The 72,089-nt window shown below is 39.6% G+C and overlaps 2 protein-coding genes across 2 annotated transcripts; both read left to right on the forward strand.

Moving 5' to 3' along the window:
* The first annotated feature begins 4,407 nt into the window (after positions 1 to 4,407).
* Positions 4,408 to 22,313, forward strand: LOC311080554 (tripartite motif-containing protein 16-like). The gene is made up of 6 exons (XM_084110546.1): positions 4,408 to 5,088; positions 18,560 to 18,655; positions 18,742 to 18,975; positions 19,399 to 19,558; positions 19,712 to 19,759; positions 20,828 to 22,313. The coding sequence occupies exons 1-6, from the start codon at positions 4,510 to 4,512 to the stop codon at positions 21,346 to 21,348; spliced, it is 1,638 nt and encodes a 545-aa protein (XP_083966672.1). The 5' UTR covers positions 4,408 to 4,509; the 3' UTR covers positions 21,349 to 22,313.
* A 6,060-nt stretch (positions 22,314 to 28,373) lies between these two features.
* LOC311080553 (E3 ubiquitin/ISG15 ligase TRIM25-like) lies at positions 28,374 to 44,468 on the forward strand. The gene is made up of 6 exons (XM_084110545.1): positions 28,374 to 29,021; positions 40,230 to 40,325; positions 40,412 to 40,645; positions 41,068 to 41,227; positions 41,381 to 41,425; positions 42,851 to 44,468. The coding sequence occupies exons 1-6, from the start codon at positions 28,452 to 28,454 to the stop codon at positions 43,384 to 43,386; spliced, it is 1,641 nt and encodes a 546-aa protein (XP_083966671.1). The 5' UTR covers positions 28,374 to 28,451; the 3' UTR covers positions 43,387 to 44,468.
* Positions 44,469 to 72,089: the final 27,621 nt, after the last annotated feature.

Genomic DNA, 72,089 nt, shown 5'->3' on the forward strand with positions numbered 1-72,089 from the left:
GTAGATATAGCATTTTCCTTCAGGTCAGTCCTATATTCATAGTAAAAAAAAAATCCGTTTGAATGTCCGCTGCGATATCTTGTCCTTTTAACAGTTAAGGGGTTTTTCTGTGCCCATAGTCATCTGTCAGTTGCGTCTTCCTTCTCCGTGTTCACAAGTTTGATTCCTTTCAATGTAAAAGTCTTCTCTACTGACTGACTCACTCATAAAGACGGTCTTTGCCGCCATCTATTGGCGAAATAATGTATGTAACTTTTGTTGCTGTTTACGGTCAGGGACTATTTACACTTTAAATGGATGGACAAAAAAATGTGATATTAAAAATATCTATATGACAGTAGGCCTATACGGCAGTTCTTCCCTGTGGTATTGAAAATTGATACATTTCAAGGTATAGTATCAAAGTAGTATCGTGACAACATTAATGTAGGGTGCCACACATTTTTTTTAATTTTCAAAGGGTGCCTTGACTGAAAAAAGGTTGGGAAACACTGCTCTAGACTCTAGCTGCACGGGCGTGGGCGAGCGCTGCGTTGTCTTCTTATTTGATAGGTGTCCGCGGGTGCAATACAGCCACCTGAGAGGTCAACCAGGTACTGGCGCTGGAGTACCGTAAATCCTCTAATATAGGCCGGGGCCTTTATTTTACTCAAGCGCATCGCGGCCCAGGCCTTTATTGGAAGGAGGCCATAATTAGAGACAGGCCTTTATTTGTATTTGAGCAAAACGGACTACCAGTAGAATGAATAAAAACGAGATTTTGTGTCTATTTTAACCTATAAAATACTAGGTTAATTTATTGAAAACGTACAGTTATTTACCATATAACATTATGGTATGCATACAGAACATTAACAACAAATAAATACAATATAAATAAAAAAATTTGTGAAAAGCAATGATTCATTTTGAAACAGTATTTGTTCCAGCAGTAGTAACGTTAGCTCCACAACAGCACGCATCTGTGCATTCATTGATTTCATTCATTCATTCACACTTTTTGCGTGTAACTTACAGACACTATTGCGATTAGAACAAAGCAAATAGAACTGACCTATTTCTCAGCTGGATCCGTTGCTCCTCGAAATAATACTTCCAAGCACTTCTGAGGTAAATTTTCCAGGATTATTATTACTTAGATAGATGTGTGTTATCCAGCTGATTGTGGGCGTTCAGGTTTGCGTGGATCGCCTCAGATTATTTGCGTTTGAATAACGCGCGCTCTCCGTAATTAAGAGATCAACAGAGTATTTTGAAACTCGTTTGCACTTAAGAAAAAAAGCGAGCCTATCGCGCCAGTGCGATTGTCGATCCCAGGGGGTTAAAAAATAGATTTTCGCCAAAAATCCTCTTTGGCTCCGCAGCTGCCATGGTAAACAGAATGACTGAATTCTCACGTGCGAGTCAAGAGCGAAGTGATTGACATGACCAGGCTACCATAGCTATGGCTTGGATTCATTAGCAAACATTGCCCCCCTGTGGTATTTGCATGTTACTATCACAAGCATAATGTTGTGGCCTGCCCAGAAAAACGTTGGTTCTAATAATAGCCCCGGCCACTATTAGAGACCGGCCTTTATTTACCTCCGCCAACAGCGAGACCGGCCAATGTTAGAGACCCGGCCACTAATGGAATACAGGCCACTATTAGAGGATTTACGGTATTTACGCGTCATGTTATCATAAGAGTCCTATTCATTTTAAACATTGTGGTTATCGCCAATACCGGTATATTGTCACTCTAAATTAACACAATGTCGATATTTCATGCTTTGAATATCACGATTATCGTCAACACCGGTATATTGCGACACCCCTACTTGATATATACTGTGTTGATTTAGGTCTGTCATTACTGTCAATTTCCACTGTTTTATTGTCTTTATTCTGCACCCCAAAATATGTTCCACAGCATTATATATGGGCGACTCGGGTTGTGACGTCACAAGTAGTGATGCTTGGTCGCGTTGGCTGGTTGCCAAGGGATTTTTTCTAATGTTTTTGTCATGAGACTATACAGCGCAGATACTTGTAAACAATAGCCGCTTTCCGACCAAGTAGTTACAGGAACTTAGTTATAGGAACTGTCCACTTCTAAACAGTTCTATGAACTACTCTCCCCCAAACTCGGTTTTGCTGTTTGTGTTCGCACTGGCCAAGTGGCCATAGGAACTGGTAGGAGGGGTAAGGGAGTGACGCAGGCACGGTGACTTTTATTTTGACGGCACGACGGACCTTTATTTTGGTGGCGCTGAGAACGCCAGAGCAAACAATGCTCGCATTCTCTGTGTTTATTAGTTAGCGATCTGTCTAACAGTACTGTTTAATATGTTATTAGATAGAACTGTTATAGAAAGTAGACAGTATATGAAAAAAGGTTATTAGCCTATGCCGTGTGGTTGATGTCCAGTGTTGCTAGCTGGGCAGATAAACATAATCATGTTTGGCTTGGTCCCCTCAAAGTTGCGTTGGATTTTCTCTTCAGCATAAAGGTTTAGAGACCCATCTATCACTGTTTTCCATGTTTGTACAGTTTCTGGAGTAAATATATAGGCTATAATCTGTGTGTTTACATTCTAGCTGTTTTAAAAATGGCGGGTGCTGGTGTTTCGCGTGCGTTCGGTCAATCAGGGTACACTAACGTCACGGGTAGTTCCTATAGTGCTGGTTTAGACCCTTCTTCTTCTTCTTTGTCGATGTTTAACGGCGGTTGGCATCCAACATTAATGGTGCATTTCCGCCACCTACTGTACTGGAGTGTGGGCTGGAGATAAATAACTAACCCCTCCCCCTTCCCCTTCCCCTTCCCCTTCCCCTTCCCCTTCCCCCTCCCCCTTCCCCTTCAGAGGACAAGGGTATTAATTTTGTTTTGTCTGTATGTTTTTCCATGCTGGGTTACTTTTTTTATCCAAATGCTTGAAGTAAAAATGTTCTATTTCCCTAATATATAGTTTTTTTTAGAACTAGTCAGTGTTTATGATCAGAAAAATATGTTTCTCAGTTGTTGTTTTAGTGTTACTGTGTGTCATTTTAAGTGTTTTAAAACGTTACACAACATTCAAATGCAAACAATGCACCCTCCCTCACTTTAAGCTAACTCAAGTCAGCTCCTGAGACGAAGCACACTATATTAACTTTTTTCCTCTCTATCCCGCTCACAACTGAGCTCCCAAGCCTATCAAAGCATGCTTCATTGTTAGTGTGGATTTGGTTTTGTGATTTCACCCGTCTGTGAAGCGCTCGACTGTGTGAAGATGAGCCATTCATACTGATAGCAGGAGCAATGAACACTTTTCATGATTTCAAAAACACATCCAGGGCCATATCGCCTCTTAACACCAACCAATAAAAATAATAATTTGCTAGTCATCTGGAGATGTTTACTTTGTTTTAGGTAGATCAGTGCCTCAAAGGGTTTCCAAAAGTGTTGCGCACATGTTCCACCCGAAAATTATGCCTAGGATTACATTGAAAAGAAAAAAGAAAAATTTGTCTCTACAATTAATAGCTCATGATACAAACAATTAAATAATGCATACAAATTTACCTACATGTTTTACATGTAACATTTTATAGAGTTGTCATGGAACTTTTTTACCCAGACAAAGAGCCATTATTTCATAGAGCACATAACTGGGATATTAACTGATCATTAGCAGAAGTTTGGTTGTTATTTAAATGGTTACAATCATGCTTGCTTCTTATTGAATAGCTACATAATTGTGCAACTGTTAAACATTAACACCCTACTGTAGAAAAAACTAAGGGCTCATAGTGTTAATGTTTACGTTACTTAAATTAAAATTATGCTAATTATAAAGTAATTTCAGTACTGTGATTATGAACTCATTTTACTACAATGGTTTCTCTTGAATGTATCTGCTGGTTGAGAATGAACTGTTCACTTTCTAACTTTTCAAAGTCTGTGATTATAGCGCCACTCAGCGGTAAACGGCAGCAAATACACATCCCTAATGTTGTAGCCAGAGGAAAGGCAGCGGTATTATTCTGGTTGAGAACTATCTGTACTTGTTGAGTTAACACAGCTTAATCCATGTGAGTGGAGCTTCCACTTTATAAGCTGAAAGTGCAACAACATTCAGGGTGGGTCAAGTAGAAATGAGTACAAATGTGGCGTTGCTGAGAGTGGTTTAAAAAGTGTTTTCTTTGTGAGTGGAAGGAAGTTTTCAGCCAAGCACTGTACACACACACACACACACACTCACAATAGTGCTTATTGACAGATATATATATATATATATATATATATATATATATATATATATATATATATATATATATATGACAAAAGACTGTTAATAAACACTTTTTGACACCAGTGACTGTTCTTAACATCACGACTTGTCACACTGATTTACAGACACGCCTGTTTTGCACACGACACTCAAACACAGAACCAGGAAACAGGAATCACATGAGTTCAGAGAAAGTGAAACTGAAGTGTAGTTGAGCTGTTGTGTGTTTTTGTCTCTGTATTCATTCAGTAAAATGGCAGAAGCCAGAATTTCAGTAGATCAGAATGACTTCATGTGTCCAGTGTGTCTGGATCTCCTGAAGGATCCTGTGACTATCCACTGTGGACACAGTTACTGTAAGATCTGTATTACAGACTGCTGGGATCAGGAGGATGAGAAGAGAGTCTACAGCTGTCCTCAGTGCAGACAGACCTTCAGTCCAAGACCTGCTTTAGCTAAAAACACCATTCTGGCTGAAATGGTGGAGAAACTGAAGAAGACTAAACTTGCTGCTGACTGTTACGCTGGAGCTGGAGATGTGCAGTGTGACGTCTGTACTGGAAGAAAACACAAAGCCGTCAAGTCCTGTCTGGTGTGTCTGAACTCTTACTGTCAGAATCACCTTGAACAACATGAGAGTTGGTTTAAAGGAAAGAGACACAATCTGACTGATGCCACTGGACGACTGCAGGAGATGATCTGCCAGAAACACGACAAGATCCTCGAGGTTTTCTGCCGCACTGATCAGAAGTGTTTATGTTTGCTGTGTGTGATGGATGAACATAAAAACCACGACACTGTATCAGCGGCAGCACAGAGGACAGAGAAACAGGTATGAACTTACAGAGATCCCATTATTCTCATTTACAGGCTCATTCAACACACTACTAACACGACTCAGCCAGGCCTCGCTCCTTTACTTAGCGTAAGCCTTGGGCATTCATTTATTTATTGAGAAATATTGTGACAGTTTGTTCCTGGAAGAAAATTCAAGACTATAATGTTTTAGGGAGTTCAGAAACAGTGACACTGATATAGATAATAACTCCCTCTGGAGGGGCATTTTCATGCTTAAACAGCAACATTACACACTAAAGAAAGATGAACATGGAATAGCATAATAGTTAAACCAGTAGTTTACCCAACAAAATGAACATTTATCGTTTTCAAGTTCAATTCTCATTCAAGTTATTTCAAATTGGTATGACTCTCTTTTTTCTGACGAAGACAAAAGAAGGTATTTTAAGGAATGTCTCATCTGTCCATATATTGAAAGTCAATAGGGTCCAAAAGTTTCAGTCTTCAAAAAGGACATTAAGGTAGCATTAAAGAAATTCATAACAACTCCAAGGGGGGTAAACTAGGCTGCGTTCCACTCCACTTTTAGATACACACTCGTGAACTTCCTTCTCTGGGAATCCCTGTTGCCATTTTGAAGTGCGTTACACTTTGTAAAGTGGACGAGGGAAGTTTATATGGACAAACGTACTCGGTTACTAACGTAACCTCGGTTCTCTCTAGAAGAGTCCTCTCGTACTGCGTTTTTATTAAAAACGCTACGGGAAAAGTCTCTTTTCACGAAATACTGAAGCAAAAAATTATCCTTAATTTTCATACATGTAAAGCGCGTTGCAGCAGTACTCAGCTATGGCGAGACGGCTTGCTCGCTCATTGGCTGCTCTGCGGCAACTGCATAAGCCTATCGAGCGAGGCCTGAGGTGACGTCAGGCCAATGAGGGCGCTTGCGCCCTCCTTGCCATTTCCCGCCGAGACGAAAGCGTTGTGACGTAGAACGAACGTTGAGTTTTGTTTTGCTCTGCTCTGCTCTCTGGCTGCGCTGTCACGTTCGTTCTACATCACGACGCTTCCTACGCTACGTCTTACGTCATATGCCAGCAACCATCTCTGTGAACGCGCACCGACCGCCACCGGAAGCCAGTTATTTTAGTTTATAAAGTTTTAAATATGTATATTTTTACGACAAAACTGCACGGATTACCCCCAGAAGGCCTTTGTTTATCCCCCTGGAGCCGGATGGATTATTTTTGAGAAGGATGCATGTACATTTTCGAACGTGAATCAGCTGGACCCCATTGCCTCACATTATAACCACTGAAAGATCTAAGACATTTTCTAAAATAACTGAAAATGTGTTCGTCTGAAAAAAGATTGACATATGCATCTCGAACGGCTTGAGGGTGAGTAAATCATGGCTTAAATATCATTTTTGGGCGAACTATCCCTTTAAAGCATGATTTGAAAGAAATGTGGCAAATGTTATACAAAACATTTACCATCATTAATTATCATTTGAATATTGACAACATTAAGCTACATTTGAAAACATAATTGTGTATATAGTCAAATTAACTATAACAAACAGGTTAAACAAGCCATAGCTTACTTTTAGATGTGGTGAATGAAGTTCGACTGTTCAAGGTTGTGATGGTCGTCCGATATCCCTTGCCTGTTATTATGCGTACAGCAAATCTTCTTGTATGAATATGGTCAAGTTTAGTGTTTATATCCAAAAAGAAACGATGCTGGGAGATGTTTTTGTACTTAGCGCGCTCACCGCGATGTATGTTTTTTCTGGGCTTGTGCAGCGTCACGCAATCGCGCAGAATCTGATGGCTGGCGTCAATGGTTCCGTTGCTTTCATTTTGTTCATCAACTGATGTTGCGATGATTTATATAAAAATGTATATCAAGTCATTCTCGAGTCATACAGTTCAAGTCAAGTCTCGAGTCATTGGATCTCAAGTCAAAGTCAAGTCGAGTCATTTTCTTAATTTAGTCAAGCAAGTCTCAAGTCCTTAAATTTGCGACTCGAGTCTGACTCGAGTCAAGTCATGTGACTCGAGTCCCCCATCTCTGCTCTGATGTACTTCAAGCAGCTCTATATCCCACAATTCAACTTGATTGTGACGTCACAGCAGATCATACTGAACTGAAGTGTATGATATATTAATTATTTTGAGAATTAATCACATAAATAGTGTATAATATATTAATTATTATAACACTTGTAGCTATTGATATTTTTGTTATGCATATAGAACGGTGCATAAAACAACTTCATAAGTAAAAAGGGGGTTTAATAATAAACCAGCTGTCAGGAAGTAGAGGCAGATTCAGTAGCAAATGGTCAACTGTTTATTGTGGGCTAACACCAGATCTTCTGTAGAAGATCACTGCAGGAATGATCAGGAAACCAGGAACCGAGAACCAGTAGAGAAACTAAGAGAAGTTCAAGGAACAGAGACGGGACAGCCGAGAATGACGAGCCACAGCGCTAATGAGCTGATCAGCCAAAATCAACACAAGCACACACACACACAGAGAGAATGAGTCAATGAATCCATGAACCGTGACACCAGCTCAATAGTGAATTAAGTGATCAAGTGTGTTCTATTTAAACCAGTAGTGGGCACTCGTGCAACGTAAGCAATGAGTGAACAAGACAGAGGGAAGTTAGTGAGTGAAGGGCATAAAAATTTGGAGCCAGAGTCTTCATGATTAGTCATGATGTCACATACATGAGCCAGTGAGATTTGAGGTTATTGATGCATCACAATTCATAGATGCCACCTACGTCACTACAAATAGAACGCCGCCATATTCGCGACCGACTCGCCCGGTATGGCCGCCCAAACTGCCTATTTGAATGAGAGAGAGAGACAGAGATACCTGGAGAAAACGTACTCGTTTACTAACGTAACCTCGGTTCTCTCTAGAAGAGGGAACGAGTACTGCGTTTTTTGTAAAAACGCTACGGGAAAAACTATTTTTTCACGAAATACTGAAGCAAAAAATTATCCTTAATTTTCCATATATGTAAAGCGCGTTGCAGCAGTACACAGCTATGGCGAGACAGCTTGCTCGCTCATTGGCTGTTCTGCGGCAACTGCATAAGCCTATCGAGCGCTTCGCGCCCTCCTTGCCACTTCCCGCCGAGACGGGTGTGGCTAACCTCTATAAAAGGAGCTCGAAAAGGCTGATTCACTTGATTTTCATCGCCGAAGCGAACCAGAGTGAACCGTACGCACGTCAGAGAACGCAGTTCTCGTTCCCTCTTCTAGAGAGAACCGAGGTTACGTTAGTAACCGAGTACGTTCTCTTACGAGAGTCCTCTCGTACTGCGTTTTTTGTAAAAACGCTACGGGAACCCCTTGTAAAACGCCGTGCGTGCTGGGATAAAACACCGATCACTGGAAGCTAACCCAGGTATACAGTGCATAATCACCAGATAGACTCACAGAGAGTCTGGGAATAAGGGGGGGGGGACCTTAATTCCCTATATTGTAGCGTCCGCAGACGCAAAACATGACCTCACAGAGAGAGTCTAGAGACAAAAGGGGAATCCCTCCGTCCTTATATGGCCGCGTCCGCAGACGCGAATATGACATCACATAGACAGGGTGGGGAACCTGAACTAATGTGGGAAATGTGGGTCTTACACAATTCTGCCCATAAAACAGTCGGTAGCGCGCTGCGCATGCGATTTCAGTGTTCTAGTTAGACAGCTGATTCGACTACACCGATAGTAGCTTAGCCTGCAAGGCGGGAACCTCTAGGTTGTAAAACCTAATAAATGTAGACGGCGAGGCCCAGCCTGCCGCCATACATATGTCCTGTAAGGAAATCCCGCTAGACCAAGCCCACGAAGAGGCGACGCCTCTCGTGGAGTGCGCTCTAACGCCCAACGGGCACTGGAGGCCCTTGACAGTGTAAGCCAGCGCTATGGCGTCAACTATCCATCTGGATAAGCTCTGTTTCGAAACAGCCATTCCCTTGGAACGTCCACTGAACGAGACAAAGAGCTGCTCAGTCTGTCTGAAGACAGCAGAGCGGGACACGTAAGCTCTTAAAGCCCTAATGGGGCAAAGAAAACTTGAGTCCCCTTCCTCACTTGATCCCGGCAGGGCAGACAGGAAGATAACCTGAGCCCGAAACGGCGTGTTGAGGGATTTTGGCACATAACCATGCCTAGGTTTGAGTATGACTTTAGAGTCATTAGGTCCAAACTCTAAGCACGCTGGGCTCACGGAGAGCGCGTGCAGGTCGCCTATGCGCTTCACCGAAGCGAGAGCCATCAAAAACACTGTTTTAAAAGACAAATGTTTGAGGCTAATAGATTGGATAGGCTCGAAAGGGGCACCTTTCATGGCCACCAAAACCGTAGAAAGGTCCCACATAGGGACTGAAGGAGGTCTGGGAGGATTCAGCCTCCTAGCTCCCCTGAGGAAGCGGATGACTAAATCGTTCCTTCCTAGTGACTGACCTAGCGTTGTTCCAGAGAACGCTGCAATAACCGCCACATAAACTTTGAGCGTGGAAGGGGATCTGCCCTTATCCAACAGCTCCTGTAGGAAGGAGAGAACCTCCGTCACCTCACAATCGAGGGGTGATAGGCCCCGAGCTGTACACCAGCCGGAGAAAACCGACCACTTCGAGGCATAAAGCCGCCTAGTCGACGGTGCTCTAGCCTGAGTGATGGTATTCATCACTCCCTCTGCGAGATCAACGGATATCCGTTGAGCGCCCACACATGAAGGGACCACAACTCCAGGTGTGGGTGCCAAATCGAGCCCCCGGCCTGCGAGAGGAGATCTCTCCTCAATGGCACTGGCCATGGAGCGATGTCTGCTAACTGCATCAGGACTGGAAACCATGCTTGGTTCTTCCAGAACGGTGCTACAAGCAGTACTGAGCATTTTGTTTCCCTGACCCGCTCTAACACCTGAGGCAGGAGGGAGACGGGGGGAAAAGCGTATAGCGGGCAGCGCGGCCACATCCGGGACAGCGCGCTGTCGTTCTTGGAAAAGAACACGGGGCAATGAGCGTTTTCGCGGGACGCGAATAGGTCCACCTCCGCTCTGCCGAATCTCTCCCAAAACAGCCGGACTGTTTGTGGGTGTAGAGACCATTCGCCCAGGGGAATGTTGTTCCTGGACAGTCTGTCTGGGCCCAAATTCTGGAGCCCAGGCACATGCACTGCTCTCAGCGAGCGTAAATTGTGCTGAGCCCATGTTAGGAGGCGTTTCGCCAGCCTGTACAGGGATCTGGATCTGAGACCGCCCTGGCGATTTATGTAGGACACCACGGCCGTGTTGTCCGAACGGACTACGACGTGTTGGTCCTTGATTTGGGGACAAAAACGCGTCAGCGCGTTGTGCACTGCCAGCATTTCCAGGCAGTTGATATGTTGGAGCTTTTCTCGTTCTGACCACAGGCTGAAGAATGGTCTGCCCTCGAGCAGCGCTCCCCATCCCGAGGTGGATGCGTCTGTCGACACCATCCTCACTCCCGAGGAAGTCCCCAGGCTTACACCTGATCGGTACCAGTCGTCCGCCATCCAAGGTATCAGGGCTGCCACACAGCTCTGATTGACCTAGAGACGTAACCGGCCGGACACCCACGCTCCGCTCGGTACTCACGCTATCAACCAGAACTGCAGAGGGCGCATGCGGAGCAAGCCCAGCTGAAGAACTGGCGATGCTGAGGCCATGAGACCCAGCATCCTTTAAAAAACTTCCTGAGCGGGGTAGTCGCGCCGCAGCGGAAGGATCTCGCCGCGCGCTGAATGTGCAGCACGCGCTGTGGCGACAGCCGCGCTGTCATAGACTGTGAGTCCAGAATGGTACCCAGAAACGAAATCGCTTGACTGGGGTTCAGCGAACTCTTTGTCCAATTGACCGTGATACCAAGATTCTCGAGGTGATCGAGTAAAATGGTTCTGTGCTCCACGAGCTGTGATCGTGATTGAGCTAGGATCAGCCAGTCGTCCAAATAGTTCAGCACTCGCATGCCTCTGAGTCTGAGAGGGGCGAGCGCTGCGTCCATGCACTTCGTAAATGTACGAGGTGCCAGGGACAAGCCGAACGGCAGGACTGTATACTGGTATGTCTGACCCTCGAAGGCGAATCTCAAGTATCGCCTGTGATGTGACGCTATCTGTATTTGAAAATACGCGTCCTTCAGATCTATCGACATAAACCAGTCTCCTCGGCGAATATGCGCGAGGATTTTCCTGGTCGTGAGCATTTTGAAACTGCGTTTCACTAATGCTCTGTTCAGCCGTCTTAGATCCAGTATGGGTCTGATACCACCGTCCTTTTTGGGGACTAGAAAGTATCTGCTGTATAGCCCCCCTTCGCTTTGAGCTTGGGATACATGCTCTATCGCCCCTTTGCTCATCAGTTTTGATATTTTGCCGCGAAGTAGGTGTGCTACTTCTAAAGTCACCGTAATTTCGACGCACGCTGTGAAGCAGGGAGGGCGTCGACAAAACTGTAGCGAGAAGCCTCTCTTTATAATGTCTAGCACCCAGTCCGAAACCCCTGGAAGCGCTGCCCATGCCTCTGCATGGCTGGCTAAGGGTTGGATGCGAAGCGTGCTCTGTTCGCCGTGCGACAGAGGTGCTTCGGGGCGCAATAACATAGGCGTTACGCCTGTGACATTCGAGGCGGGGAGCGCGCTTATTACAGCGGGCAGAACGCTCGTGCACAGGTCCCGTTTTTACAGAGAGCCTGTGATCTGTGAGACATAGTGTTCGTGGGCACTGGGAAGTGGGCACTTTTACTATGTTGGAAGCGCAATCGACCTGAGTCGATTTTATGTGCGCAAGCCCTAAGTGTAGGGCAGTGCTTGTGTGTAGTGATGGGCACTGAGGAGTGGGCATCGACACTACATTTATAGCACCATCGGCCGTGGCCGGGACACCAGAAAATACACTCTTTTCGGGATATATCTGGGTAGCCGTAAAAATGGCTTTTGTGTGCAGGCAAGCGGGCAGCTGTGCGGGCTTGCGCTTTGCAGAAAACGCTGGAACAGTCGCAATTCTTGGGACTGAAACAGCGGCGCGCTTGGGTGAGAGACCGGCCGTGGGTGAGAGACCGACCGGGGCGTCGGTTGCTAGAGCGAGAGCGGGGCCTCGAGCTGCGCTGCTGTCGCTGCTGTGAAGAGGCGGCCGAAGGTGGGGGCTGAGGCTGAGAGCTCCGCGGGGTCTGTTTTTCACGACTCGCTGCAGAACCAGAGCGCTTCGGGAGGAAGTGCTTGAAGGCTTGAGACGCTTTCTGGGCTTCGGTGAATCTCTCTACGAACTCGGAGAGAGAAGATCCGAAGCGGCCAGCAGAAGACAGCGGGGCGTCGAGAAACGCGGTGCGCTCGGAATCAGCCATCTCCGTGAGCGTCAGCCATAAGTGCCTCTCAGCAACAGTGGCGGAAGCCATACACCGTCCCATGGCTTGTGCAGCAGACTTGGTAGCGCGGAAGCCATGGTGTGTAGTGCCGACGCAGCCTGCCCAGTGGCGACGTCATGCGGCAGGCTTTGGAAGGCAACACCGGTTTAGTCCGCCGTCCAGCAGAGGGCGGGCAAAGGTGGGTCGCTATCGCCTGCTCCACCGGCGGAAGTGAAAGGTAGCCTCGGTCTTTAGCATTATCCAAGGAGGAAAGTGCTGGCGACACAGACGAACGTGTTCATGCTGAGTAGGGAGCGTTCCAGGCCTTCACAACTTCTTCATGAAGCTCAGGAAGAAAAGGAGCGGGCTTTGATTCCAGAGAGGTGCGCTCACCAGGGAGGAAGCTACCATCCAGCCGGGTGCGAGAAGGGAGTTCCGGTGCTGACCACTCGAGGCAGAGGCTCGCCGCGGCCAACGCGAGTACTCGCATGAGCTCCTTCTCGATGCTAGCTCTTGCCGAAGGCCTACGGGCAGGAGGCGCGAGATCCTCGGAGCTCGCCCAGTCCTCGCTGCCTGAAGCTAGCAGAGAGCAGGAATCTTTCTCCCCCGACGCGGCTTCGGAAACAACTTCCTCTGATGAAGCGGCGGCAGACTGCGGGCGCTGAGCATCAGGAAGTGATTCAGGGGAAGCCGGTGAAGCAGGCGGGCGAACCGGCGAGCTTGGTCGGGCTGGAGCGGGTTCCGGGACCGGCTGCGAGCGGTGCTTCTTACGGCGCGGCAGCGCGGCGGGGAGTGCAGGCTCTGAGAAAAATGCCAGGCGAGTCCTCAGAGTCACCATCGGCAGAAGCTCGCAGTGAGGGCAGCCGCCGTCAGCGAGCGCTGCATGATCCTCACCCAAACAGGAGACACAGATGACATGACGGTCTCCCTCGGTGAGTGGGGCTCGGCACGAGCCGCAGGAAGGCATCTTTAGAAAGACGCAGCTCTTTTAGGGGGTGAGTGTTGCAAGGCGAACACACACACACACAAGAACAATAATAATAGAAAGGATATGGCGTCGGAAAGCGCAGCAGGTACGGCGGTAGAAGGCAGCGTTGGCCAGCGGCTTCGAGGGCTCGTCCCGCTGAAATGCTTGCCTCAGACGACGCGTGCTTCCTCGTGATCCAGCGATGCGTGAGCTTCGCTGAAGAGATTGAAAATCAAGTGAATCAGCCTTTTCGAGCTCCTTTTATAGAGGTTAGCCACACCCGTCTCGGCGGGAAGTGGCAAGGAGGGCGCGAAGCGCCCTCATTGGCCTGACGTCACTTCAGGCCTCGCTCAATAGGCTTATGCAGTTGCCGCAGAACAGCCAATGAGCGAGCAAGCTGTCTCGCCATAGCTGTGTACTGCTGCAACTCGCTTTACATATATGGAAAATTAAGGATAATTTTTTGCTTCAGTATTTAGTGAAAAAAGAGTTTTTCCCGTAGCGTTTTTACAAAAAACGCAGTACGAGAGGACTCTCGTAAGAGAATCTAAATTTTAGGCTCCGATCCTTATTTGTTACCCCCAGTTTTCCTTTCATGATATAGAAATACTTAAGTCATAGAGCTTCATGGCGCGCGTTCATGAGAGTCGAGGCGATGTCATGAATGAATCTATGAATCTGCAGCTGTTCGGCATGAATGAATCTATCTAATCCGAACAGCAGCACTGGCAGAGTCCAGAGAGACACCAGCATCAGCACAGCCAGAGACATCAGCCGAATATCATAAAAGACTGCATTATCTGTCCGAAAGAACAGATGTTCAATTATAGAGAAGGTTTAATACACACAAATATCGAAATGAAAGAATCTTTCGAGTCTAATCTTTTTGAATGATTCACTCACGATTCGGCTGCGATTAAAAGCTATCAAGAGGTAAAGCTCATCAGTGATTATAATATAACGACTTAAATTGCAGTTTGTTCGTCACATAAAGCTAACATATGAATAAATAACGATACTAATATAACGGACGAGTCGTATTAGATCACTTTTATGATACTTTTGTGATGTTTTTTTGTCTTTATTATTATTATTTTTTGTGTGACAGCCCCCAGTAGGCTAACGTTACTCATTCACTTTCATTACATCGACAAGAAGAGTCTCCATTAGGCTACATATTCAAAAATGTCCCTTTGTCTTCCACGGAAAGTAAACTTAAAGGGTCATTTCACCCGTGGAGACATGAATGTGTATTGAAAGTGGGTCATTTATGTAGAAGAAATGTGAAATTATTTTTGAATTTGGAGCTTTCTAGACTGAGAAAAGCCAGAAAATGTATTTTTGGCTTATGTGGATGAAAGACAACAACTCCCAGAATGCACTTGCTTCGCTGCCCTACAAGGCCACTCCCAAGCCACGCCTACCGGTAAGAGAGCGCAGTTGAAAACAAAAACATCAAGGCAAGGCTAGGCTACGAGTGAGTCTCCGTGACGAGTTTGCCCAAAATGTCCGGGATTCGGCTTTTGCGTTCTACAGTCGCCATTCATCGTGTTTACTGTGGCGAGCAGGACGAGACTGAGGGGCGCGGGAGAACGGCGCGAGGCCGGTGGCGTGATTACTGACGACCGACACCTGTGAGGCACTGTTCTCGTATCTCGCACGGAGGAGCAGGTATTTTCTTAGCGATGGTAAAACACACATCAACCGATCACGCCACCGGCCTCGCGTCTTTCAACTGATCACGCCACCGGCCTCGCGTCTTTCAACTGATCACGCCACCGGCCTCGCGTCTTTCAACTGATCACGCCACCGGCCTCGCGTCTTTCTCCCGCGGCGCTAGCCTCGTCCTGCTCCCTGTATTACTGTGATTACTGATGAGCGCGCCTGTGAGATGCACCGGTCTCATGGGCTATCTCTCATGGAGGTGCGGGTATTTTCTTAGCAATGTTAAAACGCAAATCAACCGATCACTTGTTTAGCATTCATGTAAACATTACATTCAGATTCACCAATCGGGGTGAATTCAGTTAGATTGAAACAAAAGGTGAGCATGTAAACAATGGATGGCGACCGCAGAAAGCAAAAGCTGAATCCCGGACATTTTTGTCGATCTCGACGGCCGGACATGTCCGGGAAATAGAGTATGGTAACCCCTACTACTCAGCTTTCTTCGTCCCTGTTTTCTGCAGGTTTCTGCCGTTGAAATCAAACGCACTCGCACTGATCTGTGATAGGTCTGTTAGCGCATTAGGTCCAACCCCCTATGGGCGGGTTTGAAAGGGTGGGAACTAGTGCTTGTAGTCTTAACAGAAATCCCCCCCTCTTACACTTCCTCCTACAATGACGCAAAATGACGATTTTTGCGTCATTGTAGGAGGAAGTGTAAAGAGGTAAATACAGATTTCTCTCGTCTCGGGGGAAAATGAAAAAATGTTGCATGACCATTCAATAGTATGACTGGGTTTCTAACAATGCAAAGCTTAATGCAAATGGGTGAAGTGTCCCTTTAAGGATTTGCACATGAAGGTAAATGACGGCAGAATTATCATTTTTGGAAGAACTAGTCCTTTAATATACATTTCAAGGCTGAGATTATGCATCGTCTGCAGAGCTAACGTTAACGTTACTTGCACAAAATAACATCTAAAGTGCATGTGAAGACAATATCTTTATGAACTTCAGAAAAATATTTATTAGATTTAGGTAGGTATAGGCTTGGGTATCGGGTATCGAGTATCGATTATCGATTGGAACCGGGACTAGCTTTTCGATTTTCCCGGAATCGTTCAAAAGTTTAAATTTCGATTCCTAGTTTTGATTCACAGTCCGCCGACCGGAAGAAGAAACCGCTGTCTAAGTTACCAATTTGATCATTTCTAGCCCTATTCTGAACTGAAGTAACTACCTAATCGATTTCAAACTGCCAAGTTAACTCGCTGAACACTGACAGGCTGCTATAGCCTTCCCCACATTAGTTAAACATTTGTAAACTGTAACGTACACTGCATGGTAAATGCGTGTATTACTAGCACAGGTGTAAGCGTATATGGATTGTTATGCGAACCGATACATTTTATGAGACACTGTGTGAGTTGCTTTAACTCACACAACGTCTCATAAAATTTATTCAGAGCAAACAACCCTGATGTTAAACCTTAAAAACGTACTTATATGATGTTTTCTTTTTCTTCGGTATCTTGCAAGTTGCAACCATATTCTATCGTCTTCTGCTCGTCCGTTTGAAAACTGCGCGCGATGCCGGCGAACGTAAAAAAAAAAGAAAAAATCATGAAAACACATTTACACATGCATGCAGAGCTGCCAACTCTCACGCATTCACTGTGGGACACACGCAATTGACACTTTTCACACGCTCTCACGCCACACATTTTCTCACGCACAATAAAATCGCGAAGCAAAGAGGACACGGAGACCGACAGACTAGACAGAGCAGTTACTTTATGATATACAAAAAAATCTCAGCTCTCAGATTCTGTCAATTTTATTACGAGATTAAAACAATAAATGCCGTTTTGGCACTTGTAAATGTGACGTGACAGATCCCTAGCGCACGTGAACCGGTCAACTAGCTAATAGTAAATAAACACGAACACTGTTGAAAGATACAGTACAACTTACCGAAATGTATATTCCTCATACATAATATCGATCAATCAGTGTTTTTTTTTATCAGCGTGAAGAGGTCAATAACATAGCTGGAGAACAATTATGTCATATTTACCTCAGGAAAGTCATTTAATGAACATATAGGCTATAGCACATAGTTGGCAAGAAAAAAAGAGCTATAGAGAGTATATTTTGCTAAACCTGTACTGTACTACATTTATTATATTTTTACTTGTATCATTAAATAAAGTTGTTATTATAATAAAAAACGCATTACATTTAATAGTTATTTTTAACCTTAAATACTGCCAGCTGATAGGGCTCTCTGTATGTTTACAGCATTAGGTGAGTTGTTTTTTTTCTTGAGAAAAATGAACGCCCATCTTGAGTAGCCTACCTAATATTTATCCAAATTAGTCAATATTAAATCAAATCACAAAAATTTAATTGAATTGAAATAATAAAAAAGCGTAGCTTACCAGAAGTTGTACCATGTAAACATTGTAACATGTTGTCACTAAACCTAATAACATTCAGTTTAGTTACTAAAATGTTAGTGACAATCACAATACACTTATTGTGATGCAAATTTTTTTATATTTCAATTGATGGAGAAGGTCAGACTATTTCCTTCAGAAAGACCGTTGGTTAGCTAGCTCATTTAAAATGTCCTAAACAATTTTGTTTAAAATAGATTTGATATTTATATTGTAGTTGAAAACAGCCCTGTGAGAAATTCATAGTAAAGTTCATAAAAAGTAAAAAAAAGTAAAATTGATTTAAACTTTTTTGACCCTGCCTCTTAAAAGAATCGGAATCGAGAATCGTTAGGAACCGGAATCGAAACAAGGAATTGGAATCGGAATCGGAATCGTTCAAATTCAAACGATACCCAACCCTAGGTAGGTATTAACTAACAGACAGACAGACAGTTATATTCAAAACAACCCCAAATCTTACTAACTTACCATGATAAAGTGCATTTAAACAGATCCAACAAATAAAATTAAGAAAAAACATTATCTGTCGATATCTGTCTGTATAATGTTGGCCACTGAGAGTATAATGGAAATATAATTAACCACAAACCAACATGAGACTTCAAGTCTTTGAAATAAATGATTCTCTCTTCTCTCTTCTTTTGGTATAGAATAAAATTCCTCTTTTGGCTGTTGTTACAGCCAACTGCACAACATATTGCAGGCATTACTGAGACCGTCGGTCGTCAAGATGGCAAAGCTACAGTGACATCATGTGAACCGAATGAATATTTGATTTGGGCTTTAGAAACAGAGACTGTCTTCAGAAAGTTTGGAAAGACATGAGGATGAGTAAACAAAGAAATAATTTATGTTTTCAACTATCCTTATAAAAGTAGGCATTGAAGAAATTATACTGACACTTATGAATGAACCTATAATCTTGATCTTTAACCCCTCAATCTCACCACTTCACTGATACTGGATTCATATCGGTTTAGTTGATGATTAATGTGATGTTTCTCCTGTCATTGGTTTGTCCTTTAGCACCAGCTGAAGGAGACGCAGAGGTCGTTCCAGCAGAGGATCCAGCAGAGAGAGAAAGATCTTCAGCAGCTGAGAGAGGCTGTGGCGTCTCATAAGGTGAGTCTGGAGAAGAAGAGAAGTTTGAGACGTCTCAGTCAGGACTCACTGAAGCCACTGTGTGATTGTGATGTGTGTCCTAACAGCGCTCTGCACAGACAGCAGTGGAGGACAGTGAGAGGATCTTCACTGAGCTCATCCGCTCCATTGAGAGAAGCCGCTCTGAGGCGACACAGCGGATCCGAGATCAGGAAAAGACTGCAGTGAGTCGAGCTGAAGGACGACTGGAGCGACTGGAGCAGGAGATCAATGATCTGAGGAGGAGAGACGCTGAGCTGGAGCAGCTTTCACACACACAGGATCACATCCATTTCCTGCAGGTAACAGAGATCTAGAAGAACAGGGTCATAATGGACTTGAGCAAGAGACTCACAGAGGAACATTTCATGAGAGCAGAATGAGCCGTTGACTGAAGTGTTGATCTGTGTGTTCGGTTATTATATCATCATCAGTCAGACTCTCATCTGATCTTCTTCTTTTGAAAGAGACGCACTTACAAATGCAGTTCAGCTCTGGAAATCTCTTAGGAAACTTTTTTCTGAAAGATATATTGAGCTTCCAGACAGAAACAGCTCAAAACTTCACCAATATTTAAACACTTTTTTTTATAACAATGTGAAATCCATGAACTTTATGGCACCAGTTTCACTACTAAAGATCAACAAGAACCACATAAATCTGACAGTAGTGCAGGTTATTGATGAAGTGTGGAGGTGATGAGCTTTGATTTCTGTTTTCTGTAGAGTTTCCAGTCTCTCTCAGCTCCTCCTGAATCTACAGACGTAAATGACAATCCCTTCAGTTCTCTCTCCTCTTTTGATGGCGTGAGAGAATCTGTCCGTCAGCTGAGAGACAAACTGGAGGATTTCTGCAAAGAGGAGCTGAAGAAGATCTCTGACAGAGGTAAAGTCCTGGAGATTCATCAGCTCTCAGAAATGATCCTCCATCATCTCATATCATGTAGAAGATCATATTAGAAATGTCTTAGGAATGGATGCAGGGATCATTTTCTCTCGACATGATAATCACACTCTTCATGTCTGTTGATTTCCACAGTCACTTTCACCAACATTGTTCCCAGAACCAGGAACGACTTCCTACAATGTAAGTCACTAAGAAAACCAGCAGAAAAACTCACTGAGTGTCTTCATGTTCTTCCTGTAGAAAGAAAACATGACAGAAGAGTTTTATAGTTGATCATGTAAATTAGTGTTTCTCAACGGAGAGAACATCGAGGGGCGCTGGAAGCAAAATCAATTGACTCGTGACTTTAACAAAGATGTAAATCAGGGGATTCAACATATTCTTCAAAAACAGGATGTCCTCTAAAATTAATGAATAACTATAATTATTTTTCACTGAAAGCCAATTAAAAACATTCATCCAAGATTTAGAGGTAAAATCACAGTAGTAAAAAAGCTTCAGGAAAGTAAGAACAAACTGAAATCTCTTCTGTAAAAATTCCTCTATGGATTTATCCTAAACAGGATTTTGTAACAAATCTCTTTAACCTTTGAGGAAACAGATAGAAATTTAAAGAAAGCTCAAAATTGCCAAAGGCCACAGCACTGAAAATCACCAACAATAGGCCTAGAATACTTAAAAATGTTGTAGATAAAATTATTACAAAAAAATCATACTGACCCCACATATTTGAATGGCGTATATATTAGGCATAATTATAATAAACACAGAATAATAACCATTAATATACAGTAAATGATACACTGATGTAAATGATGATTTGCACAGGATATCTGGTAAACTAGTAAACCATATTATTGCTCTTCCTGCATTGACACCATTATATGAGAACTGAACTGAGCTGGACGATGACATCACTGCTTTCTCCAGAGCGGCTGTATAGAAAAATGAACTAAATTAATAACTTTTTTACAACAGAAATGAATCAACACTGAACTTACTTAAGCTGGACAATGACAATATTTTCCTCTAGATCTGTTGTACAGACGAAACAAACTTTGTTGCATTATTTTCCTGTTATCACTGTAAAACTGCTTTGAAACAATCTGTATTGATCAAAGCGCTAAATAAATAAAGGTGACTTGACTACTGAGACACTGCTAATATATTGAACATAAAGAGTTCAGCTTTAATAAAAGATCAGACAGATTCATAATTCCTGATTCTGATGTGTTTTCTCTCCTTCAGATTCCCATCAGCTCACTCTGGATCTGAACACAGTGAATAAATACATCCGTCTGTCTAAGAGGAACAGAGTGATTACTAACACTTACCCAGAGCTTCAGCCGTATCCTGATCATCCAGACAGATTTGATGTGTATCAGGTGTTGTGTAGAGAGAGTGTGTGTGGACGCTGTTACTGGGAGATTGAGTGGAGTGGAGAATATGTGTTTATATCAGTGTCATATAAGAGCATCAGCAGGAAGGGACGGGGTGATGAGTGTGGGTTTGGATATAATGATCAGTCCTGGAGTTTGTCCTGCTCTTCCTCCAGTTACTCATTCAGACACAATAATATAGAGACTAAACTCTCTGTAAAGCCCATCAGCAGGAGAATAGGAGTGTATGTGGATCACAGTGCAGGAACTCTGTCCTTCTACAGCGTCTCTGACACAATGAGCCTCATCCACACAGTCCAGACCACATTCACTCAACCGCTCTATCCTGGGTTTGGGGTTGGTTATAAATCATCAGTGAAACTGTGTTGATGAATGAGAACAGACTGTAGAGAGATTCTACCCATAATGATTTGAGCTGCATGATAAATCAGTAACAGTGAGATGTTATAGAGAAGTGGTTGGCAACTTTGTTGTCATGAAGTGGCCATTTCTAAGTTTCTGAGTTACTCTGACTGGATCGCTATCCATTAAAACATCCATTTACACTGGGAAACATAACTTTACCTCACTGAGTTCACGTTAAAGAAAGCAAGATATGAGCTTGATTTTATTTATCATCAGACAATTTCAAGATCATAGATGCGGCATCAGCACTGGAAAGATAATTTAGTGTCACTACTTTTAATGAAGACGACTGTGTGTTGAGCTTCAGCATGTGACGCTGAACTTTCAGTTTCATTTGCTTTTCAGTTTTCACGTCGCTGACGAGATGCTCAACTTCTCTCCGCGATGCGTAGCGCAGAAACTACTGTAATAGTGCTGTTATATCTGTGTATCAGGAGCTGTTATAACACACTCTCGCATGATTACCTCAAGATGTAGATCTGTATGCAGGTATGAGGAACTTTATCTGAATGAAATGCATACATCTCTCTCACTTTTACTCACGTCACGTGCCAGCGATTGTGCCATAGGTCGTTGACTTCTGTTATAGTCTCTTATGTTCTCTTCATTACTGTCCCAGTCATCAGCTGAAGTGCTGTTTGTCCACCAGTGGGCTCTCCATCATTGACTATTGTTACTCTGTCATGGACTACACTACCCATAATCCTCTGCCCTGTTTCATCATCACAAATTGACTTCACCCTGTCATTTATTGCTAGGTTTTTATTTTTTATATTTTACCACTGCATTTCTGGACCCTCAGTGTCCTGCATTTCCCTGTTTTCCCAGTTTGTGTTTGTTTTCGGGTGGTTTATATGTGTTTTGACCCTTTGCCTGCTGTATTGACTGATTCTGGATTAAAGTCAAATAAAGGTGCGCTTGGATCTTCACTCTTCGTGTCTCTGTATTGTATAACAATTACATCAATACTACAGCTGAACTTCTGTCAGTGAAATAACACGTCAGAATAAATGTGTGTAATGAATCCTCATATAGACAGTAAGATCAGTGTGTGTTTGTGAGTCATGATGATTTACAGTGTGTATCTGTGCTTTTCTTTCAAGACGACCAAAAGTCTAACCAAGTCATTTTCCAAATCACAGGTTGATATCACAAAAAAAGAGGATCCTGTGAAATTTTTTTTGGACAATATCGGGTGACACCCACACTCCATAGTAATCTTTTACGCTTAGGCCGTGTGTCCACCAAAGTGTTTTTTTTTTTATTGTTTTCAATGCGCGTTTTTAAAACGCCATGAGCGTAGCGAGGCGCTGGGTGTTTTTTCACGCTGAAGCACTGAGTGTGAGAGAAGAATTGTGCATCATCGAGAGTTGAAGAATTTTCAACTTTGGGTAAAACGCTCATCACTGTCACTTTTTTCCCCAACCATCCAATCACAGTGGAGGAGGGGCGGGACTAATACCACACCGACCAACCGCCACATTCTGCTTGTACAACGTCAACAGATGACAACAACAAGCATAATAACGGAAGAAAATCATTTAAAACAAGAGCCAGAGAAAATACGTTACATTGTATCGATATTTTAATATAGAATCAACACAGAAACAAAATATGTGTGAAATGAGATACTAGTAACACTTTCACGGATATTCCGTATCATAATAAGCAAAGTGTCTCAACTGAAAAAAATACTGCGCTCGTGCGCTGCCAAAACGCTCTCAAGTTTTCATTAGAGTGCCTAGCATTTTCATCTGGCTAAAAACGCTTAGGTGGACACACGGCCTTATGGTTACAAATTATAGGGGTGGTATAATGTCCTTTTCACAAGATGTAAAATAAATCTTTGATGTCACATAAAATTGTTACATAAAATTGTCACCTTGCAAAAATAAAAATATACAGACTTTCACGAGCTCACGAGAAACTTATTTTTTGTTTGTAATGACTTTTTATTTTAAATAAAGTTAACAGAGTTCCTGCACTCTGAATACTAAAATATAGTTTAAATGTAAAAAGCTGAAAAATAAAAATGGTTTATGTAAGGGTTAATGCCCGTCGAGGTGTCCATTATCAGGTTTTAATGGACGACGGCGAGGCGGTTGCCTCCGCCGAAGTCCATTAAAACCTGATAATAGACACCTCGAAGGGCATTAACCCGCTTATACCATGGTTACTTACGAAAGAAAGAAATATTTAATCAATTAATAATACTTTAATGTGTTTTAGAGTAAAAATCGTGAGGGTTTTTATTTAAGTCGAGCGCATTATTTAATATCTCCCGTATACAGGCGTTGCCAAGCAACGTGGCCACAGCGACCCGACCGCAGCAGTTGATCAGTGAGTTTGAGCCAGCGCAATCATTTAGAACTGTCATCAGCCAAATTGACGGGCCGCCTTTCCTAGGTTATCACTTTTTAACGGACACCCTGCAGCCAATCAGAATCGAGTATTCACCCAGACCATGGTATAATTAAAAATAACTACTGTCACGTGGTATTGTTTTAGGAGGCACTTTGACAAGTGGACACTGGAAGGCCAAGTTGTGTGTGAGGAGGGCATTCAGCCCAGCTTCCTGTCTGGCCTTGCCATACTGTTCACAGCATATTACATATTCAATCAGGAGGAGGCAGCCTGTACCTTGGAGTTCATTCAACGGGAACAACCTAGCCTGCATTTTACACATGTATTCAGTATCAGAACTTGCCTTTTATGGATATATTATCTGTTGAGGCCTTTGACACAATGTTTCTCAACTCGAGAAGAGATAAGTTTTAGGGTGAATAAGATTTAGATGTCTCCCTCTTTAGCACTAGCAAGCTAATGAGTTAAATCTATGCTATGTTATGCTTTATAAAACGGTTAGTTCCAATCCTTGATTCTGATTGGTCAATAGCTGTGCTTTATTCACGATAAAACACGGCTACGACCGCTTCACCCAACTGTTCTATGTATCACTACACAGCACCCCTAGCAACCACTTTTAGTAACTTAAACACATGTTTGATCTCATTGATATTGTTCATTGAAGCTATAGTGGAGTATTGTGAGAGATCGAGTAAGCGAGTGTACCTGCATTTACAGTAGATATAGCATTTTCCTTCAGGTCAGTCCTATATTCATAATAAAAAAAAAATCCGTTTGAATGTCCGCTGCGATATCTTGTCCTTTTAACAGTTAAGGGGTTTTTCTGTGCCCATAGTCATCTGTCAGTTGCGTCTTCCTTCTCCGTGTTCACAAGTTTGATTCCTTTCAATGTAAAAGTCTTCTCTACTGACTGACTCACTCATAAAGACGGTCTTTGCCGCCATCTATTGGCGAAATAATGTATGTAACTTTTGTTGCTGTTTACGGTCAGGGACTATTTACACTTTAAATGGATGGACAAAAAAATGTGATATTAAAAAATATCTATATGACAGTAGGCCTATACGGCAGTTCTTCCCTGTGGTATTGAAAATTGATACATTTCAAGGTATAGTATCAAAGTAGTATCGTGACAACATTAATGTAGGGTGCCACACATTTTTTTTAATTTTCAAAGGGTGCCTTGACTGAAAAAAGGTTGGGAAACACTGCTCTAGACTCTAGCTGCACGGGCGTGGGCGTGGGCGAGCGCTTCGTCGTCTTCTTATTTGATAGGTGTCCGCGGGTGCAATACAGCCACCTGAGAGGTCAACCAGGTACTGGCGCTGGAGTATTTACGCGTCATGTTATCATAAGAGTCCTATTCATTTTAAACATTGTGGTTATCGCCAATACCGGTATATTGTCACTCTAAATTAACACGATGTCGATATTTCATGCTTTGAATATCACGATTATCGTCAACACCGGTATATTGCGACACCCCTACTTGATATATACTGTGGTGATTTAGGTCTGTCATTGGTTTGTGTAAATACAATTCTGTTATTTAATTTCCACTGTTTTATTGTCTTTATTCTGCACCCCAAAATATGTTCCACAGCATTATATAACGGGGACTCGGGTTGTGACGTCACAAGTAGTGATGCTCGGTCGCGTTGGCTGGTTGCCAAGGGATTTTTTCTAATGTTTTTGTCATGAGACTATACAGCGCAGATACATGTAAACAATAGCCGCTTTCCGACCAAGTAGTTACAGGAACTTAGTTATAGGAACTGTCCACTTCTAAACAGTTCTATGAACTACTCTCCCCCAAACTCGGTTTTGCTGTTTGCGTTCGCACTGGCCAAGTGGCCGTAGGAACTGGTAGGAGGGGTAAGGGAGTGACGCAATCACGGTGACTTTTTGACACTGCATCTATGCTGGCTGCCCACCAGCAACAACTCGTCAAGTTGACTGCGCTTACCGAGGAGCTGGTGAGAGGACATGCAGGCACTCACCACACAAGCCGTCGCATCAGCTCCTACCACTGCATCTCCGGTTCAGCCGACCCAGATGTGAGTACTCCATCCAGCAATCCTCGTCTATCGCTCCCTGATAAATATGACGGATCCTCTGCTAAGTGTAAGGGATTTCTGTTGCAATGCTCAATATTTATCAATCAGCAACCACAACTTTATCCTACTGATGACAGTCGAGTATCATTCATCTGTTCACTGCTGACCGGAAGGACTCTGGAGTGGGCCTCATCATTTCCCTCATATGACAGTTTCCTCCATCAGTTTAGAGAGCATCCAGCCGGTGGAAAGGAACCGGGCGAGCTTCTATTTCCCTACGCTAGGGAGGATCTTCTGCAGCAGATTACACCCTCTCTTTCTGCACTCTGGCTGCACAAACTAGTTGGAAGGAGGATCCGTTGAAACTACTTTACCGCAAGGGTCTCACTACAGATCTGCAAGGGGAACTGGCATGTCGGGATGAGGGGAAATCACTCAATCAACTCATGGACCTGGCCATGAGCTAGACCTGATGCGAGCTAGACGAGTTCCGCAGATGCATATTAAGAGTCACTGAATATCCCTCCGCAAGACAAGAATCCGAACCCATGCAGATCGGCATTTATTTTGACGGCGCTGAGAACGTCAGAGCAAACAATGCTCGCATTCTCTGTGTTTATTTGTTAGCGATCTGTCTAACAGTACTGTTTAACATGTTATTATTAGATAGAACTGTTATAGAAAGTAGACCGTATATGAAAAAAAGGTTAATAGCCTATGCCGTGTGGTTGATGTCCTGTGTTGCTAGCTGGGCAGATAAACATAATCATGTTTGGCTTGGTCCCCTCAAAGTTGCGTTGGATTTTCTCTTCAGCATAAAGGTTTAGAGACCCATCTATCACTGTTTTCCATGTTTGTACAGTTTCTGGAGTAAATATATAGGCTATAATCTGTGTGTTTACATTATAGCTGTTTTAAAAATGGCGGGTGCTGGTGTTTCGCGTGCGTTCGGTCAATATACTGCTGCGTTTTCAGCAGTTGTCTTGGCTTTCCATGCCTTTTTGCGCCTCCCTTTCTTCATGTGTTCAATACTTTTTCCCTGTGTCATTTCACATTATTACACATAACTTAATTTCTGAACTTATTTTTGTTTGTTTCTTTGTATGTATGGCTTACTTGGGTTGTTACCAACATCTGCTGAAAATTTCATGTCAATAGCACCTTTGGAAATATATTTACTGAGAAAAATGATGACATGTTCAATACTTATTTTCCCCGCTGTAGATATTTTAATATCTAATTTTTTTTCATCCATTTTATCAAGGCAATCATTATTTTCAAGCTTCATAAAGCACAAATCTCATTGTAACAGAAACCCATTTAAAATGGATCAGTTTACAACATTAGATTACCTTGCACAGACAAATCATTTCGCTTCATACGACCCCAGTGTATCATCAGAGGACACAGGTATTAATTTTGTTTTGTCTGTATGTTTTTCCATGCTGGGTTACTTTTTTTATCCAAATGCTTGAAGTAAAAATGTTGTATTTCCCTAATATATATATATTTTTTAGAACTAGTCAGTGTTTATGATCAGAAAAATATGTTTCTCAGTTGTTGTTTTAGTGTTACTGTGTGTCATTTTAAGTGTTTTAAAACGTTACACAACATTCAAATGCAAACAATGCACCCTCCCTCACTTTAAGCTAACTCAAGTCAGCTCCTGAGACGAAGCACACTATATTTACTTTTTTCCTCTCTATCCCGCTCACAACTGAGCTCCCAAGCCTATCAAAGCATGCTTCATTGTTAGTGTGGATTTGGTTTTGTGATTTCACCCGTCTTTGAAGCGCTCGACTGTGTGAAGATGAGCCATTCATACTGATAACAGGAGCAATGAACACTTTTCATGATTTCAAAAACACATCCAGGGCCATATCGCCTCTTAACACCAACCAATAAAAATAATAATTTGCTAGTCAACTGGAGATGTTTACTTTGTTTTAGGTAGATCATAAAGTAATTTCAGTACTGTGATTATGAACTCATTTTACTACAATGGTTTCTCTTGAATGTATCTGCTGGTTGAGAATGAACTGTTCACTTTCTAACTTTTCAAAGTCTGTGATTATAGCGCCACTCAGCGGTAAACGGCAGCAAATACACATCCCTAATGTTGTAGCCAGAGGAAAGGCAGCGGTATTATTCTGGTTGAGAAATATCTGTACTTGTTGAGTTAACACGGCTTAATCCATGTGAGTGGAGCTTCCACTTTATAAGCTGAAAGTGCAACAACATTCAGGGTGGGTCAAGTAGAAGTGAGTACAAATGTGGTGTTGCTGAGAGTGGTTTAAAAAGTGTTTTCTTTGTGAGTGGAAGGAAGTTTTCAGCCAAGCACTGTACACACACACACACACACTCACAATAGTGCTTATTGACAGATATATATATATATATATATATATATATATATTATATATATATATATATATATATATATATGACAAAAGACTGTTAATAAACACTTTTTGACACCAGTGACTGTTCTTAACATCACGACTTGTCACACTGATTTACAGACACGCCTGTTTTGCACACGTCACTCAAACACAGAACCAGGAATCACATGAGTTCAGGGAAAGTGAAACTGAAGTGTAGTTGAGCTGTTGTGTGTTTGTGTCTCTGTATTCATGCAGTAAAATGGCAGAAGCCAGAATATCTCAGGACGAGTTCATGTGTTCAGTGTGTCTGGATCTCCTGAAGGATCCTGTGGCCATTCCCTGTGGACACAGTTACTGTAAGATCTGTATTACAGACTGCTGGGATCAGGAGGATGAGAAGAGAGTCTACAGCTGTCCTCAGTGCAGACAGACCTTCAGTCCAAGACCTGCTTTAGCTAAAAACACCATTCTGGCTGAACTGGTGGAGAAACTGAAGAAGACTAAACTTGCTGCTGACTGTTACGCTGGAGCTGGAGATGTGCAGTGTGACGTCTGTACTGGAAGAAAACACAAAGCCGTCAAGTCCTGTCTGGTGTGTCTGAACTCTTACTGTCAGAATCACCTTGAACAACATGAGAGTTTCTTTAAAGGAAAGAGACACAATCTGACTGATGCCACTGGACGACTGCAGGAGATGATCTGCCAGAAACACGACAAGCTCCTCGAGGTTTTCTGCCGCACTGATCAGAAGTGTATATGTTTGCTGTGTATGGATGAACATAAAAACCACGACACTGTATCAGCGGCAGCACAGAGGACAGAGAAACAGGTATGAACTTAAAGAGATCCCATTATGATCATTTACAGGCTCATTCAACACACTACTAACACGACTCAACCAGGATTCACTCCTTTACTTAGCGTAAGCCTTGGGCATTCATTTATTTATTGAGAAATATTGTGACAGTTTGTTCCCGGAAGAAAATTCAAGCCTATAATGTTTTAGGGAGTTCAGAAACAGTGACACTGATATAGAGAATGACTCCCTCTGGAGGGACATTTTCATGCTTAAAGCTATAGTAGGTAATGTTGGAGAGCTAGCAAGATTTGAAAGCGGCACCTCTTCTAAGCTCCACCCCCTCCCGTCAGTACTCAGTCCAAAGCTACGACCCCACAAACATGAACGCACATCCACAGTCGGAGTCAGCTGCAGGTCACAGGAAAGCCGAGTATTTTTGTCATGTTGGAATAAATATTTTGAAACGATAAATGCCTTTCCTTTACCATTTCAGCATAAACAAGCTATTACTTTTCTTACCTCCTTACATGCTAAATGAATAATGACAATGAATGTGGTATAACACTTTTTGTTTTATTTAAAAAAAAAACGAACAAGAGAGACCTAAGAGAAATACTTTTTTACACAAGTATCTGTACTTTCGCTGCTTTTGATTGTCATAAACAATCTGTATTAACATATAATAAATAAATATATATAAGAAAAGGAGTGTCCAGGGATGGCTGACAGGTCAGGCTTTGCATGAGGCGTCGTCTGCTGTGGTGATCTACTCCTTTGGCAGTGATTTACCTTTAAGAAGAATATCACAATTACACATCTGACAATAATTACTGCATCTCAAAGACACACAATGAATGACAACACAACTTTGTTTCCATTTCACACAGTAACAAACATTTCTTCTCGTAGCTAACAAAACACATATGCCTCATCACCACAGTTGTCCCGTTTATAAGCAATATATTAACGTCATTTTATCACAATTATAATGCAGACACTTGCGACTATGGCTGTGCAATATGTTCAAAATGTCATGTCCTAAAAGTCAGATAAGCAGACCTGTAACGCAACTGGCTTACACCGACAGATAAGCTAATGTTAGCATTGGGCTAATACTAGCTACAAAAGTAGCTACGTTGCCTAACGTAACATATATCATGGAAATAACAAATCCCCCCGAAGCAAAACAAATAATTACCTGTCCAGCAGAAAGACCGCAACCTCGGCATCGCTTTTCAGCTCCCTCAGTTGTCTCCACCGTTCAAATGCTGCAACTGGCGAGCAGTTACCAGCAAAGCTGGCATTGGTAGATTTTGCTGCATTTTCTCTTCCATTGTGCCGCAAACTCCTGCTTACTCGGTGTAGTGAGCCATATAAATTGTCTCTGAGTGAGCTGAATGTTTCCGGGAACGGTGACATGTGATGAGTGCACGCAGGGCAGCGCGCGCAGTGGGGCTCGGGCACGAGACATGAAGGCATCTGATTGGTTCTTTACATTCGCACCGAATGGCAGTGATTGGTCAGAGTTTTTACTGTCCTGCAGCTGCTACAGAGGTCTGATTTTTTTCATTCCTTTTTCTGAACACATAATGTATTGACTACTCTCAGGATGGAAGGACCATTTCACCCAGTATAAAAAAAGTGTTTCTGAACAGGATTACCTACCCTAGCTTTAAACAGCAACATTACACACTAAAGAAAGATGAACATGGAATAGCATAATAGTTAAACCAGCAGTTCACCCAACAAAATGAACATTTATCGTTTTCAAGTTCAATTCTCATTCAAGTTATTTCAAATTGGTATGACTCTCTTTTTTCTGACGAAGACAAAATAAGGTATTTTAAGGAATGTCTCATCTGTCCATATATTGAAAGTCAATAGAGTCCAAAAGTTTCAGTCTTCAAAAAGGACATTAAGGTAGCATTAAAGAAATCCATAACAACTCCAAGGGGGGTAAACTAGGCTGCGTTACACTCCACTTTTAGATACACACTCGTGAACTTCCTTCTCTGGGAATCCCTGTTGCCATTTTGAAGTGCGTTACACTTTGTAAAGTGGACGAGGGAAGTTTATATGGACAAACCCTCGACCCCTCGATTTTGACAGAGGGAGTGAGTCTACTCTGATGCAGAGGTGGGAGTAAGTCACACATGTTCAAGTCACAAGTAAGTCTCAAGTCCCTACCATCAAGTCTCAAGCTAAGTCGCAGTACACACAAACCAAGTCAAGTCAAGTCAAGTCAGTGGTTCACTTTAAGCAAGTCAAGTCGAGTCCTGCTAAGGGTCAAGTCAAGTCGAAGTCAAGTTACAATACCAAACAGAAAAAAGTAGTTTATATTGGCCTCAAACTTATTTTTCCCTCAAAAATGATTACCTTTCTTATACATTTATGGGCAATTCCAGCGTTATGGATGTGACATTTGAACTCATAATGACAGGTGAAATGTCTCAGAAAAAAAAAACTTCTTACAATATTTAAATTGGAAATGCATATTCTTAGAGCACCCAATCTGGGGAATTGACAGGCAAAATATGTTTTTCTAAAATAAATTTAAGCACCTCCACAAAAGCAAAATATGCTTGCGTTATGGATGTGACGGGAAATGACAGAGTTTTTGGTATACTGTTCGATTTCCTTTAAAGTCTGTGAACTTTTAAGTCCAATGTATAAATATTGCTATCCACACGATGAAGGGGTCTTAGCTGAACATAAAAATATCAATGTTTAAAATATATATATTTTTATGAAGTGTATTATGAGGAAAAACCCTGTTATGGATGTGACGCGTCTGAAATACATAGAATCTGTTTGGAAAATCAACAATTAAACCATCATGCCACTTTTGTTGACGCATAATGGCTGTTTGACATTAAGAAGACTGTCTGAAATTATTCTTAAGACCCTCCCCCCCCAATTATGAATTAGTTATTTTTTTAGTTTGGATCCGACTGTACATCGTAATTCAATATGTAAAATAATTGACAATAAGAGAAGATGAGGGTGAAGGTATTTATTTGATTTATGTATTTCAATCGTTCATGCTTAACACTTTCATCTTTATAATTGTAATTCATGAAAAAATTGTATTCATTCATTCAGCCAGTACAGCCTCTTTGAAAGTATAACGGCCTCTGTTGTCAACGAAAGGATTGAGATGGTGGATAATTTGTCCTTTCTCCACCCACGACTTGTCCTCCTTTGTGGGCAGGATATAGACAAAGCCCAGTTCATCGTTTCTCCTTAGGAATTGCATTTCAAAACCATCAGGATCCAAATCAGTGACGAGGCCGACAAACTCCCTGCTGGACTTCTTTCCTTTGTAACTGATCAGCAGGCAATCACCTGTTTTTATGTTGCCCAATGGCTCACATGGGTGGGCTTGAGGCTCAACCTCACTTGAATGATGAAATGCGTGTGTTGCTGCCTCTGAGGATGAATACGGACTATGTTTGATGAGGCCCCAAGAGGTGGTGCACACTTTGGGTTCCTAAGAAAGAGTGCAAAGAGGTCATCATAATAATACAGATATCGCTTTGAATAACATTATGTACACATTCATTAGGGAGCTCAAATTGCCATCCAATACTTACCTATGAGAGGTCTTACATTAGTCCACAGACGCTCTAGCTGGTGTTCATGTGTAAACATCTGGATGTCCCTTTCCAAAACGAGTTTAATATTAATGTTCGGGCAGTAATGTGCAGCTGTTTCTGCAAAGGACTGTGGATCGTTCGCAATTACCTTGCGGCTTAGCACAGCTGATCTAACGCACCTTTTCACTGTCCCACCTACTCCATCAACGGCTCCCTTTCCATGACTTGTGGCAAAGAAGTGCCATTCAACCTGGATTAAAGAGTCAAATGAATATCACTAAAGAACACCATATGTAACCTTCTAACACACAAGTCCATAATGATACAATAACATTTGAATAGTCATACCTTAAGGTCTGGAAAGATGTTCCTGAAAATTGTGGACATGAATGACCAAATGAATTTGTTTTTAAACTGCGATGCTGCTCCATCACTGAAGATGTGCAACTTTTCCATGCTTGTTTTTTTTTTCATCAGGTCATCCACCACCTTGGAGAGAAATGTAGCAACAGCCTTCTTTTCATGCTCCAGTGAATCACTGACAATAGCATAGGATTGCACCTCTGCTTTGCTCCATCCAACAGCAGTAAAAATTGTGACTTGTCTGCTGGTCCAGTGGGCTGCCTGGATTTCATCTTGATATGCAGTAGTGTAATTTTCTGCAAAATCAATCTGTAACACCACTGTAGTCTCACTTGCATCTTTCATCTTCTGTTGGAAAACTGCACTTTGATTTCTTTTTATGAAGCAGTGCTTAAGAAATTTAGTGGTCGACGCCAGCAGCAATGCGAACACACCGCGCAATACTCCACTCTTCATTATCTTAACCTGAAACCCCCCTTCAGATTCCCATGAATGCCATGTTGTTTGGATGTTCTTATCTTCATCTGGGATGTTGCTAATGATGTTCTGAAGGAGAATTGCATAGCAACATGTTTCACATCCATTTAACATGCACTCCGGAGAGTCAGGACTGCAGACCACAGCTCTGATAAATGCTGGTATGCTTTCGAAAGCATGTCGTGGGATGTGTTTATGTACACTCTCAAGCAGCATTTGTATGTTCTCATGGTATTTACAGAGGCAAACATTTCGAGGTGTTTCTGCTTTTGTGAAGACCTCTCCTGGCTGCAAATTTAGATTTTCCGATTTGAATGTCTGGGTACTCTTGCTGAAAGACTCTATATGCCTCTAAAATAGACATAGTTAAGTGCATCTTTTGATATGTCTTCTTAACTCCATCTTCTTTTATGGTAACAAAATCTTTTCTCCCATGTGCCTGTCGTGAGATGTCATCCCGGACATAAAATTGCTTAACCTTTTCTTTAATGTGATCTGTTGTAACTGATAGGCCTACTTGTTTCATTTCACTGTGCTCAACACATCCAACTGTGTCAACAAACTTTTTCATCACTGCTTTTTTTTTGTTTGGACTTTGAGGAAGAGCAGTGAGGACTCGTTTCACTGCCCTCCCAAGAGACTGCTTACTCTTGTATGCCGGGACAGGAGCCCTTTGTACATCTAAATGTTGAGTCTCCTTTTCCTTTGTCTCTCTTTTGCAAGAGTGCAAACTCTTTCTTTCTCCTCATTAGTTTGCAGAGTTTTTTTTTTCTGGCCCTTTCCTCTCTCTTTCTTTTCCTCTCCTTTTCTTTGTAGTTTTCATCATTTTTGTGCCTTTCCCTGAAAGCTTTCTGACGTTCAGCATTGGACATAGCTTTTATCTATAGTGTAGCAGCCTAGTATTAGGTCCATTGGCATTTATAATTTTTATAAAATTATTTAACATATATGTGTGTTAGGGTGACCACCTGTCCCGCATTTTGCGGGAAAGTCCCGAAATTTGAAGCTTTGTCCCGCAAGTCATAAGCAGTGTCCCGCATTTTAATTTTGTCTGCGTCATTTTATTTCATCGTCCTTTAAATTACAATTCTAAAATAAAAAATATTAATAAGAAAACACTGAACATGCGCAGCCGTTATTATTGGTTCTAGCCAGAGCGGGAAAACAAACACTGAGAAAAAGAGGGTGTTTTCTCTGATGACTGCTGCGTGGACAGAGACGCGCAACTGTGGACCTCATAAAAAGTGAACTGAACTCCTGGTGAAAGTGAACTACAGCTACACCTGCCAGGAGTTCTAAAGACACATAATAAATGAGAAGGCCCTACTCGAAGCTGCCAGATCAGATAAAAAATTCAAGATGCACTGAATCCGTTAAGAACTCATTTAATATTTCTAGTCTTTCCTAATGGAATTTATGTGCTTATTTGTAAATGTGCTTTTTAGCGATTGGATTATTATTTTTACTTAATTATTTAGATTGAATAGACACGTGCTGTTGAATAGAGTTTTATATTATTAGTGACGTTCACACAGCGCCGGTCAGCACCGTCATTTTTATAAAGCCCATTAGCAATTTAAAACATGTTAACATGACTGCAAAAAGACATCTAATATAAAATCTATATTTATACACCTAGTATAATAATAGTAAGTTATCTCCCTCGTGTCCCGCATTGTCCCGCAAAATCAGGTCTGCTGACCTGCAACAGAGCAATAGCCAGGTGGTCACCCTAGTGTGTATATATGTGTGAACATGTATGTGTGTACACACACACACACACACACACACATATGTATACATATATAGCCTGCTATAAAGTAGGTTGTTATATTGTCATGGTATCTTATCTGAGGTAATGACTCTGAGGTACAAGGCTATTTGATATGACACATTAATATAACTAGATTTTTATTCAATTTATTTTCCCTGATTGTGTGCGGTGTTTAGTATCATCTTACCATGTTATCCATCTGTCGTTGTGGTTGGCATTTAGCTTTAAGATAACGCTATCTTCGAGCTGTCAAAACCTGAGCTTGAATGACAGGAAGCACGAGCGAATTAGAGGGCGCCTAAACCAATCAGGTTCCTCGCGCAATTGCAGGACGCCTCTCGACTAGGACGTGAATAGGCTATTATAAACACACAGACGGAACATTAAAGGGACACTCCACCCATTTGCATTAAGCTTTGCATTGTTAGAAACCCAGTCATACTATTGAATGGTTGTGCAACACTCTCTCATTTTCCCCTGAGACGGGAGAAATCCGTTATTTACCTCTTACACTTCCTCCTACAATGACGCAAAAATCGTCATTTTGCGTCATTGTAGGAGGAAGTGTAAGAGGGGGGGATTTCTGTTGAGACTACAACACTCGTTCCTCATCTTTCCCAGGGGGCGGGACCCGCTCACGCTACAGACCTATTACAGATCAGTGGGTGGGACTTTACTCTCTGAAACTGAAAGCAATATCCTCCATCTTGTTTGAAGCTAAGCTAACAGGCGCTGTGGAGACAGATGTACAGTTATGACAACAGCGGAGGAAAGTGCTCAATATGATATAGAAGAAGAGGATTTCGGAAGTCTGATGCTTGAATCAGGTGTTTGTGGCTACCTTTACAAGCCGCATTATAGCGAAGAGCAGCCGAGGCAGAAGACCTGCCTGCCGCGGACGAGGAGCCCGGACTGGCTCGAGTCAGGGCGGACTGGTGGCGCCGGTGATCTCACTATGCAACTACGAACCCAGAGATAGAGTCCGTCTGCGGCAAAGAATTTCAACGATGACAATTTCTCCTGGACGAAATCTCTGAATCAGACGAGGACACGGACGTTTGTGTTGAGAACTATCCTAGTTTCGCACCGCATATGTTCTGACTGAACATCCAGGTACCATGCAATAATTCACCTTTTCGAAAGAAATACAAACGAGGAGTAATGCACTAATGAGTTCGCCAACTAACTAGACATTTTGTGTGAATGTGAAATGAATTTCAAGCTCTGGGGGTAGCTAGCCTTGTAGACGGAAGTGTGATTTCTCTTATAGGCAGATATGCTGTTCTGGATTAGTGGGAGTGGCATGCGCAGCTGTGCAATGTGGTGCATTGTGGGAGTTGTTGTCTTTCATACAAATGCGTCCTTAAGTTATTTTTTGTCTTTCCTCGGTCACGAAGGCACCAAATTCAAAATTTATTTTACATTTCGACTACATATATGACCCACTTTAAATAAAAAACAATGTTCAAATGGGTGGAATGCCCCTTTAAAGCAGAGACTATAGCCTAACGGAAGACAGTCAATTAATGTTTGTCATATAGGAGTTCAAATCACAGGTTTCCTCCACAGTCAGGTGAACCGATGGACATTATTGTCCGTAGATGTGAGTCACTAGCAATCATGTAGCCTACGTTTTTTGTGTCTAAATGATCGCACGGTTTTCGGCCAGTTTATGGATTTTAATGCACAGTCGCGAGTCAAAATCATCACATTTTATTAAGATACAATTTATACAAAACGAAATTCACTTTAAAGAAAGTCTTTCTACAAAACAAAAATTTAATGAAGTGGCCAAAATCATTTCTGTCTTGAAACAGATCACAACAGTCATATGCATGATTTAATATGAAGCGTCCGTAACGGTCACGTCCATAACGCATTATTATGGTTGTTCAGAGCAAAGTAGTAAAATGAATTGTCGATCCTAATAAGCATAAACATAATTTAGCTTTGTAAATAAAGTTTCAACTTATTTGCATATCATATTGAATAAACTAAACCTTTAAAACGTTATGGACGTGACAGTGCACTGAAGCATCAAGACCTCTTTATTATAGCCCTTATAAATTCAACAGGCAGTGCTGTTATAACCAAATTAGTATATTTATTTCTCAGGCATGCCTCCATCTTTCTGCAAAAAACTTAACTGTTAAAATAAAGTTTAAAAAGGGGTGTCTTTGATACCTTTTTTTTAAAGCATGAAATATGGCTGGTTGAAAATGTAATTTAAGCATTGTTGCTCACCTCATATCTGGTGGATAAACAAGGCAATTTTCTTAAAATTTTTGTTAAAGCACATTAATACAGTATATTACAGACCTAAATGGACAACTTAAAAAGGGTTTTGTTCTTTTGGTTAAAACTTTATTTTTTCATGGTAAAGATGACCTTTGCATGGAATTGCCCTTATATCGTAATATTCATATTTATTAGCATGCATTTATGATTATCAAAATTTGGAATTATTATTATTATAATAACAATGATACAAAATGTTTTGAAGATAAAACATTTGAAGGTAAATTCACAAGTGTGATGCATTAATAATATTGGTTTCATAGTAAATGTCATATGTTTAACTTTGCTTATGTATTTTTTATGGAATACCACCTGCAGACATTAACTTTCCCATTAAGAGCCAATATTTGACCCCTTGAATTGACCCTTCGCAAAGACCCGCCCCCCTTAGTTACTGTCGCTATGTCCGACAAGCTACGCTGCTCTCACGCCACACCATGTTCTCATGCAGTGAAAAATACATCGCGGAGCAGAGAGGAGACTGACAACACGCTGACAGACAGGACAGACCAGGTTACTTTTCGGTAACTTTTGATATTAAACATATTAAACAAAGTCTCACCTTTCAAATTTGGTCATTTTTTAAAAGAAATTTAAACGATACATAGCCTACCGTTTTGTGGCTCTTAAATGTGTTTGACAGATCGCTGTAGAGCATCAGTTAAAGCTGCTCGTGAACCGATCATCTCTTCCTTCTAGTTCATTTATAGCATTAAATAAACATGAATGAACATAAGAAGGAATGTTGTTTTAAACCGCGGAAAGGCGTCAGTACACTCCTTTTTTTAAATTCAAATCCTCCCATGTTAATTTGCTATCTCTCCTGACTGCTTTGTCGGACAAAATGGCGGATTATGATTGGTTAGATCGCCTGTCAATCAAGCTCCCTGCGAAGGGTGAATAATGTTATGAGAGTAATGATTTATAATTAATATAGAAAAAATTAGATGCTAAAAAATAATAAATTATATATTTTTAATTATGACGTTAAATCCGCCAATAGGTGGCGCCAAATCACCGTCTTAATGTACGAGTCATAGAAGCATTCATTCAACTGATTTGTTCAAAATGGCAGATTCGTTCTGGAACTAAGCAACTAGGTCACTGCATTACAAAAAAAACAACGAATTTGTTCAGATACGCATAACTCTTTCTGTGGCTTGTTTGGAACTATTGTCATTGGAGAAATAGAGCAAAAACAGAGAATATTTGGAATATTATGTCTAAAATGTCACATCACAATATTCACTCTTTGTTTACTAAACTGTTTTAAAAAATCATTATCACATTTGCAATCGCGCCAATATTCTGGAAATATTTTTTTAATACTATATGTTATAATTATAAAAATAACTCATACTAGGGCAATTTTTATATTAAAGGACAATTCCGGTATTTAACACTTTTTTTAGTCTATTTTGTTGTTTGTTTTGGATGAACTAGAGTGGTGGACAAAGAAATTTTGACACTGGTTCCTGTCTCGACTTTTTGACTATTTTAGAATTGCCCATGACCGCTTTAGAATGGGAGTCTATGGCCATGCACAAACATTTCCTTAAAACAACCCTTAACGTTCGTTTTCAAAACTGTGCAACTCACCGAGTGGTTAGTGGTGTTCGTTGATGATTAAAAACAAATATATCGGCGCAATGTATGATTTCAATCCGTTTATTTTTCTATAGTGGAACTATTTTTTCAGATACCTCACAACCGCGTATAAACTTCCGCTCTTCCGCAACTTCCGTTGCTCTGCTCACGCTAGCCTCTATGCTTCTGAGAGACAGAGAACCGAGCGAAAAGACTACAACCAAATGTAAACAGCCCCCTTTCCGTTTCCGGTAGCGCAGTAATATCAACGAGCAATGAGTCCTCCAACAGAAATCAATGGGATTTTACAAAATGCCAAATAAAACATGACAGAAACCGTATTTCGCTACGCTACTTGTTTTGGAAGAACTAACGTAGTCCTTTAATATGCATTTCAAGGCTGAGATTATGCATCGTCTGCAGAGCTAACGTTACTTACACAAAATAACATCTAAAGCGCATGTGAAGACAATATCTTTATGAACTTCAGAAAAATATTTATTAGATTTAGGTATTAACTAACAGACAGACAGACAGTTATATTCAAAACAACCCCAAATCTTACTAACTTACCATGATAAAGTGCTTTAACATTTAAACAGATCCAACAAATAAAATGAAGAAAAAACATTATCTGTCGATATCTGTCTGTATAATGTTGGCCACTGAGAGTATAATGGAAATATAATTAACCACAAACCAACATGAGACTTCAAGTCTTTTAAATAAATCATTCTCTCTTCTTTTGGTATAGAATAAAAATACCAGTTCGGGGTTCCTCTTTCGGCTGTTGTTGCAGCCAACTGCACAACATATTGCAGGCATTATTGAGACCGTTGGTCGTCAAGATGGCGGCGCAAAGCTACAGTGACATCATGTGAACCGAATGAATATTTGATTTGGGCTTTAGAAACAGAGACTGTCTTCAGAAAGTTTGGAAAGACATGAGGATGAGTAAACAAAGAAATAATTTATGTTTTCAACTATCCTTATAAAATTAGGCATTGAAGAAATTATACTGACACTTATGAATGAACCTATAATCTTTAACCCCTCAATCTCACCACTTCTCTGATACTGGATTCATATCTGTTTAGTTGATGATTAATGTGATGTTTCTCCTGTCATTGGTTTGTCCTTTAGCACCAGCTGAAGGAGACGCAGAGGTCGTTCCAGCAGAGGATCCAGCAGAGAGAGAAAGATCTTCAGCAGCTGAGAGAGGCTGTGGCGTCTCATCAGGTGAGTCTGGAGAAGAAGAGAAGTTTGAGACGTCTCAGTCAGGACTCACTGAAGCCACTGTGTGATTGTGATGTGTGTCCTAACAGCGCTCTGCACAGACAGCAGTGGAGGACAGTGAGAGGATCTTCACTGAGCTCATCCGCTCCATTGAGAGAAGCCGCTCTGAGGCGACACAGCGGATCAGAGATCAGGAAAAGACTGCAGTGAGTCGAGCTGAAGGACGACTGGAGCGACTGGAGCAGGAGATCAATGATCTGAGGAGGAGAGACGCTGAGCTGGAGCAGCTTTCACACACACAGGATCACATCCATTTCCTGCAGGTAACAGAGATCTAGAAGAACAGGGTCATAGTGGACTTGAGCAAGAGACTCACAGAGGAACATTTCATGAGAGCAGAATGAGCCGTCGACCGAAGTGTTGATCTGTGTGTTCGGTTATTATATCATCATCAGTCAGACTCTCATCTGATCTTCTTCTATTGAAAGAGACGCACTTACAAATGCAGTTCAGCTCTGGAAATCTCTTAGGAAACTTATTTTCTGAAAGATATATTGAGCTTCCAGACAGAAATAGCTCAAAACTTCACCAATATTTAAACTTTTTTTTAGAACAATGTGAAATCCATGAACTTGATGGCACCAGTTTCACTACTAAAGATCAACAAGAACCACATAAATCTGACAGTAGTGCAGGTTATTGATGAAGTGTGGAGGTGATGAGCTTTGATTTCTGTTTTCTGTAGAGTTTCCAGTCTCTCTCAGCTCCTCCTGAATCTACAGACGTAAATGACAATCCCTTCAGTTCTCTCTCCTCTTTTGATGGCGTGAGAGAATCTGTCCGTCAGCTGAGAGACAAACTGGAGGATTTCTGCAAAGAGGAGCTGAAGAAGATCTCTGACAGAGGTAAAGTCCTGGAGATTCATCAGCTCTCAGAAATGATCCTCCATCATCTCATATCATGTAGAAGATCATATTAGAAATGTCTTAGGAATGGATGCAGGGATCATTTTCTCTTGACATGATAATCACACTCTTCATGTCTGTTGATTTCCACAGTCACTTTCACCAACATTCCCAGAACCAGGAACGACTTCCTACAATGTAAGTCACTTAGAAAACAAGCAGAGAAACTCACTGAGTGTCTTCATGTTCTTCCTGTAGAAAGAAAACATGACAGAAGAGTTTTATAGTTGATCATGTAAATTAGTGTTTCTCAACGGAGAGAACATCGAGGGGCGCTGGAAGCAAAAGCAAATTGACTCGTGACTTTAACAAAGATGTAAATCAGGGGATTCAACATATTCTTCAAAAACAGGATGTCCTCTAAAACTAATGAATAACTATAATTATTTTTCACTGAAAGCCAATTAAAAACATTCATCCAAGATTTAGAGGTAAAATCACAGTAGTAAAAAGCTTCAGGAAAGTAAGAACAAACTGAAATCTCTTCTGTAAAAATTCCTCTATGGATTTATCCTAAACAGGATTTTGTAACAAATCTCTTTAACCTTTGAGGAAACGGATAGAAATTTAAAGAAAGCTCAAGATTGCCAAAGGCTACAGCACTGAAAATCACCAACAATAGGCCTAGAATACTTAAAAACCTTGTAGATCAAATTATTACAAAAAAATCATACTGAGGCCACATATTTGAATGGCGTATATATCAGGCATAATTATAATAAACACAGAATAATAACCATTAATATACAGTAAATGATACACTGATGTAAATGATGATTTGCACAGGATATCTGGTAAACTAGTAAACCATATTATTGCTCTTCCTGCATTGACACCATTATATGAGAACTGAGCTGAACTGGACGATGACATCACTGCTTTCTCCAGAGCGGCTGTATAGATAAATTAACTAAATTAATAACTTTTTTATAACAGAAATTAATCAACACTGAACTTACTTAAGCTGGACAATGACACCATTTTCCTCTAGATTGTAATAAGAGGTCCACTGGAAGCAAGTTTAAGTAGAACCCAAATGCAGTTTAATGAAAATCAGAAACAGACATAGAAACAAAAACATGGCGAGGCATGGCAAAAACAAACTCAGGAACAAGAACTTACTACGTGGTTACATCAGCAATACAAGACACCGACACACGGCAAACATGAGGGCTAAATACACACAAGACTAATGACTAGACAAGGGACACCTGTGAACAATGATCAAACAATCAGACAATAAACTCATGACAAGACACATGGCAGGATCACATGACTACAAGGGATCACATGACAGACAAGGAAGCAAACATGACAAGAACAAAACCAGACCAAAACCGTGACATAGATCTGCTGTACAGACGAAACAAACTTTGTTGCATTATTTTCCTGTTATCACTGTAAAGCTGCTTTGAAACAATCTGTATTGATCAAAGCGCTAAATAAATAAAGGTGACTTGACTACTGAGACACTGCTGATATATTGAACATGAAGAGTTCAGCTATAATAAAAGATCAGACAGATTCATAATTCCTGATTCTGATGTGTTTTCTCTCCATCAGATTCCCATCAGCTCACTCTGGATCTGAACACAGTGAATAAACGCCTCAGTCTGTCTGAGAGGAACAGAGTGATTACTAGCACTGACACAGATCAGCCGTATCCTGATCATCCAGACAGATTTGATGTGTATCCTCAGGTGTTGTGTAGAGAGAGTGTGTGTGGACGCTGTTACTGGGAGATTGAGTGGAGTGGTGATAGTTTGTTTGGTGGTGTGTATATATCAGTGTCATATAAGAGCATCAGCAGGAAGGGATCGGGTATTGAGTGTGAGTTTGGATCTAATGATCAGTCCTGGAGTTTGGACTGCTCTTCCTCCAGTTACTCATTCACACACAATAAGATAGAGACTAAACTCCCTGTAAAGCCCATCAGCAGTAGAGTAGGAGTGTATGTGGATCACAGTGCAGGAACTCTGTCCTTCTACAGCGTCTCTGACACAATGAGCCTCATCCACACAGTCCAGACCACATTCACTCAACCGCTCTATCCTGGGATTAGGGTTTATTTTACTGGATCATCAGTGAAACTGTGTTGATGAATGAGAACAGACTGTAGAGAGATTCTACCCATAATGCTTTGAGCTGCATGATAAATCAGTAACAGTGAGATGTTATAGAGAAGGGGTTGGCAACTTTGTTGTCATGAAGTGGCCATTTCTAAGTTTCTGAGTTACTCTGACTGGATCGCTATCCATTAAAACATCCATTTACACTGGGAAACATAACTTTACCTCACTGAGTTCACATTAAAGAAGTAAGATATGAGCTTCATTTTATTTATCATCAGACAATTTCAAGATCATAGATGCGGCATCAGCACTGGAAAGATAATTTAGTGTCACTACTTTTAATGAAGACGACTGTGTGTTGAGCTTCAGCATGTGACGCTGAACTTTCAGTTTCATTTGCTTTTCAGTTTTCACGTCGCTGACGAGATGCTCAACTTCTCTCCGCGATGCGTAGCGCAGAAACTACTGTAATAGCGGTGTTATATCTGTGTACCAGGAGCTGGTATAACACACTCTCGCATGTTTACCTCAAGATGTAGATCTGTATGCAGGTACGAGGAACTTTATCTGAATGAAATACATACACCTCTCTCACTTTCTCTCATGTCACGTGCCAGCGATTGTGCCATAGGTCGTTGACTTCTGTTATAGTCTCTTATGTTCTCTTCATTACTGTCCCAGTCATCAGCTGAAGTGCTGTTTGTCCACCAGTGGGCTCTCCATCATAGACTATTGTTACTCTGTCATGGACTACACTACCCATAATCCTCTGCCCTGTTTCATCATCACAAATTGACTTCACCCTGTCATTTATTGCTAGGTTTTTATTTTTTATATTTTACCACTGCATTTCTGGACCCTCAGTGTCCTGCATTTCCCTGTTTTCCTGTGGTACCTGCTTTGTGTTTGTTTTCGGGTTTGTTTTTATGTCATTTGTTTATGTGTTTTGACCCTTTGCCTGCTGTATTGACTGATTCTGGATTACTGTCAAATAAAGCTGCACTTGGATCTTCACTCTTCGTGTCTCTGTATTGTATAACAATTACATCAATACTACAGCTGAACTTCTGTCAGTGAAATAACACGTCAGAATAAATGTGTGTAATGAATCCTCATATAGACAGTAAGATCAGTGTGTGTTTGTGAATCATGATGATTTACAGTGTGTATCTGTGCTTTCCTTGCAAGAAGACCAAAAGTCAAACCAGGTCATTTTCCAAATCACAGGTTGATATCACAAAAAAAGAGGATCCTGTGAAATTTTGTTTTGACAATATCGGGTGACACCCACACTCCATAGTAATCTTTTACGCTTGGGCCGTGTGTCCACCAAAGTGTTTTTTTAAATTGTTTTCAATGCGTATTTTTAAAACGCCATGAGCGTAGCGAGGCGCTGGGTGTTTTTTCACGCTGAAGCACTGAGTGTGAGAGAAGAATTGTGCATCATCGAGAGTTGAATAATTTTCAACTTTGGGTAAAACGCTCATCACTGTCACTTTTTTCCCCAACCATCCAATCACAGTGGAGGAGGGGCGGGACTAATACCACACCGACCAACCGCCACATTCTGCTTGTACAACGTCAACAGATGACAACAACAAGCATAATAACGGAACAAAATCATTTAAAACAAGAGCCAGAGAAAATACGTTACATTGTATCGATATTTTAATATAGAATCAACACAGAAACAAAATATGTGTGAAATGAGATACTAGTAACACTTTCACGGATATTCCGTATCATAATAAGCAAAGTGTCTCAACTGAAAAAAATACTGCGCTCGTGCGCTGCCAAAACGCTCTCAAGTTTTCATTAGAGTGCCTAGCGTTTTCAGCTGGCTAAAAACGCTTAGGTGGACACACGGCCTTATGGTTACAAATTATAGGGGTGGTATAATGCCCTTTTCACAAGATGTAAAATAAGTCTTTGATGTCCCCAGGGTGTGTATGTGAAGTTTTAGCTCAAAATACCCTATAGATATTTTTATATAGCATGTTAAAATTGTCACCTTGCAAAAATAAAAATATACAGACTTTCACGAGCTCACGAGAAACTTATTGTTTGTTTGTAATGACTTTTTCTTTCCTGCACTCTGAATACTAAAATATAGTTTAAATGTAAAAAGCTGAAAAATAAAAATGGTATAGTTAAAAATAACTATTGTCACATGTGGTATTGTTTTAGGAGGCACTTTGACAAGTGGACACTGGAAGGCCAAGTTGTGTGTGAGGAGGGCATTCAGCCCAGCTTCCTGTCTGGCCTTGCCATACTGTTCACAGCATATTACATATTCAATCAGGAGGAGGCAGCCTGTACCTTGGAGTTCATTCAACGGGAACAACCTAGCCTGCATTTTACACATGTATTCAGTATCAGAACTTGCCTTTTATAGTTATATTATCTGTTGAGGCCTTTGACACAATGTTTCTCAACTCGAGAAGAGATAAGTTTTAGGGTGAATAAGATTTAGATGTCTCCCTCTTTAGCACTAGCAAGCTAATGAGTTATATCTATGCTATGTTATGCTTTATAAAACGGTTAGTTCCAATCATTGATTCTGATTGGTCAATAGCTGTGCTTTATCAAAGTCCTTTTAGGCAAGTCGTGCCACTCGGCCGCCATCTTGGCAACGCCTTCGGGCAGCTATTTCGGACTAACAAGACCAGGCTCCTATCTAAATGAATGGGCAGAGAGTCAGAACTGCACTTTCACTGGTCATTGGGACATAAAAACTGCATGTATAGAAACAGCAGTAAAATATGATAAAAATCGCTGAAAAAGTTTGATGACTTTGTCCCAAAATAAGGTTTAAAACGCCTTTTCCCCCACAGGTTATACTTTTACTACGCATGCGCAAGGGTTCACGCTCACGACACCAACTTCATTGACGTCTCTATCCAGATGCCGGTGTTGTGCCAAGCACTTAAACAATTATATGTATTTAAATGTCTGAAACCTAAAATAAACATTATGTGGTTAAAAACACTGAACAGTTGTGATATAGCCTATGACAAGCGCTGAGCGCGTCCGTCTTTGGCTCAGCGCCAGCCACAGCGCGAAAGCACAGACTGAATATGGCAGTTATGTCACGTCACTGTACATTCGCTCCTTAGTGGTCAGCTGCTGACTATTAAAAGCAGATGATTGGCTTTCCAGCGGGAGGGGCGGGACATATGCATACAACCGCCATCTTTGCCGTTACGGGTTTTTCTTATATAGTTGTATTGAGGATTGAGGAAGTGGCATGTCTCTTACATAAATTGTCTCTGGCTTTATTCACGATAAAACACGGCTATGACCGCTTCACCCAACTGTTCTATGTATCACTACACAGCACCCCTAGCAACCACTCTTAGTAACTTAAACACATGTTTGATCTCATTGATATTGTTCATTGAAGCTATAGTGGAGTACCTGCATTTACAGTAGATAAAGTAGTATTATTTTTAGTATTTTTTAGTATTTATTATTTTAGTATTATTATAGTATTAAAGTAGTATTTTCCTTCAGGTCAGTCATATTCATAATAAAAAAAAAATCAGTTTGAATGTCCGCTGCGATATCTTGTCCTTTTAACAGTTAAGGGGTTTTTCTGTGCCCATAGTCATCTGTCAGTTGCGTCTTCCTTCTCCGTGTTCACAAGTTTGATTCCTTTCAATGTAAAAGTCTTCTCTACTGACACTCACTCATAAAGACGGTCTTTGCCGCCATCTATTGGCGAAATAATGTATGTAACTTTTGTTGCTGTTTATTGTCAGGGACTATTTTTTCCAGCGGAAGGAAGGCTTTTAGTGATTTTACTTCATAAAAGTCGCATAGATACATGTTTTTCGGCTTTAATAGTTGTATTGTGTGGTAACCTTTTTATAAAAGCAATAAGGTACTCGAGACGAGTGCTGTATCGTGAATAAGTAACGGCTGAAGGGGTTGCAGGCACTCTGCTTTGCGTTGCTGCTCTGCACGGCCCTTCAGCCGTTACTTATTCATGATACAGCACAGCCTCTCGTACCTTATTGCTTACATAAATATATATATATGCTCTAATATATGGTCCAATTTCAAAAACATGATTACAAGACAAAAACTTCAAACACTTAAAACCAATCTTAATTACATATTGTCTGTTTTCTGACCTTTTAGGCACTTTGTATGTATTAATCCAGAGAGAGGAACAAAGAAGTCGAGAGGAAATTGCCATCTAAAAGGACGGGGCAAATGGTGAGAAACAGGTTGCTGTGAACCCACATGTTGCCACTCTTCCGAGCAAAGTGATGGATTATCAGTAGAATTTCTGAAATATAAGTAGTACACACACACACACATATCTATTTTTTTCCTTAAAGGGACATTAAGTAGCTTTTTAGGTATTTTATTATCTAAAATCAATATTTTTATTAATAAATATGCCCTCAATGGTGTACAAATACCTATGCCAATGATCAGACTAATCCTCGTAAACGAAGAATTTATTATCTTTATATACATGGGACGGGTAGGTCCACGGAGGCTTCCATGTAGTTCCGCCATCTTGAAAAACTATAATAGCAGAGAGGGACAAAAAGTACTAGGCCAACGCGTTTCCACAACGCGCTTTCGTTCAGTGACTGAAGTCAGCAGAAGCGGAGGAGCAGAGCAGAGAGAGGCGCTTGTCACTGCCGCGACAAGTTTAAAAGGCTGCACTGCACGGTTATTTATACACCGTTCATTCATACATACATATGAGTCACAGGATAAGGAGTCCTCGTCGTCGGAAAAGTGCAAAATAGACCGTAAAAGGAATTTTCGGGATAGCTAATGCAGGAGAAAGCTTTTAAAAGAGACGCTGAAGTTGCCTGCTTTCTTATCGACAGGTAAGTCAATGTTACGGTCTTAATTACAAGCTTTCTTTTCATTACTTGGCTGTGTACTTTATTATATAGACAGTAGAACATTTATAGTTAAAAGTTAAACAGGCTCTTTGATGAATAGCAGCTATTGAGTAAAGTAACATTAAAGAAGTTTTTTATTATATAGACAGAAAAATAATAATAGAATATTTATATAATAAAAAACTATACGTTTTTTATTATATAGAGAGGTACTTTATTATATAGGCAGAAGAACATTTATAGTAAAAGTTAAACAGGCTCTTTGATGAATAGCAGCTATTGAGGAAAGTAACATTAGAGAAGGCTCTGATGATGATGATGATTAACAACGTAGCCTACTTCAAAAAATATAACGAGTAAAGAAGGCTTTATTACTACCTTAGTTAATGTTTTTCACAGTCAGTAATTCATACTGTAACATTCTTTTTTCGTTGTTTCAAGTTTGTTCACCCGAAGAAAAACTCGGAAGTGCTATTATAAGACATCCTGTCATAGCTTTTTGGTACATAACGGCTACCGTAGATGCAACGCGCATTTGAAAAAGTGAGGCGCTGGAGAGCATTATTCGTTTGAATGCAAAATACAATTTCACCACTAGATGGGAGTAATTCCTACTTACAGTCCCTTTAATTGTTAAACTTTTAATATTTTCTATTTGTCTCTAGCTGTATCTGTCATCCCTCTATCTGTCTCTGACTGTATCATTATGTTTTGTAATATATCTAATATATTGTCCTCTTTGTTCTTTTCAATATTTCTAGACACTCTTTGCATCCTGTGATGGAACAGCATCTGGAGATCTGGAGACCTTGTTGTTTGGACATGTTTGTCTGGTAATGAAGTGGTGGAAATTCATCCGTGTCTTTGTATTTTTCAGAACCATTTTATTATGATCATGTTGGTCAAATTGTGGTTTCAAATGTATGTTGTTCGTGTATGTCTTCTTTTTGTGAAGGGCCATGATGGCAAAAAAATGTTTAATTTCATGTCCTTTTAGAAAAAAATACAATTTTGTAAATAAAAATGGAATCAAAATAATACAAAATATACTGTTTTATTACTTTTTTCATGCAGATTTTAAAGTTATAAAATAAAACAATTTTGACCTGTTTTTCAAGATTAGGATGTTTAATTATTTTTGTTTGTTTTGTGAAGTAATATGGGAATTAAGTTGTGCATTATACAACACTTTATGTATTTAAAAACAATTGCTTAAAGCTTATGGCATAATATGCCAGCTGCCAGTCATTAATATTCAGAAATCAGGAAAATATATTGTATATACTGCATTTTACATATTTCCTCTAGATATAGCACATACAGAGATTAATGTAGCTTACTGTAAAAAAAAAAAAATACAATAATTTGAAAATACAGTTATTTACTGTAATCAGAGAATAGAGTAAAATTCTGTAATTTAAATTACAGAAACATTACTGTAAAAAATACAGTAACTGGCTGGCGACCCTGTTGCCAGTATTTTACTGTAAATTTTACAAGTATTTTTTAACAGTGTAACGTTAGCTACAGTATGCCATTCACAACCCAGCCATAGACAACCCAGACAACATCGCCAAACATACCTGGATGGCGACTATATTTCGACACGAGAAGAAAGGGGTGGTGACTCGTGACACCATACACTCTAGCCAGCCAGTTTATATACACTCTACTGCAGCCCCCTGGTAGGATGAAACTCAAGGAGTAGACTAACCAACCACATGCAGGCATATTTTCTGTTATATAAAATTCCGAATGTATGTCATCCAAGGTTCCTGTAAGCAAATCAAACATATGTGAACCTTTCAGGCATCTGAAGGTAATGGAAACAGACCTTCTTTCCAGTGTAGATTCATCAGTCTAGTGTGCTGTTACACCAATGTAAATGTGCTGTCCAACAACCAGTAGTGGGACCTATATAATCTTTTTTTTAACCTTGGCGTCTGATTCCTTGATTCTTAGCTTCACAGTTGGTTTGGACAGCTAAGCAACTTACAGCTAAGTTGCATTGTATGGATTTGATTCTTGAATACTGGAAGTTCAATTCTGGTGAAGGGCTTGAAGGCTTTCACAGACAAACTCAGTTTCATGCTAGTCAATTGTGGAATGAGCAACCTGCCAGCAGGACACGGACAAGTCTTTAATCTTCATCTGTTTCACAGCTGAATCACACCTCTGTTCTTCACTTCTTTATTTTCAAGACGTATTCATTGTACTGCTTTAATTTCAATGGAGAAATAATTGTTTAATGGAATTCATGTGTTTTTAATGGGAGAATCTGAAGAACTTTTTTGTTGAATGACACTTTTGTTGAAATAGTATCATAACTTGTTTACAATTTTCAGGGATAAAATGCTTAAATGCTTGAAATTGTAACTGTATTTCTTTCACAACAAATACTTATCTGACTGAATAGTTCGTCTATTAAAGCAGCGCTGTGCAGTTTTGGCAATTTCTTCGCTGTTTTCTCGCTTTTTGCTCGCGGGTTTCTCTATAGAGCTCCCCCTACAGCTTCGGAATAGATATTTGACAACACTGTTGTCAAAACTCATTGGCGACTCGCTCCCCTCCCATCCCATATAACCATTCCAATGACTCCGAAGCTGTTCAATTAAGGTAAATTAAGCTAAAAAAAACCCTGCATAGTTCACCTTTAAATGGAGAAATAAAATGTAGCCCTTCAGATACAGAGCGATTTGTGCTATGCTAGCTAGAGCAAAAGTAGGCAGAGTTTTCATTTTGATTTCCACGCTTGTTTGGATGCCCCGTTTTTATTGGCCGCGCGGGTAATCGTCACAGAGCGCAGCAGCGTGCGTGCGAGCTCACCAATGCTGCGCCTCCGCTTTGGTCGACGCAGCAACAAAACGTCCTTGCGCGGCGCAAGCCATTGAAATAAATGGGTTTCATAGAGCAGCACATTCTGCGTCCTGTCTTGCAAGGGCCATTAGAAACTGAGAGTACTTAGTGTGATAATGTAATGTTAGTATTGCATGTGTAGCAGTAGGCATTCGCCCCGCCTATTAACGCTCGGCTGGATAGTGATTTAGCTCTAGTTATGAGGACTATAAATGTGGTTGGTGCACGTTACCTGTGAGGGCATTACACGTGACGTCATGTCATTGTTGTCGTTCCGGCGCGGTGTGCAAGAGCTGGAGAGGTAAGAGCTGCAGGTTAGCGACTTGTTGCAAGTGATTCCTGTGGCACCGGGTGACATGGACTACTTTGTTGTAGTGGAGAGGGTAATTAATCGGCATACACTCGGCGGCGCTCGTTGTTGTGCGAGCTTCCGGTAAAGCAGATGAGTTTCGCGGTTCTTTAATGGTGTGCTGTTTCAGGTATGTTTTCAACCTTTTATATTTAATTCCTCAGCCCGACCTCAAGTCTGCTTGGTGAGTTTCCTCTTTGTTTTGTGTTCTAATGTGTTTCATATGCCTGTTCAAGGTTATGGTGGGTTGTTTCGTCATCATTGTCGTTCACTGGACGCTTGAATCAGAGGTCCAGTTCAACATAAGCTGCTGAGCGTCCACTAACTTACTACGTGCTGCTGTTTGACTTAATTTCACGGATATATGACTGCGCGTGTACAATTCCGTGTGCTGTTGTGCTGCTCTGCTATGTGGCCTTAATGACTGGCGTCACTACGACGTCTCCGAACTCAACAACTGTTTCCGTTTCAACTGTTTCCGTTTCGTTCCGTGAGAACTGGTGGGAATGTTTTCATTGCCCGGGATTTGATCTTGGTTACCCAGAATGTTATGAGCTCTATTTAAGTGGCTTTTGATACTCATTCTTAGTCATCACTGTTCATTTTTGTTTTGATTTAAGTTTTCATTCTCTTTGTCTATTTACTTATCATGTGACTGTTTGTTTTTGTTCCTTCTTTCTTTTGTTTGACTCAAGTGCGGTCTTCGTGGCCTCGGTATGATTTAAACAAACACCTGGTCTGTATTTTCCTGATGCTGTCTAGGATATCTTGTTATCCAACTGTTCTCATAGGAGTACCCTGAATTTAAGTGTTGTAGTAAACAATGTTGTGAGGCGATCATCTGGAATATGCATCTTGCATGTGATAAGAATGTTTGTTATCATACTGTTTTGAGATGAATACTGTGCATTTGTGTCCTTTAGTCAACTGACCCTTCGCAAAGACCCGCCCCCCTTAGTTACTGTCGCTATGTCCGACAAGCTACGCTGCTCTCACGCCACACCATGTTCTCACGCAGTGAAAAATACATCACGGAGCAGAGAGGAGACTGACAACACGCTGACAGACAGGACAGACCAGGTTACTTTTCGGTTACTTTTGATATTTAACATATTAAACAAAGTCTCACCTTTCAAATTTGGTCATTTTTTTAAAAGAAATTTAAACGATACATACCGTTTTGTGGCTCTTAAATGTGTCTGACAGATTGCTGTGTAGAGCATCAGTTAAAGTTGCTCGTGAACCGATCGTCTCTTCCTTCTAGTTCATTTATAGCATCAAATAAACATGAATGAACATAAGAAGGAATGTTGTTTTAAACCGCGGAAAGGCGTCAGTACATTCCGTTTTTCAAGTTAAAATCCTCCCATGTTAATCTGCTATCTCTCCTGACTGCTTTGTCGGACAAAATGGCGGATGGCGGATTATGATTGGTTAGATCGCCTGTCAATCAAGCTCCCTGCGAAGGATCAATTGGGACAGTTGTTTTTGTGTAGTTCTTTGTTTTTTTTCTTTTTGTGGTGTATGAGTTTTACGTGTGTGTTCTTTATTGTAGGCCTGGGCGGCAAGGAAACTAAGGGCGGCAGCCCTCCTCATCTTGGTGGTGGTATTTTTGGAGTGATTGCTGTGCCACATCAGGGAACTACACTGCGACCAAAATGGTCGCATATGCGACCTTTTGAAATGCCATTGCGACCCTAATTTTTAATGGGTCGCAAATGTATCACTGATTATTTTTGCACCTATGTTTTAGGCAATATGCTATGATTTACTATGAGCATTTTTTAAAACAGAAATGTGTATTTTAAGAATACGTTTTATAACGTGCTCTGAGCATTCAACACATCAAGTTGGCTTCAGCCCCGCGACCGTTACTTAGACGTACCATTGTATCAGTGCTGCGCGAGCTCTCTCTCTCTCTCAAAACACGGACGCGCGCACACAGAGCACACAATGAAAATTGACGGGCTATAGTTTAAATTTTGTTCTTGCTTGTTTTTGTTTTTTTCTGTCAAAATGTCAGAAAGCATTTTGTATTATCCATCCGTGTTTTTAAAAATCGTTAAATGACGGGCGTTTTACTGTTAACACAGCCCTCGTTATATGTCGGATTCGTCTAACTTATAGCCTACTTGATATTATTTTTAGAATAAGTGATTCGTTATGCTATTATTGGACTCCTGTCTATTCATTGTCAACTGTTTTCTATAAATATGTTTGTATTGGCTTTTACAAACATCATTTATTCAGCTAATGCGTGTCCTGTTTAAAATGTAGCCTACAATGTTCAAATGCAAAGACAGCACGTCACAAATAGAAGCCCTTTTCCCTGTGGTATTTAGTATCATATTTGGATATTGGAATAATAAATTAAGTAGCCTATCTTAATTGTACACAATGTTCCTGGTTTTTTTTGTTTTTTGTTTACTGTTTTCTAGGGGTTTCTTAATTTTAGACAAGTTGACCAGCAATGCAATGCAATATAATGCATGTGTGTCCTATGTGTGACATATTTTGCAAACACTGGTAAAGGTGCCCAATATAAGTCATTTCTAAAGTAAAAAAATATCTCTTTATTTGATTATCAGTAAATTTGTTTTCTATACAGAGATATCGGTATCGGCCATAACAGCAATATTAATATCGGTTATTATCGGTATCGGCCACAATTTTCACATCGGTGCATAAGAGTTCAGGAGTCTGCCCATCTGTGCCAACCATAGCATGTTGAAATCCATTTTGCACTTTATTGTGTACTGTATTTTCTATTGCAGTAAATCTATCCCAACCAATGTTAAAGAAAACAAAAACAAGAAGGCATGTGGTTTAAAAGATGGCAAGTAAAATAAAAAGCACTTCTGTATGCAATACAGTTTCATTATTGTTCATTATTATCCAGAGCGGCTTACTATAAACAATTTGTGCGACCAAATCATGTTTTGCGCCAGTAACTGAAAAAGTTAGTAGCGCAAGTGCCACCAGTGGAAAAGGTTAGTGTAGTTCCCTGCACATGGAGGTGTTCGACTGAGTGCGGTGTGAGTGCACGTGTGTTTGTGGTTTTCTTTGTTTCTTATTTTTTTTAGGAAAATAGAGAGGCCCCTTGGGTTGAGTGATCTGGCTGCAGTCCCCAACTTCCGTCGCCAGGAGTGTCCAATTTTGAATATCCTTTTTGTTGATGGTGGTTTTCTTTTTCTGTGATTTGTTTGGGTCATTTTAATCAAAAGTGATTTTACTGTTTGTACCTCACCCATGTCTCATGCCTGACTCCAACTGATACGAGCCTGTGAGCCTTGTGTGCTCCTAGTTAGTTGAGGGTGATTCCCTGGTAAAAGAAAGCCCCCAGGGTGGCGTAATTGGTTTATTTAATTAGTGTCCCTGTTTAAGAACTTGGTCGCCACACATGTCAGTTATGGCACGTTCATTTGTGGAATATGCAGTGAAAATAGCCTTTGAGTTACAGCACCGTAACTGTAACGTTAACTATCCGCAACTTAAAACCTGCAAACATTAGCCCAGTGCATAACAACAATCGTTGATTGCTGAACAGAAATCGTGTCAGATGGAGTGTCATACAAGTAGCCTACTGTAAGGTTGAGGATGGCCTTATGCAATATTTACACTGCTCTATTCCAGTAGATAAATTTATATGTCTTGGCAATGAAATGCATTGTTTTTTTTTTATTAATATAGGCTATTTATCAGGCTGGTGCCTGTATTATTGTATTTGTATTATACTGGGTTAAAATGGAATTACTGGTTGTTGTTGTTGTTGTTGCACTGTCTCAGATTTTGTTCAAACCTTGTCTATATCAAGAATGTGTCCTAAAACCAAGGCCTGTAAAATATTTCTGTTCAAATCCTGTGTCTTCACATTTTCAGCCCTTGAAAATACTTCAGTTTTACAGCCTGAAAATCACATTTTCTGGGAAGCAATTTTTGGACATTAATATAATGAAAAGTATTATTCATAGGCATGATCTACTTAGACAGTGATACATTTTGAAAAATAAAACTTGTGATTTGCTTAAATATCTGGGCCCGGTTCCCCGATAACGCTCACTCTTAGCGCGCTAAGAAGACTCGAAAGATATATCTTACCAAAGTTGTTTATGTTCCTAAGTGTGTTCCCTGAAGTGTCCCTTAGGAAGCTTCTTAACACGTTCGACGTTACAAAGGCGCTGTCCCAAGTGAAGGTGCTGAATTAGTTGGCATCGATTGCTCAGGAATCGATTTTCCACTTCATGCGAAGGTGCATTACGGCGTTAAGAAAGACAACACGTTCTATGCAAATGAAACATTCCTCAAATTATTCCAGTAACATTTATTTTAACATAGTTTAAGTTATCAGTAAAATATAGACTATTAATTAAATTATCAAATTGTCAGTAATATGTTCACACGATATGTTGTGACGGGTAGACGAACCGGGTATCCCTCGCTAATCATCCACCTTATCCCGTTGTGCCACTTGTGCCGCTTCTTGACATGGGTTTAACGACTTCTAAAAATGATGTAATACACTTTTATATTAATGGTAAGGTACTTTACAATCAGAATTGATTGGCAAGCAGCTGCAGTTACTTCTGTTTAATGCGGTATTGATTGCCATTGGTTAATGTTTTCAATAAAAAGCAACCTATCTACAATGAACAGAGAGAGAGAGTTAGATACAGAATATGGTGGGGAAGCAACGTAAAAAAAGGGCACCAAGCTTCTCGTCAGAGGAACTTGAAGTTTTGCTGGACAAGGTGAGCTTACACAAGGTGACACTGTTTTCCAGCTTTCGGAATAACTTGTGCAACAGCAACAAAAAAGAGCTATGGAACGACATAGCAAGGAAGATGGCTGCCTCCGGATCAGGCACACCAAGGTCCTGGCAGGACGTTAGGAAAAAATGGCATGATTTTTCAAGATTTTAATTATCAAAAGTGATTGCCAATTTAAACGCTTTAATGACATTACGAAATAGCCTAGGCTAATTACCACCATATTAGTTCTGATACCAAATAAAGTCAACTTCATAAATAGGCCTGTATCCATTGCGAACATATTTTATTATGTCTTAAAATGTCCATAACATAAAATCATTGTTGAGCCACAACATTGTCAACATACCATAGTTTGACTTGTAATGCGCTGCGGTGATTTCTAAAGACTGCTGCACAGTGGCGGCGACTAGCGTCTTGAGCTCAAACAATGCTAAGAGAGAGCTTACGAATGGTCCAGACCAACCTTACGAAAGTGTGACTTACAGAAGATATACTTGGCGTACGAACGTGTCGGGAATCGTGCCATAACGTTAAGAGAGAGGTTAAGGAATAGGTTAAGAACTACTTAGCGATAAGAACATTTTGGGGAACCGGGCCCTGTTCTTTCTGCTATTACGAAACACAATTTGGGCTGTTTATAGCATTATCTCTTTTAATATGATAACTAAATAATAATTTTGACTATGTATTGGTATGTCATTTACGGTGGTATAAGGTGCTGGAAAAAGCTTTAAAATGGACCTTGAAAGTGCTTGTAAAGTGCTTGAATTTGACCTTGGAAAAGGTGTACGAACCCTGAATTTTACTTCTTCATATGGAACAGTACTCTTCCCAAAACTCGTTTAGCAATGTTTTTGATAAATCGGCTCACCTAAATGTGCCTTTATTCTGGTAAACAGGGTTTCTGCACACTTTTTAAAGTCAAATTTAAGGCTTTTAAGACCTTTTTAAGACCCGAAGAAATCAAAATTAATACCATGCATAATTAGGGGTGTGCAATTTTGACAAAATATGTCTCGATATTTTCAAAGTTTTGTTGATAATAATTAGATAATATTTTACTGATGGTGTTTCTGTGCCATGGCTGGTTTAGGCCTGTTTTTGACAGCTGACTGATGAAGATATTCATATTTTTCATATTCTATGCAGTGGTCAGTTCACAGCAGTGACAGAAATTAACATTTTTTATTATTAAGGGATAATATTTGCCACCTTAAATTGATTTACAGGGGCATTTTCACCGATATATGGACATTTGTAGATGTATGCATCAACTTTAAAGGAGCTGTATGTAAGAAATCTATTTCAATTAATCATAAAATGGCCCTGATGTGTCACTAGACATTAAGAAATCATGTTAATTTCAAATACTTATATCACTGACAACAGTAGTATGGCTAGGATATTGTCATTTAAAAAGTGGACTTGCAGCCCTCAACTGATGTTGATGTTGTCATTTTGTGTTTTGGCCTGAAGCGCCTCCCTCCACCTATCTACCAATCACGAAGTCAGTAGTGTTTCGGGATCCGGGTTGCCAGCTTTGCTCTAACCTACCCTAGCTCTAGTCGGATAAAAATGTCTAACGTTACTAAATCAAAAAGACCTCGTTATAATTCAGAAATTCGTCGTGACAAAGTCCGAAATAAAACCAGAATTTGTATAGGAGATGCTTTTGAAAGATGGAGACAGCTGAAAACGGAGAAGAATTTGAACACAGACGCCAACGTAGCTAATTTTCTCCTGGACAGGTAAGATTCATCTAACTTGTGCTTGGCTAACTTGTACTTGTTGTCAATGCACATATCATATATTCATGACAAGTCGAACAAAGTTATGCATGTTCGTGCAAAGTAACGTAACGTTAGCTCACATGGACGTATGCTAAACATTAGCAATGCATAGGAGCCCGTTTCTCTGTCATTATGCTGAGACGCTGAGGAAAACAACATTAGCACGCCCATTATGGCAATTTGAAACGTAATTGAGACAGAAGCCTAACTTTACCTCAGAAAAAATGATTCGACATTCGTTCTTCACGTATATCGTGGACTAAGTTACACATGCTGCAAATTGACCTGTATTTCACATCACATATTTTAGCGTGTTATGGACGCATGCTGCAGGGTATAAGTAAAAAAATACAGCTGGTCACTTTCACTTATAGCATCAGCTAAATGAATAGCTGTATTACACATAGTGACATAGGCTTGTGCTTGTACTTACATTAATGACAGATACATAACGTTACAAGTTAGACTTACAGCTACCGTTCTGTCTGTCACATACGAGCATAACGTTACATCTTTACGATTATACTGTCACATACGAGCATACATCTTTACGATACTGTCACATACGAGCATAAATCTTTACGATTATATTTAACTAATGACAATTAGTACATTTTTTAAATACATAATTACTTATCAAAATATCTCTCATGATGCATAAACATAATTAACAGAAAAAAACTTACTGTGTACGTCTCGTCGGAAGCTCATTGAAGCAGCCTACGTTTCTGCTGAATTCAGCTTATCTGGCAACCTCCAGTCAGGGGGGAGGGGGAGGGGATACACCGCTCTATAGTATTTTTAAAGTGATTGCAGTACCAGTTTTGGCCACAATCCTACATACAGTTCCTTTAATGTCAAATTCTAACATTCTAATTAAATTCTATTAGAATAATTACACAATACCAATGTTATAAATGTCATAAATCATTAAATCAAAGTCCATCTTTGCAGTGCAGAGGTGACAGAAGTGGCATCAGATCTGGCATTAATATATTTACACTGCATTTACAATTGCATAAATAAAGCTATGAGATTGTTGAAATATGGCTGATTCATTCGGGAAAGAAGCAAGTGACTGTTCATTGAATCATTAAATTGATTCGTTCAAAACGCGGATTCCATTCAAAAAATCGTCGCTGTCTGTTGCATTGAGACTCTGCTATGGCTTCATTTTGAAATTCTCGTCAGCGAAATAAAGGGAAAACAAACAATATTGACAATATTGTTTATAAAATGTAACTCACAATGTTAATTTATTGTTGATTTAACTTATATAAAATAAATATCACATTTGCAATTGTGCACGGGAAAACGGCACTCTTGCTGATGTGATATTGTAGGCCTATGATAACAAAAACTCATTTGGGAACATAACCCAGCTAACAATGACCTGGCGGTCCGCCAGCGTTTTTTGGGCGGCACAAAGTCAGCGGCTTGACACGGTCGGACCTCCGGCGGCACACCTTCGGCAAGCCGACCAATCTGAAAAAGCGGTCGGTCTGCCAGCGTTTTTTGGTTGGCACGCCACCAGCGTTCGCCGCGGTTGGTCCTCCGTCGGCACACCGCCGGTCTGCCGATTGTTGAGCATTTATTTAAATATTAGCCTATATATGAAGAGTTCAGATACAAAAGCCTAAGCCATCTGAAATTTTCTTCTAGATTCATCATTTTTATCAAGCTCGTATATTTAAGTTCAGTAATTTCACTTAAATGGCAATGAAAATGGCAAATTAACTGTCATTTAAGAGAAATTACTTAACTTAAATATAAGCTTGCTAAGAAGAAATTTTCAGATGGCACTTAGAGGCTTTTTGACTTTCTCAGTTTGTGTAAATCTACTTATGGTTCAGAGTATTTATTTTTTCCCACATTAATTTCCCACATGTCTACTACAATTATGTGTTTTTGTTTTATTAATACAGTATATACTTTTTTCTTGATATAGCCTACCCCGAAAGAATGGAAGTGAAATGTGACAACATGCCCCATAGGTGGGGTACATTGTAACATGTGTGGGGCACATTGTAATAACATCTGACTGCTTAAAATGTTATCTGATCTAATAAAAAACAAAAAAAAACAAAAAAAAACTAAAATATTTTCTAAATAAAAAACAATCAAAAAACTTTTTCATATAAAATAATGGCAATTTTTTATAATTAAATATAAACTAATTTTTGAGTTTTGACTAGGAACACATGAAAACACAGCTCAAACACAAATAAATAATTAGTAATTTCTGAACATTGACTCTCAGTCTTTATTCACCTTTTTCTCACGTTTTCTCAATAAAATAAATAAAAGTATAGAGTAGCATATTTCTAATAGGGGCACATTTGTAACGCAGTGTTACAACATGCCCTGGCCTGCACAACTGGGATTTAAACCCGGCTAGTGTCTTCTGCTAATTAGCGAAGTATTAAAGAACTATCTCAACTGTTAAATAACATCTCGGAGATTAAAATAATATCAGATTTGTCTTATTTTAAATAAACACAAATAGAGATGGAAAATTAACTTAAGTAAGAAATTTACTTTTGCTATGGTTTAATAAATGTCTATGGATATCTTCAAAAAAAAATAATTTTGGCGGATTTTTTTTTCTATATAGTGTTGATATGGCAACTAGTAAATACACAAAGTTTCGTCATCCAATCATGTGCGGAAGTATTTAAAACAAGCGTGTTACAATGTTACAATTAGCCCCGCGTTAGGTTGTGCCCCGTGCTCCCCTATATATATATATATATATATATATATATATATATATATATATATATATATATATATATATATATATATATATATATATATATATATATATATATATAAACATAACTATCCTAAATGTGTATGTAGGCTATTTGTATAAATGTAAATAGAATGGAACCTTTTTTATTGATTTATAAATGATTTATATTGATGGATATGTGAAGCGCTCAAGTTACTGGAGTAAAACCTTTTTAAAAGGCTGAAGAAGCATCTTTTTCGGCAGCACTCGATCCAGTTATACTAACACTTTATCTTCTATTCTATTAAACAACAACAGCAGCAACAACAAAAAACGCAACAACAAAAAACGTACCGAGATTAAACTGGTAAGGGTCATCATAGAACTTGCATATTGTTGTCCTACTGTTAGTTTAACTGCTTCTATTGTTCTCATTTGTGAGTCGCTTTGGATAAAATGCTAAATGAATAAATATAAATATAAAATGTAATGTAAAAGTCTTTTTAAGGCAATCAGTTTGCATTGTCTTAAGATGTTTAACTAAATACAACTGAAATTTCAAGTTGCAGGAAATGTTATATTATTTAGCTCAACTTACACTAACGCATTTGTTACTACAACATATTGTCACTTTACTAAGCTTTTTTAAGGCACATTTCTTATTTTCATTAATGTCTAACACTTGTGCTGCTTAATACTTTTTGTCATTTTTTTTTCAGGATTCTTAGAAGGTCACTTTGCATGCTTTTTTTAAGGGAGGTTAACGAATTAGAATGTACAGTGTAAAAGAGTGAAAGCACACATTAAAAAAATTGAGATGGGCTTATGACAAACAAAAGTTAAGTTAAATATAAATACTAATCAGTTGAATGTAAAAACAATACAAAATCTAAAACAAAAAAAAAGGTTGTTCTGGTGGCATTTTGCATCTTAAATTAGTTTTAAGTTAAACGAGATTTAAATTTATTTCCTCAATGTTTATTGTATAATTATTTACATTGATAAAATATGTCATAATAAGTTATTAATAATCTTTAATATAACAAATGATTTTTTTGAATGCCCTATTTTCAGGATGCTCACACATGGCTCCCAGAATGCATTGCAATTAAGTAAACTCAATTTGCAGTACCTCATCGTAAACTTCTAAAACAGTTGTAACTTGTTTAATAATATAGTTGTGCAATATAGCAGTAAATTGTCTGCTGAGTGAAAAGTGAAACTGCTGCCAGTATTTTAACAGAGGCCTGTATGGGACAGTAGAGCAAATCATTCCCAAGATTTGTCAATACAAGTAAAGAAATAGAGGTGAACAGTCAGAAGTAAGAAACATGTCAAAATTACAGTTTCTCCTTCAGCTCCTCTATTAACCCATGACAGCAGTTTTATTATATTATTGTTAATTTAATGCCAGGGTGATAAAACAAGATTATATCAATAATATATTTTTTTATATTATTATATTATAAAAAAAATAATAATATAATAATATTATATTAGTATAATATTAATATGAATATTATAATAATATAATATAATTGTTAATATGAATATTATATATTAATTAATATATAATATTAATATATATAAATTAATATATTATTAAATAATAATGATTAATTAATTCAAGATTAATTAATCATTAATCTTATTAATTAATCTTATTAATTACAAGATATGACACACATTTATATACACACATATATATACACACACATATATGAATATTAATAAATATAAAAAAATATTAACTTTGCTGCCGGACTTAAATTATTACTCGCGTGCCAAGCCCGCGAAAATACTTGGCAGCGGGTATAAAAGCTGAAGTCTGTGCCCAGCGCATGCACACATCCCAACTGCCAACTCCCTGCTGAGAGGACTATACACCTACTGTGAGTTTTCTGGAGGTAAGTACTTTAATTATTCAATTTATGTAAATTACTTTACAAATTATAAATACAAATATAAATGACATTTTAAAAAATGAATAAAGTAAATAAAAATATTACTAACAAGGACATAAAACCTGTTAACGTCAAATACCGTTACATCTGTGACGTCACTTAGGCTACGCTAAAGGAGCAAATCAGACTGAAAGAAACGAGTTTTAGTGTCTGTCATGTTAACGTTTGGCCCTACTTAATATTGATAACAACTATAAAGTATAAAAAACTAGTAATATCCTCACAGATGTGAAAGGAAACTTGATTTGTTACACATAGCCTACTCCTGAAGCGCGCCCACTTCTGACAGCGCGTGAATGAGCGCTCACGAAAATGGCCGAACACTCACGGAAAAATACGAGTTATTCTCCATTCATTTAACCGGTGGATCTCACAGCGGGTCTCGTCGCGTGCGGGCAGAAACATAAATCTGTGCCCATGTTATCCTCCTGAGACCCAGCAATTGAGTTTTCCTTTGTAGAGGACATTTTTTTTTGAGATTATAAGTTTTGAGATTTTCAGAGATTGACTGAATAACTTTTATAGCTTTTTGTAAACGATTAATCTATATTTCATTTATACATTGAAGAGTGTGCAGTTTAATTTATTTTACATTTATTTTACATTTGATTATTCAGTTTCAGTACCAGAATATTTACTGTGACCAGTTCAAAACAATAACAAAAAATGCAAAAGTAACTTCAGGGCTAGGCCACGCCAAAATAATAAACAAAAAGAAAACTACAGAAACTAAATATCCTACCAGGGACAAAATAAAACAAAAGAAAATTCAGGAACTTCTCCTTAACCAAGCAAAAACAGGAGAAAAGTATATAAAAAAATAAATGACACCTAGCCCAAACAGCGTTCATGACTCAGGCAGTTTGTTCTTAGGTTAAATTTGTCCAACACTAAAAGAAAGAAAAATGAGGGAGAGAAAAACAACATTATCAATGACTCAAACTTCACAGAATTCACAATCAAAAGCTATGAAAACACAATTTTTAACAGCTTTCAACAAAGTGGGCAACACATGCTCTGTCTCTCTCAGGCGCTTCCTTTCCCGTTTCCTCCTCCACTGATGACACGTCCAGGGCAGAACAACCTGTGAGAAACGGGACAGGAGGACGGACAGCGGAAACAATGGAGGGAGAGAAACACATACACTGAAATACAGCTTCAGGCATAACACACTTATGGCTCTTATCTGTTAGTGAGTTGGGTGGTACATCAGATGTACTCAGCATTCTTCTAACCATTGTGCATTTTGAGATGGCATTGTAATCAGAGCCTTAACTTTGGTTTTATACCATGAAAATAATTATCTTCTCTTTCTTTCAGTGTCGATTGCCATCTGATTGTTGTAAGTAACACAGTCATCCTGTATGCCTGCTTGCCATGACATAGGCTACTGATTAATAAAATACATATTGGCATAATTAATTGATAATTGATAATAAATCAATACATTTTAATTTGCACAGGGTTTTTTGATTTTGTGAGTAGCTAAATTATCCCCAAAGGCAGGGGGGGGGGGGGGGGGGGGGGGGGTCGCACACCGGCCTAGAAGCGCAGTGTTGCGTTAAGAAATTTAAAGGATGGTTCTTTAAAAAAACTACCTACATCCTGCATCTCTGATTTGCCATGTTCAAAACATATCGATTAGTTACTAATCATTTATGAAAAATTTATTTTAATTTGTACAGACATATGCAATATTTGTTCAGTCATGTTTATTCTTTTTCTCCATTTTGCTTTTGTTTCAACAGCTGCTAAATAAACCCCAAAAGCTCTTTTAAGAGCTCTTTCAATCGTTAAGTGTCTTTATCCATGTAAGTATATTTGGGAGAGTATATTATATGTATTTAGTAATTTATTTCTTTAAAGCTAAATCTTCAGCAATGACAGCTTGAGATGGTTCCCTTATTTGAACAGAATAAGCTGTCCATGTTAATGTTCATTTACCTGCTTTTACCAGTTTAAAATTGTGACTGATTGAAAATTATCTGCAAAGATGAGAAACGTAAACATAATTAATGCAGTTTCTCGTGTCACCATAATATTTTGCTGTCTAGTCAATAAATAACTACAAATCCATATGATCCTGTGCCACAATTTCCAATTTTACAATTGTCATCCTTTGCTGTAAGGTGTTTTTTGTAAGATATCTTTTGCACAATCTTAGTTTCACTTTAGATTTATTCTAGATATTCATATTAGATTAATTTGCAGCATACATGCATCATTCAACATTTGAATAACAGTAACAGTATTCAGCTTAACTGTAATACTGTATATTCTTTTTATTATTTCCTTTTCTTAGATTTTGCATCATCCTTCTCCACTGTGATTTTTTTTCTTCTTCTATCCATCCATCCTTTATTTCAACTAGGGTAAGTTATCTTTTTTTAGCATCACTTAAAGGTGTTACTGTTTTCTAAATTGTTGGGTCTGGCTACTTCAAGGCTGCTGTCAGTAGTGCTTTAATCCGTTGTCTTCTGTAGCAATATTGTTGAATTCGGAGACCAAAAAGATGCAAAATGTTTCTCACTCAAAACCAACCATCACATCTGCAGAACTTTTAACTAAACGAATAAGACTGATGACATGGTATACCCGAGCTGTAACACAAATAAACGGTCTTTGGATTTTCCCCTTACTTTAAAACGAATTCTTAATTCGTGGTTCATTATTACTAATGAAAACACATCAACAATAAAGATAGTACAAGGACAAATTATATTTAACATTAATGAAGTGAACTTTAAATTCAATATTAGGCCTAGAGCATAACAAATTCATACATTTAAAATACTACAATAACTCAACGCCATTGACATGGCTACTATCGTGCAAAAACTGCAACCAATCCATTATTCAGGATTAAAATTCAAACAGATTAGTTTAGTATCATTATTATTAAACCATTATGAATTAAAATTGACTCACCTTATTCAGGGAGGTATCAAAAGAGATCCGACGCTTCCAGTCAGCACCTGCTGTCTATCACAAAAAAAAATATAATAATAATAAAACGCACTTTAAGATTCAAAGTGAATCCTAGCATAGCAAAATATATTAGATTTTTAAAAATACCAACAATAACCATTAAGGTAATAAAGACCCTATGTCTTGACGCCATTTTACTCAGCTTATGAATTTGGCTATGAAAAAATGCAAATTCATTATTTAGGATTAAAATTTGATAAGATTAGTTTAGTATTACAGTCATTAAATCATTATGAATTCAAATTTGATCACCTTATATGCAGAGAGGAAGGATAGCTGTTGAATCACCACGAGAGGATAACATCCCAGTGTTGTTGATGCTGAAATTTGATTTACTTTACAGATTTATTCAGAAGTGTTTATGTCCAGGTAACATGTCCAGTTACTGGAGTAAACGAAGAAAAATTAAAAGAGGAGTTGAGCAAGACTTGCAAAATCTGAAGTCAGCATCTATAGAGACAGATGAAAGCACTGAGGAGACACTTGACTGTTTTAACATAAGCAATTTTGAGCAAGTGGCTCTTACAATTCCAGAGTCTAGCAATAGAGTGGAGTCAGTGGATGAAGACACACTAAGCAGCAGTGAGGAAAGAGATAGTGAGAGCTTTGCTGGGAACACAGAGGAGAGCAATGATGAAAGCATAGACGAGGAGGAGGATGATGATATCAGAGCATTACTTTCTGATTGGGCAGTCAGGAAACAAATTCCACATTCATCATTGACTGAACTACTCAAGATTTTGTGCACCAAACTACCTGAATTAGGTCTTCCTAAAGATTCACGGACTTTGCTGAAAACAAAATCAGTGGTGGAAATGAAAGAAGTCTCTGGGGGGACTTATTTTCATGCTGGCATTGAACATGGTCTGTTGTCTCAACTCACAACATTAGTTCATCCAATGTGGTCTGAGTCCGTGTCCCTGCAAGTCAATAAAGATGGCCTTCCTCTATACAAGAGCTCAAACTCTCAATTCTGGCCTATTTTAGGCCTAGTAGAAAACTACAAGGATGGGGTCCAGACAAACAAACAACCATTTGTCATTGGGATGTTTTTTGGGGGAAAGAAACCAGCCAGTCTTGATTACTTACAAGACTTTGTTGAGGAAATGCAGCAACTTGAAAAAGAAGGTTTCTTCTTTAAAGACAGAAATATTAAAGTCCAGATCTCTGCCATTGTTTGCGACGCACCAGCAAGGGCCTTTATCAGAAATTCTAAAGGTCACAATGGTTACTATGGATGTGACAAATGCAGTCAAAAGGGAGTTTACTACAATAACCGTATGACCTTCCCAGAAACAACAGCCCGTCTGAGGTCCAACCATGACCATTTTGAGTCTTTTTCTGAGGACTCACACTACAGTGGGAAAACACCTTTAGAGCCACTGTCCATTGGTTTGGTGACATCATTTCCTCTTGACTACATGCACCTTGTATGTTTGGGCGTTACACATAAACTAATATCTCTATGGCAGAAAGGGCCACTGAAGACTCGTTTAGGCCCAGCGTTTGTCAGAAATGTTTCTACACAACTGACAGAGCTACGGCCTCATGCTCCATCAGAAATGAACAGAAAACCGAGATCTCTATTGGAGTCAGACCGCTGGAAGGCTACTGAATTTCGTACATTTCTCTTGTACACTGCACCTGTCTGTTTAAAAGGAAACATTCCTAAGACAATGTATGAAAACTTCATGCTGCTTGCAGTTGCTATGACCATCTTTCTCAGTCCATCCTTGTGTGCAGACTATGCAGGAAACCTCCTGGTTTTGTTTGTGAACCACTGCAGCTGCTTGTATGGGAAAGAAACCATCACTTACAACATGCATTGCTTAACGCACTTGATTCACGACGTACATGCATTTGGTGTACTTGACAACATTTCTTGCTTTCCATTTGAGAATTTCCTTGGCCAAATTAAAAGAATGATACGAAACCCAAACAAGCCTTTAGAACAAGTCGTAAGAAGACTGTCAGAAAGAGAGGCTATGCGAACCATGCAGTCAGATCCAGAGAAAACTCTGCAAAAACCACATGACAACGGCCCAGTCCCAAATGGTCTAAATGTGAAAGCACAATATGCAAAAATGCAGTTCAGTCACTTCTCTGTGCAGACGTGCACTGGGAATAACTGTGTCCAGCTGAAAAACAAGGATGTTGTCGTAGTGCAAAACCTGGTGGTCGAGGAACATGGAGAAACGTTCATTGTGTACACCACATTCAGGAACAAGGCCGATCTTTTTGTCTATCCCCTGCCATCATCACAGCTTGACATTTTCTTCTCTCTGGACTGAAGGATGAACTTCTTTTCACCCAAGCCACAAATGTGCAACGCAAGTTTGTGCTTCTTCCATGCAAAGAGGACTTTGCTGGTCTGCCATTACTCCATTTGTAGGATGTAAGGCACCTGTAAAAAAAGAAAGAAAAAAAGCTCTGTAAAAAGTTTAACTACTACAAATGAAGTATAACTCCTACATTTATCTGTAAAAAGGTGTGTATGTCATAAGATATGTTGAAATTGAGTTTGTGAAATATTTTGTGAAATTGAATGACCCATTTCACCTTTTTGTTCACAGTTCAATGTTTGCTGTGGTCAATTTCCCGAATGAAGAGGACAGTTTAGCTGTCATCCCAGAAAACTGGTGCACCAAGGAGGGATGTTATTGGCCTCCATACAAGAGCCAAGAGAGGCTAAAGAAGGCAGTGTTGTTTTGTGAAAAGCCAAACACTGACACATGGGAGATACACCCATTTGTTTTACTGAAAAAGAAAAGTGAGTGTTTTAAAGTAATATCAAATACTAAATGTATAATTTGCAAACATAAAGCAATTAATTTAAAAACTTGTTTTCAGATACATATGACAAGGCCCATGAATGCCTGATTCGGGCTGAAAAGGGTTCTGGCATTGATACAGAGCCAGAGTCATATCAAAGAAAGAGAAAGTAAGATTTATTGTTTGAGATAAATGGAACCTCAACACTACAATTTAGCCTCTAATTACTTCATGCTTGCTGTCATTTCCAGGCGAAATCCTAAATTTGATGAAACAGATTATGATGATGAGTCTGATGATGCTGACAATAGTCAGCTCCCACCACCACCAAAGCCCCCCACATTTGCCTCAAAAAAGGATTTTTGTAAAGCTAAAAGAAGTATGTGCAAAGTTTCATTGTAATTTTCATGAACACATTTACATTTTTGTTAATTGTTATTTGCACAATTTGCAATAGCATCCCCAAGAACATCCTCCCATCTCTCTTCATCACTCTCTGCTGGGGGTAAGTGCCCCTTGATTTAAGTTGAATAACAAAGTTTAGCTATCACAGCATTTTGCTAAATAATAAATTATGTAATATTGTATTTTTAAAAAACAGGAGCAGGATGTAAAGCAGCCTATAGCACCAATAAGGCGGCAATACAAGGTTAATAGCATCTATCTATCAATACAGTGAAGCACTGCACTGTGGCAGTCCTTTAAATGTTTGCAAGTATGGAAGTACTTTGGAAGTAAAATTATGTGTGAACTCTGATGTTTAAGACAAATAACTGTGCTTAACTTTGATCTGAACAGAACCCCAGTCCTCGTCTTCATCACAGAGGCTCACTGGTTACCGGCCTGAAGGTACGTAAACCTTGTCCATAATTTCTTAGATGTAAAAATGAAAAAATAAATAAATAAATGCTCTCATAAAATATTTGTTATCTATATTTCTGCAATTATTGCTTGCAATGGCTATTATTAGCACAAACAATTAGATTTAATTAACATTGTTTTTAACCAAGCAATGTGTTTCATGCAGAATCATCAAGACCCTCTTCCCTGGATTTGCTGGCTGCAAATCAAGGTAATTTAAAGTTTTCCGTTGTATCACTGCACTTATATTTATTAAATATATCTTAAAACTCAAACACAAGTTTCATATGTATGTTTAAATAACAGGGTTCCCGCGGGGTCTTAAAAAGTCTAAAATTCTGAACTTTAAATTTAAGGTCTTAAAACGTCTTAAAAACGGACAGATTTTCATCCGCGGTCTTAAATTTCATTTAGTCAGGTCTTAAAAAGGGTTTACCCTCGTTTATTTCCATAAACGCTGGCCGCAGAAAGTTAAAAGTAGTAAAAAAGTATCGAGTCGTAGCCTACAAAGCGGAGCTCTAGTGCTGGGGTCTCCAACACGTCGCTCGCGGCCTGATTGGAGGTCGCAGCCCAAGAGGCCGTTCACATATCGCGTCTTTTGCACGCTCAAGTTCATTCAAATGTAAGCGTGCTCATAATTGAAGCGGCGCACTCGTTTTTTCCAGGCGCTGTCTGAAAGCTCAGTCAACAGGAAGGATGGGGGTGCACCCAAACACTACGGGTGTTTTTCTCTTCTCCGTAAATAAATCTTGTGGCAGAGCTACAGCAAGCGTTTTTTGGTGGTGGAAATCCATTAGCTACTACAACTTCTTTGTCATTGTGGAGACGCAGGGCATGGTTGCATAGCAACGACAGACGCCAGACGGGAAAATAGGACCGAATTTTACTATTAATAATAAAAGATAAGCTAAAGTGCATTGTAAATGTCAGTAATTTATCTTTTTTGACTCATTCTTTTTATAAAAAATTATTTAAAGTCTGAAATATGTGAGGTTTATCTTTTTCTAAAACCTTTTTTGTTAAACCTTATTTAACTTGTACATGTTAGTATATAACATGCAAGACACTTTAAAAATGTTAATTTTTAATGGTATTATTTTAATGTTTATGTAAACAAAAAGTGCATATTGATGCAAAATTGATTTGTTATTTGCTGGTTTTCGACATAAAACTTGGTGAATTGATTTCTTTGTACAGTATTAATACTTTTTGAACATCATTCTGTGATAACCATGATCATTTTTGTCACTATAATAATGAAATTAAATGTTCATGCCATTTCATCTCTAGTTATGATCAACTAAAATCAACTAATTATGTGTTTTTTACAGTATAATATGCAATTTTCTATAAAAAAAAATTATATCTGATTCTGTTCTTTTCTCTGACATGCGTTGTTGGGTGTGGAAGGTTACTAATGTGATTTATCTGCAAATTAAATTAATGCTTTTTCAATTACTGAATTCATTGAAATAAAATGAATTCTTTGATTTGAATATTTATTTGGTAATGCGTCGTGTAGGTCTTAAATTTCAATCTTTATGGTCTTCTCGAGGAGAAGTCCAAACAAATGTAAACTCAGTTTAAACTCAGTTAACAACATACTGCCAGCCCTTTAAAGGTGCAGATATGACAATATGCAGATTTAAATATATCAGAGCTGATTGAACACAGATGAGGATATTTCTTCAGAATAAATTATATTTACAGCACACACACCAAAAAAATTCCGGACAAGCAACTTTTTTACTCGGACAAGTGAATGACAGATTTAATTGTCCAAAGGACAAGCACATGAAAAGGCTTAATGTCGAGCCCTGAGTGAGTCGGAGTTGATAGCAATGACAAAGTGCCAAGGTTATTATTCACCTTATTAGGGCTAAGGGCTATGGTTAGGATAACTCAAGGGCTAGGGTTAAGATAAGGACAACTGAAACTCAACTTGACACTACAAAAAAAAAAACATAATTGACAATGACAATACTTAATGATCACAATTAAACATTAGTGTACCTAATATGTATGATGGGTGTGGTGCTTTGCATACCCCTCCCACCCCCCACACCCCCCAAAAAAGGGCTGCTGCTTGATGTCATGTTGGTAGTAAAAAATATTGTGGAGGTGGTAAAAAATACGGTGGCCGAGAGAGCTCAACGCGCTGCAAATGAAGAAAACACATGCAAACAGAAAAAAACGCATGCAAACAGAAAAAAACACATGCAAATAGAAAAAAACCCACGAGCGAATAAGAAAACATCTTCATCAGTTTTACAACTCACGTGCGTCCCAATACTCACAACACAACCAAATACGGAAACGCGCTGCAATTACAGAAACGCGCTGCAAAAGTTCACAACACAACCAAATACAGAAACGCGCTGCAAATAGAACAGAACACAACGGAAATGTTTCCGGGGAACCCAATAAGTGATGGACGGACGGCTAGGACGTGCTTACAGCTGTCTACTTTTATTATTTTCTTTTTTTTTTTTGCAAAACATACAAAGATGACACGTTTATGACATACAACTTTGTATACAATATACAAAATGTATTTGCGATATGTTCAATGTCATAAGAATACTAAAAAGAACAATGAGCTGAAGACTAAAATAAATAAATAAATAAAAAAGATAGAGAAAAAGAACGAGGAAAAGACATTAATCTATACATCAGTTACATTGAACACATTTTGTCATGTTATGTTAAAATAAGTTTCATAAGAAATGTTAGAATGTAGCTATAGGTCCAAATATGAGACGGCAAGTTTTAAAGT

This window comes from Abramis brama (assembly GCF_963993115.1).
Source record: "Abramis brama genome assembly, chromosome: 4".
Taxonomy (NCBI): domain Eukaryota; kingdom Metazoa; phylum Chordata; class Actinopteri; order Cypriniformes; family Leuciscidae; genus Abramis; species Abramis brama.

Coding starts and splice junctions, on each gene's coding strand:
- LOC311080553 (XM_084110545.1), top strand. CDS start 28,452: ATGGCAGAAGCCAGAATATCTCAGGACGAGTTCATGTGTTCAGTGTGT. Junction 40,326..40,411: donor AGGCTGTGGCGTCTCATCAG/GTGAGTCTGGAG, acceptor GTGTCCTAACAG/CGCTCTGCACAGACAGCAGT. Junction 41,228..41,380: donor GAAGAAGATCTCTGACAGAG/GTAAAGTCCTGG, acceptor TGATTTCCACAG/TCACTTTCACCAACATTCCC.
- LOC311080554 (XM_084110546.1), top strand. CDS start 4,510: ATGGCAGAAGCCAGAATTTCAGTAGATCAGAATGACTTCATGTGTCCA. Junction 5,089..18,559: donor CACAGAGGACAGAGAAACAG/GTATGAACTTAC, acceptor TTTGTCCTTTAG/CACCAGCTGAAGGAGACGCA. Junction 19,559..19,711: donor GAAGAAGATCTCTGACAGAG/GTAAAGTCCTGG, acceptor TGATTTCCACAG/TCACTTTCACCAACATTGTT.